At 31.5% G+C, this 72,089-nt stretch overlaps 1 protein-coding gene and 1 long non-coding RNA gene across 2 annotated transcripts; both read right to left on the bottom strand.

Moving 5' to 3' along the window:
- Positions 1 to 994: 994 nt before the first annotated feature.
- LOC144554117 (uncharacterized) lies at positions 995 to 2,119 on the bottom strand. The gene is made up of 3 exons (XR_013511543.1): positions 2,010 to 2,119; positions 1,673 to 1,774; positions 995 to 1,014 (listed from the first exon to the last, which is right to left on the bottom strand). It is a non-coding gene; the product is annotated as an uncharacterized LOC144554117 (long non-coding RNA).
- Positions 2,120 to 40,676: 38,557 nt separating this feature from the next.
- LOC144554507 (indole-3-acetic acid-amido synthetase GH3.17-like) lies at positions 40,677 to 49,344 on the bottom strand. The gene is made up of 5 exons (XM_078302821.1): positions 48,971 to 49,344; positions 48,636 to 48,737; positions 47,352 to 47,736; positions 46,787 to 47,231; positions 40,677 to 41,439 (listed from the first exon to the last, which is right to left on the bottom strand). Exons 1-5 carry the CDS (start codon positions 49,306 to 49,308, stop codon positions 40,856 to 40,858), a joined length of 1,854 nt encoding a protein of 617 aa, XP_078158947.1. The 5' UTR covers positions 49,309 to 49,344; the 3' UTR covers positions 40,677 to 40,855.
- Between the last annotated feature and the right edge of the window lie 22,745 nt (positions 49,345 to 72,089).

Here is a 72,089-nt window from a genome sequence, read left to right as displayed (position 1 = left end):
AAATAATAGCTCGATTCAAATCTAAAATCAAATATTGTACAACAATTCAATATTGACATATAATATGATATCAACAAATATAAATAAAAAGTGTTATCGTGTGTATGTATAGGATATATACCAGTATCATACCTGTGCGTTGCAACGGGAACATATTATAAGAATCAAATATATCAATGAAAATAATAATTATCTAAAAATTAAAACACATGTTAATAGAAAATTTATATGATTATGTATTTTTAATTAACTTTAATCGTGATCTCTAATAACAATTTGATGATGTGATGATTTTATATTTTTAAGTACCAATGATATCAAATAATAGCTTGATTCGAATCTAATATCAAATATCGTACAACAATTCAAAATCAACATATAATATGATATCAAAAAACATAAATAAAAAGTGTTATCGTGTGCATGTATAGCATATATACACACACACACATATTATAAAAAATATATATATTCACACACACGTTCCAATTTATATTCTTCTTTGTTTCCAATTTAGAACACACACACACACATTGATATATTCTATATTGGAAATATATTCTAAATTGCCCACACCAATATGTATAGAAACAAAGAAAGAGAAATAAGCAAATAAAAAAAAACGATTTACATTGTGATCCGTATAGAAACGAAGAAGTAAGGAAGCAATAAATAAGAAAATGGAAGGTGGAGTCTTCTCAATTGAAGATGAGAAATATGGAAACAAAAAAGGGAAACAGATAAATATATCGCAAAATTTCAGAATTTATTCAATTTTAATTATAATGTATCGTGTGGCAGCATATGTGGTGGGTATGTTTTTAACTAAATTTAGACTTCTATACATAAAATAGATGCATTTAATCAAAAGAAGACAAAATATGTAATTGGAGAGCTGAGATCAAATCCGAAGTTTCATCTCTCAATCGTAGCCGTTGGCGGATCGGACACCCAACGTGCTTAATAATAGAATAGAGATACATGCCTTTTCCTTCTTCTAGTCCTTTGACATATCTGCAAAACACAAATTATATAGCTCATGAGTTGCCGATTTTTTTTTTCTTGTCATCTTTCAAAGAAGAATAAACCCAACAGCCACTGTTTTGAAAAATAAAAAATCACCAGATTCGCAACCCCTTGTTTATTTATTGTTGAGGATTTTTGGATGAATGATTATATATCGTATGGTTTGCAATTTAGTAGACAATTTCTTATATTACAAAATTGCCAAAGCTCAGAGGGCCGTACGAATATTAGAGGAACCACATAATATATGAGTGTACAAAAGTAAATTGTGTACGATCAAGGCATTAGTACTAATAGCTTGTTTTTTAATTCATTTTTGCGATTTCAGATTTCAAAGTTCACATAGTTGATATGAACTACTCAGCATGTTTCTTCATGTATTTAAAAGTACTTGGAGAGAAAATTTCACATATTTTGAAAACAAAATACTATCATTTTAGGACTTTTCCAAAAATAATGTAAAATTTGGCCTTCAAGGACATTTTAATATGGTGCACATTTTAAGCGCTATGTAAAATTTCACCTCTCTCTGTCTCTCTCTCTTTCTCCATCTCTCTGTACACTCACACACACACACGTTCCCCCACAACCCAGACGCACAAACACTTGTGCTCGCACAGGAGTATATGAAAAAATTGCAACTCACTTGTTGATTACAGGAATCAAAATATTGTACATAAATGTTTTTCTATCCAACTCTTCTTGGGTTGATGGCATCAGCTTAGATTGCCCTCCAGATGTACCAGAGCTGCAAAAAGATATAACAATAATATATTGTTATAACAAAACTGACATAATTTGTTAAGAACAACAAAAGCGACGTTTGTGTGTGGTATATATATCTAATTTTCCACATCAAAATAAGTGTTCTCCAAATTAATAAATCATAAAAAAATGAAAATAAATAATGCTAATGTAAGGAACAAAATATTGTCTAAACTCTTTAATAGTATATTATCAGCTCAATTAATTAAAAAAAATACCATGTAAGAAGCTCTACAATTGGCTTTGCAGAGATAATATTAGAATTTTCTCCATTTGCTATTCTCACTATGTAAGGCTTCACCTTGTCATAGTCTACTATTGGCACTTGGTCCCTGAAAAAATCTCTCTCTCTCTCCTTTCATAAAATCGTGCAAATATTCAGTTTCTTAATTTCTTTTTAGTATCTCATCCAAAACCATCTCTTGGATTAGGTGGGCATTTTTTGTTAACTGTTCGATAAGTTCAATGCCCCCAGGCTGGTCGTGCGGATCGCAACTTGGTATCATAGTTGAGCTTGTAAAAATATGATCTAATGTAGAAGAGTAGATTTTCATGGTTGCAACATTCAAGAGCAAAACGGGGCCAAGAGAGAAGAAGTGTGCGCTATTATAAGTTAGAAGGTGTAGCATACACCTGAACATTGGCACACACATTCCAATGTAAATAAAAAACAAAGGACTTAACTGTTGTGGTTCATATATCATTCTCAATTATACAAACGACTTGTTTGTCTTTTTAGTACCAGGCGAATAGCCCACTTAATTTACTAAATCAAAAGATGTGCTAGTTTACAAGGATTACGGTCCAGATCAACCAAGGACCCCTCATTATGATTATTATTAATTAATTTTGTTAGTTTCTAGTGTTGTGAACTATTTATGTTGTTTGGTTTTGAACATAGGCACCACCCTATTGTATGTTTTTTTTTTTTATGTTGAACAAAGACAACAAAGGAATATTTAAGTAATTGGATAGTACATTGTTCTCTTGCTTATGTTTATGATGAAGTTGTATATATTTTTGTATGTTGTATGTTATTTAATTTATATTGTTTGTATGTTGGTTGAAAAAAATACTGTATATTGTTTTCTGTATGCATGTTTTTGGTTATTATGGCAAATTACATAAATAAATTATTCTATATAAAGTAAAACCTTCTTGTACCGATAGAACATTGACCAGTTCATCTATCATGTCGGTCTCTAGTGGTAGGAAATTTGTTAATAAAGTCATTTATATCTGTTAGAAGACTGTATTTGTGTTGTAGTGCCGTATGTAGAAGTTATGGCCAAAATACAGAAGCATATCAAACTGATGGTTCATGACAGTCAGTAACAGTCCTAGACAATATAACTGGTACAGCCATAGCCTGCTGCTTGCGAGGTGTTATTTTGAGTTGTTATGAATTAATTGTTACTGCTAATGCCCAAGTTTTAAACTTATTTAAAATGATTATACAAGTTTTGCTACTAGAACTTGTAAATATTATTACTAGTTAATTATAAACCAAAAAAAGATAGTGCTATAATGATCATCGAAACCAAGATATGGCCCATATCATAAGATACAAGAAGTGGTCCTCAATGTCAATTATTCAAAAGAAAACCAAGAGACATCAATCCAATTGTAAATGTTCTTATTTGTTAATTAAAAACCTAAAAAATATAGTGTTTTGATAATCAGAAACCAAGATATGGCCCATATTCATAAGATCTAATATGGGGTCCTAAATGTCAATTATTCGAAAGAAAATCACCTGCAGATAATTATGAAAATTTGAAATAGAAAATATAAGAAAATATAAATATTTGTTCATAAATAATCCACTTATAACTTAACCATCACACAAAACTCTGCACGTAACACAAAATTTGTTGGTGTTGTACAACATTTATACCGTGAGACAAATTATTTTGTATTTATGTATTACCAAAATTTATTGATCATATCCAAAATAATAACAGTAACAAATAATACGAAGAGGACAAATTTGTGGTGTTACACAATTAATAAGATTTTTTGTCACTAGAAGTTAATTTGCCTCCGATTTGTCAATAGTATTGTATCACGAGTATGAATTATGTTCAAAAAAAATTAATTGCCTTCGGCTTATTTGCCAATGGCACGTGATAAATTTTTTTGACATTGATCTCATGTGAACAAACCATGCAAAGACTTGGCATTGGTATATATGTTAGATCTAGTTTGTAAAATTATTGACCTCAAATTACGTTATGATACTACTTTGGGTACAAATAATAAATAATTATTTGATATTTATCTTATAGAACATACCTATTCGGCAATATTTGAAATACTAGATAGGGTGCTAGGAACGGTGCAAGATGGACTGAAATGTACACACACAAGTACAACACCTGCAGATAATATATAGCTACCATGATAATAGAATAGGTAATTGAATTAAAGAAGGTTAAGTTAGGTTAATTTAGGAAATTAAATACTTTAATTGGAACCTCTTTTCAACTTCAATTCATCTCGATAATCCAATAGAATAAGGTTGGTACTCAAATGTTTATTTTGATAATCATTGAAACTAAGATATGGCCCATATATTCATAAAATCCATGAAGTGGTCCTAAATTTCAATTATTAAAGAGAAAACCAAGACACATTGCTCCCGCGTTAACAAACCATGCAAAGACTGGTCATTTTCATATAAATGCTAGATCTAACTTGTAAAATTATTGATATCAAATTACGTTATGATCTTATCCTCGGCACAATAAGTAATTATTTGATATATGTGTTACAAAACACACCTATTCGGCAATATTTTAAATATTAGATAGAGTGCTAGGTACAGTGCAAGTTGGAGTCAGATGGACACACAAGTATACGTAAACCACCTGCCGAGAATATGTAGTTATCATGAAAGTGAATAGATAATTGAATATGGATAAATCTGGTACCCAAAAATCTCCTAGAACAATAGAATTGTGCGCTTGAAATCTTTTTTTTATGACCACGTGATTTCATATCACAGTTATACAAGAAATTGTACTGCCTGAACCAAGGGACAACAGGTGTGAATCCGGCTGGATATATCCAACAATAAATTATGGGTACATGTTATAAAGGCTAAATTCTACTCTAGGAGAGGGTTTTCATGGGGTTAAAACAAAAGGTCGAATTACAAAATTATAGTGTGTACAAGACCTGATAAAAATTTTCTGGACCCATGAAACTCGTTGGTAGCACAAATATGGGGTACCATTATTTGTTTGATCACTGTCCACAACAGTGGAAAAATGAATACAAACCATGACTAATAGCCTCTCAGGAGGTACAATCCATTCTGGATAAGGATCAAACGCAAACGACCTGCCCTGTAGTTTATTTGATCACTTTTTTTTTTTTTTATGAACCGACAAAACAAAATAGGAAAAACATGGAGACCAGTGTTCACGTGACTCAATCTCACATTTCATTATCAAACAGTATCCCAGATACTGTACAAATTGGGGAAAAAGAAAAGAAAAAGTACGATGTTCTGACTGTATAGAGAAAACGAAAGGTACACACTGCCAAAAGTGAACATCTCCCATTTAATGCAAACATGATCGTCTATGGCTCTGAATTAAATACAATGTATCCTGCCCCGCTGAAAGTTGTACGGACTCGATTCTTTTATTGTTCATTTTTGCACGTGTACCCTGCAATATTCGTAATATCTGAACAGATGTCAACAGATGATGATTTTAATTATTTATGTTTATATATTCTTTATTGCCAATAAAATCGAGTATAATTATACTTGGGCTGAGTGTCCGTTTAGAAAAAATAATTATACTAGAGCTGAGTGTATATAGTACAGTGTGCCTACATATATACTAGCTGTGGTTGCTTTCGAGTATGTCAAAAATTAGATTTACAGTCGGACTGAATACAACGAGAGTACTGTCTAAATATTCAAATCCGGTTCAATCTTGACACAAACAGTAAACAATATATATACCCGCAAAAAAATTGGTTACAAGGTCATCATTAAAGATCGATGACCATACGGTTTACTGTGCATATAAGAATCCTCAATTTAGTAGTATACCGTGCTCTCTTGTCATGATGGTTCACCGACTGAGAAACTTTGATGAGAATGTGTCTGTCAACTCCCTACATATTGTAGCACAAATATGGGGTATCATATTCCATCCTAAAGATAACCAGTGTAATGATTAGCCTCCTTATGATGGTCGGACTATAGCCTCGGGACAATGATTTATCACAAAAATATTAGAATTGTATAATAGAAAATACGAACACAATCACTCTCACTAAGCTCCCTTCCCTCCCATTGTTTTATTAATTCAGAATAAAATTACAAAGTGTTTTTGTATATCACATTTTATGGCGAGCACTCCATTATATATATAAATCTCATGGCTAATCTTAGCTGCTTTAAATGAATATTTCCTAACAGAAACCTATTTCCATAATAACATTTTTTCTTTTCCTAAATATTACATTGAAGGTAAACAAATCTTTAATAATCTTCTATCTTGTTCACCAATATTATTATGATCTTCTATGACACACGTTAACTTGTCATGGTGTATATTCCAACAATTTATTTGGATTAAAAAGGACGACACAATCGCATACAAATAACAATGAACAATATCTAAGATAGACGACTTGGATATCAAATAACTAAATAAATAACTAAGATAGACGACTTGCATACTGTCAACTTGTTGCAGCTACATGTCATTCATTAAATCTTCAATTTAAATTTCAACTTTAATTACTAAATAAATAACTAAATTTTTATTTGGAATGGAGAAAATGCTAGGGCTTATTCTAGTTGGAATCACGAAAGGTGTTGCCTTTTGTGAGAAATGTTCTAGTATTCCGAATCATCATACCCGAGCTTGTTCCCGAAGTAGTTTAACAGAAAAAATATTTCAATATTGTCTTACTTTTATTTCTAGCGCTAATATCCAAACATATATAGCTATGTTTATAACATTTTAAAATGTTATTTGCAAGCATATAAACATTTGTCTGAAAGCATTTCTACATAGTTTTAACTCTCAACTACTTTTGTCTTCAAGTCAAAAAAAAGAAATATTTTTTTTGACCCACTTTTTTTTTCTCTGATTATTATAATTTATTTTCCCGACGATCTGTGATGAATTTTACGAATCTAAAAATACGAACGTTTATATGCTTTGTTCATGAAAAAATACTTTTGAGTAATTTTAAAGTCATTTATTTTTTTTAAAGTAAAACTCATCAGCACTTTAAATTTTCAAGTTTTTAAATCTTCCTAAAACTCACTCTATAGCCATTAAAATTTTTAAGGCTTTGTACATGAGGTTTATATGCTTTGTACATGAGATTTGTAAATGTAGTGTTATTGTTGACATTTATATGCTTTGAAGTATTATTGTTGAGGTTTAAATTCTTTGTACATGTGATTTATATGTTATATTCTAGAGATTTAAAGTGTTATTAATGAGATTTATATTCTTGTAAACAGAGGTTTAAATTATTTTGAAGTAAAATTAAAAAAAAAACTGAAAGTCACAGAGATTTAAAGTGGTAAAAAAAATTACGACACAAATATAACTCGAAAGTTATTTTTCATGGATCTCATTTGAAAGAGAAAATCGGTTAAAAAAATATTCATATTTTTAGATTCGCAAAATTGATCACGGATCGTCGAGAAAATGGATGACAATAATCAGAAAGAAAATAAAAAAAATGGGTGAAAGGAATATTTCTGTTTTTGGCTTGAAAACAAAAATAGTTAGGAGTTAAAATTATACAGATTTAGAATTTCAATGCTTGCAGATAGAGGTTTAAATGTTTGTGAGTAGCATTATAAAATTATATAAACATAGCTTTATATGTTTGGATATTAACGCTGGAAATGAAAGTTAGATAAGATTGAAAGTTTTTCCTGTTAAACTACTTGGGGGACGCGCTCGGAGATTTTGGTTGGGGTACAATTATCAAGCACCTAAATTAATACATATGTTATATAACATATAGAGCCATTAAAATTTAAATAATTTCATGTAATTAATTTAAGTATTATTTAATGATGCATCAAGAACCATTAAAATTTAAATAATTTATTACACAGTGAAGATACATCAAATTTAATGATATTTTATAAAATATATGACCTGAATGATATCAAATGATCTCTGTTTATCACAAGTGATGATTCAAATTGCTCCTCCCAACATTATTAAGTACAAAGATATCTATTGCCTGGATCTTTCTTAGTAGTAAAAAATATGTGATTACAAAATTAACTAATTTACAAAGAAAACCTTGCTTCCACTTCTGACAATCTCAATTTGTTCCTTTCAATCGTGAAAGGGCAGCAGCTCCGGAAATACTGCATGGAAAATATATGTGGACCTTGCCTTGTCATTTTTATAGAAAAATATCTGATACAGTTTTCTCCACAGCGCGGTCTGTAAAATTCAGGTGTACCGTGCACCATATAAGTCTCACTCTTACTATTCACTGGTCAGCAGGACCATTCTACTTTAACCTTAGTAAAGGACAATGTAGCAAATTGATGATATTGTCGTCGTGTGAAATTAATTGTTGTCATCCATTTCACTATTATATATATATTTTTCCAGTACGTACTAGAATGTGTTTTTGTTGGCCTATTTAAGGCTTATGTTATTTTGTTTAGTATTTAGTGAAATAGAGAAAGAGAAGAGAAGAATTCTTTTCAATAAATTTTCATGCTATTAGGTTAAGATACTCTTACAAATGAACATACTTCTCATTTATAGGCTATATGTTGACCTTTTACAAAAATCCAAAAAGATATATATAATTCAACACAACACAAATATCGAGTGTATGGATTGCACTCCCCAGCATCCCTTGAAAAATTAAACAATTAATCTATCTAAATCCCAAATACATTCATCTAACCATTTAATTAATTTACCCATTTAATAATTTTTTCTTTTTCCAAAAACATTAATTTCAACAGTTTTATGCATCCATATGCACTTGTGTTGCCGTCGTTCGTTAACCACATACCAATGGTTATTCATTTTGTCGTGGTTACTGAGATTATATATTAACTATGTCGGTACTGCGACACATTTCTTTTATCCATACAAACTGTTCAAATAGGGACGCAAATGCACTAATCACACTCACAGATATAGATATCCGATATGACGCAACTTTTTTGGAGCTATTTTTAATTATTTTTCATGAACGCAGACATGGAAGTAAATGTTTCAATGCCTATGGGTCATGTTAGGTTATGGAGTGTCATGTTAATGGCAATAAAATTGCTTACTCCATCCTACTAGTTATATTTTACATTTTGTTCAGTAGTTTCAGTTATAGATTAAATTAATTAATATGAAGGAGTAAGATGTTAAAAAATGAATCTATGTCTATGATAGTTGGCTTTACTCTACTTGGAGTAAATGTAGAGTAAATTAATCTACTTGGAGAGGTTAAGTAACTTACTTCGGATTAACTCAACTCTTACTCTACAACTAAATATGGCCTGATTATGAATTTAAAACATGAACTTTTGGGACTAATATTTCATACCGACTGTAACATTTGAATTTATCTCTCGAGAAAGTTCTCAAAATGTATAGAATATTTTCGCAGTTTTTCCATGTAAAACCGCCGCTGACTAATTTATTTTTCCATTAAAACTGCTACTATGATTATAAAGGCACATAAAAAATTTATCAGTTTATGCCGATATTGCATGGATACGGGTATGGATATCATATCGGATACGACATGGATGCGGCGATACGACAATTTTTAAAAATATAGGATACGATACATCTATTATATACTAGTATCATACCCGTGCGTTGCAACGAGGACATATTATAAGAAACTAATATATCAATGAAAATAATAATTATCTAAAAATTAAAACACATGTTAATAGAAAATTTATATGATTATGTATTTTTAATTAACTTTAATCGTGATCTCTGATAACAATTTGATGATGTGATGATTCTTTATTTTTTAAGTACCAATGATATCAAATAATAGCTCGATTCGAATCTAATATCAAATATCATACAACAATTCAATATCAACATATAATATGATATAAAAAAAAACATAAATAAAAAGTGTTATCATTTGTATGTATAGGATGTATACACACACACACATATTATAAGAAAAATATATATTCACACACATGTTCCAATTTATATTTTTCTTTGTTTCCAATTTAGAATACATACACACACATACACACATTGATATACTATATATTGGAAATATATTCTAAATTGCCCACACCAATATGTATAGAAACAAAAAAAAAATAAGGAAATAAAAAAAAATGATTTCCATTGTGATTCCTATAGAAACGAAGAAGTAAGGAAACAATAAATAAGAAAATTGAAGGTGGAGTCTTCTCAATTGAAGAGGAATAAATATATAGCTATATTTCAGAATTTGTTCATTTTAAATTGTAACGTATCGTGTGGCAGCACATGTGGTGGGTATGTTTTTAACTAAATTTATACTTCTATACATAAAAGAGATGTATTTAATCAAGAGAAGACAAATTATATAATTGGAGAGCTGAGATCAAATCCGAAGTTTCATCTCTCAATCGTAGCCGTTGGCGGATCGGACACCCAACTTGCATCATAATAGAATGGAGATACTTGTTTTTATTATCTAGTTATAATATAATTAATCATAATCATAACTTCCACATATTTGTTAAAAAAAACTAAGGCTTAACCTTAAGTATATATTATATATGATGGATACTAGCGTTTATCGCAAAAACTTATGTAGCACAGTGGCAAAGCCTTTTGGCATTCAGCCAAGTAACGAGGATCGAATCACGCTGAAGCCAAATTTATAAGAAACCTTTTGAGTCAAAGATAACATGATGATAATTTACACTATACCCCATATATTATTAGATATAAATTAGTTCTTAACAAATATGTTTTCAAATAACATGATGGTACATACAGTAAATAACCGCAAAAAAAGTGAGCTTCATGTCGGATACCAAATTGTCTGAGTGTGCTTTAGTCAATTTGAGTCCTCATTTGGAAAATTTGCATGCATAAAACAAATGTATCATAGTAATAACATAGTTAACAATCTCACAAACCACAAGAAAACGAATCATCGTCGGTGATTAACAAATCACGGCGATGTGAGCAAATATACACGCATAAAACACAGATTCTAGTATTCGATTTTTGGATTGATGCGTATTGAACAAATGTCCAATTCAGATTTGGACGTAAACAATGGCTACACCAGATTCAAGCCGATCAAAGAGTTATATATGTACCTTAAAATTTGATCCACATAATTTAATGACATGGACTTTTATTAAATTTAAGACTTTTGTTGAACTAAAATTTTATTGACTGTATGGATATTTGTATTGGCGGTCAGTCTTGAAAACTAGCTAAGAGCCTGCATAATTAAATTGGATGTTAATCTAAGAGTGTGCATGCATGGGCGGTCTTCAATATCTTGAAGCAATTAAGAAATTTAATAGTTTGATTGCGCGGATTTTTGTGATTGGAGTTAAGACTTAATTTCTTGATTTACTAAAGTTTAAATTAATAGCATTTTTTATTTTAAGACAACTTTTAATTCTTGTTTACTTTAAATTTGTATGTACGGGTTGTTGATTGAAAGGCAACAAAATTTGAATAGAAAATTTTAGTTGATTGTTATCTTGTGAACTCTTCTCTATAATTACTATTTAACTTTAACTGGTGTGTGAGTTTAACGGACAAAATCGTAACCTTGCTGTCAAGTTTAGAAATATATAATAGTCAAATGGATGGCAAAATCGTAACCTTGCTGCCAATAAGTTTAGAAGTATATAATAGTCAAATGGATGGCAATAATTAATCTGACACAACGACAAGTCGACAACATCAATAATTAGCTATATTGTCCTTTACTAAGGTTAAAGTATAATGGTCCTGGCCAGGGTAAGCTTGGGGACACCAGTGAATAGTTAGATTGAGACTTATGGTGCAAGGTACACCTGCAGGATGCAGACAACGCTGTGGAGAAAAAAAAATATATTTTGGTGGAAGTTTAAAGTAACATAAAAGATACTGTATCGGATATTCAATGCAATAATTCCGAAGCCGCGTCCCTTTCACGAGTGGAAGGAACAAATTAAGATTGTGACAAGTGGAAACAAGGTTTTATTTGTAAATAAGAGTACATGTATTTCTCTGAGGCATTTTTTTTAAACGACAAGTATAAGGCGAGGGGTAAGACGATTGGAGAAGAAGGAGCTTGAAAAAGACGTAATGTTTTACTCGAGTCACTACTACAAAAAAATCCTTTTATATTGGTTGAAATTGGGTTCGGCCATCGGGTTTCGAACCGATGCATATCGCCCTAATAGAAAATGTATACATCTATGCTATCGGATCAAAACAAATGACGTTATTCAATATACCATCAGCTGCGCACCTTTGGCCATTGGGTTTGACGAACTGAACGCTATCACTTTCGTTTCACTAACCGACTGCAAATGTGATTAACACTATCTACTAAATTTCAATAGCCGATTACAATAGTGTCTTGCACCATTTGTTTTGTCTATGTTGACGTTGGCAAATCCTAAAATTCTAACGGGTCATTAATTTCTGGGTCGATGGTGATGTGTATATAATAATAATTATTTTTTACTACTAATTTTCATATTACAAGCTAGCCTAGCCATTTTTAAAACACAATTAGCAAAACAAAGATAAACATGTATGCGCTCATTCCATATCCATCTCTGAACCAACAATTAATATATACATACACAAGTACTCCAACATATAATATAGGCAAAATTGTGAGATTTCCACTACAAAATCTTCAAAATGTGAAAATGCCACTATAAACTTTAAAATTGTGAGAATGCCACTATAAAACATTGAAATTGTAAAAATGCCATTTATACTCAATTTTTATACTATTTTGATTAAAAATTAACTGAAAAATACTATTTTGAAATACGTATTTCTGTATTTCCAATTATACCCTTCCTCCATATGTATACATTGCCTTTTATTAAAAAAAAAATCAAAATAATCCCATCGCCTTCCTTCCTCCAGTCGCTCTCTAATAGAGAAGAGGTGAAATCGCCTTGCCTCCCATCGCCTCCTTCCTGTTAGGATAAACTCAGCAATACTGCACTGCTTTGTGCCAGTATGCAAAGGATTGAAGAGAGAAGAATATTTTTATGAATAGAAACAACGCTTTATTTCCTTTCTCTCTTACTCAATTACATAGAGTTCTGCAGTATTTAAAACAATACAATGTTCCTAAAATAACCACCCACAACTTCCCTAAATTAAGCACCCACTAGACAACATGCTAAAAATAACTAACCACTATTCTAACTAATCCTAAAATAACTATGCTTAAAATAACCAATGCCTAAATAGTCATTGCAGTTTTCATACGTCTAAAAACTGCTTCTAACTAAAATAAACCTATGCAAAGATTATCTAAAAATAATTTTGAATTAATTTTCAACACTCCCCCTTAATTCAAAATTGATTATGCCAATGCTTTGAATTCTTCAAACATTCCTCTTGCCAATGCCTTAATCAGAATTTCAGCCTTATGTTCTTCTGAACTTGCACTCTTGATCTCCATTGTTCTTGCTGCTAGTATTTCTTCTTGCAATGCTTGATGCTAGTTTTTCATTTTCTGCCATTTCTTCAAAGATTGTGGATCTTTGCCTTCTACCTGCTGTATATGCCATGAAAAGCATGGGTTGCTCTTTCTTTTCTTCTTCACAGAATGCTTGCTGTTCTTCCCTTTGTTTTCTGAAACAATCGGCTTGTACATAGCCGTATCTTTTGTAGTGGAAGCACTTGACATCTTCTATGTCGTGCTGAAACAAGAACTTGCCAAATCTACAATGGCCACGTCCACCTCTGCCTTGAGAGGACTCCCCCTTTCTGTAGAATGCCCTTTCATCTCCTTTCTCCTTTGATCTGAACTTTGCTTCATGGGTCTGCAGTGATCCCATCAGTTCATCAAAGGATAGGTTAAAAGATCCTTTAATTCTTCAATTGCTGCCACCACGTGATCAAATTTTGGTGCTATGCTTCTCAGCACCTTTTCCACCATGGTTTGCTCTAAGGTGTTGTCTCCATATGCTTGAATTTGGTTGACAACGAATGTGACTCTTCACTAGAAAAATCTGCATCGATTCTTCTATTTTCATATGCAACAAATCTCCGTGTAGGATTTGTCGTTTGATTGTCACAACTCGAGAACTTCCTTGAAATGTCGTCTTCAAGGTTGTCAATGCTTCTTTAGCAATTGTTGCTGCTGCAATTCTCCAAGGTTGCGCACCAATTGACTCTACCATCGCTTGCAAATTGACTCTGCCTTCAATTGCTTGCCCACCGAACCATCGGCTCTGATACCATTTTGTTGGGATAAACTCAGCAATACTGCACTGCTTTGTGCCAGTATGCAAAGGATTGAAGAGAGAAGAATATTTTTCTGAATAGAAACAACGCTTTATTTCCTTTCTCTCTTACTCAATTATATAGAGTTCTGCAGTATTTAAAGCAATACAACGTTCCTAAAATAACCACCCACAACTTCCCTAAATTAAGCACCCACTACACAACATGCTAAAAATAACTAACCACTATTCTAACTAATCCTAAAATAACTATGCTTAAAATAACCAATGCCTAAATAGTCATTGCAGTTTTCATACGTCTAAAAACTGCTTCTAACTAAACTAAACCTATGCAGAGATTATGTAAAAATAATTTTGAATTAATTTTCAACACTTCCTTCCTCCCATCGCCTCCTTCCTTCTTGCATCGCCTTGCCACCTCCTTCCTCCAGTCGTTGGCTACTAGATTTGAGGCACAGTGGCTGCTGGCCAGTGCATGAAAGAAAGGAGCGCCTCCAGCCGCCTCCTTTGCCCTTTCAAAGCTCTCCATTTTCGGTAAGCACTCTCTTCCTCTCCCTCGTTCTCTCTAACTTTTTTAAATCTCTTTCCATAGCTTTCACAGATGAGGTTTCCCCTCTGAAATCATTGATCCAATTCTCGCATCGAAACTCAAATTAGAAATTTCTCACCAAATTAAAAGCAGCACATAGAAGGGGTATTATTCAAAGAAGGTGGTGTGGTAACAGTAGCAGTTATGTGCAATCACTACTCTTTTTCTGACCAGCCAACCAAAGAATTTGTTGTAACTCAAATGATCTAAATGCCCAATCTGAATTGCATATTGTCCTGTACCTTGTGGTGCTTCTTTTTGGTTTTGATCTTTTTTATTTGGGTTTGTTTTGAGCCACCTATTTTTGACTGAGCACCCAATATATAGCACAGTTTCTTTATTTTCAGTCATAAATATTCTAGGATGATGACGAGAAGGTCTCAAATCCCCTTAATACCTTTAGGTGTTCAATTTTGACATTCTGGATTTCATAAAGAAAAACCTATCATTACTGGTACAGGTACTTTGTTTTCTTTCCGGTTCTATTATTGTGATCCCTTTGAATAGCGGAAGTCAGTATATTGTATGTTCATTATTACCTTTTTAATGTTATGAATGTTATTGCTACTATAAAATGAGAATAATGATAAAATAAGGAATGCATTTGTGTAATTATTACCTTTTTTATGCTTTTCTTTTGATAACCCATATTACAAATCCTTTCATGTTAAATTTTTAATGTAATCAATTGGGATAAAATTGTTTACATAGTGGTATAAATTTCTGAGTTTTGAATGTATCAGTGGTATAAATTTCTATTGAAATTACTTTAGAAATCAGTACTACAAATTCTAATGTAATAATGTTGTTTGCATAGGTTTCTCACTGAAATAGAATGGTGTCATCATATTGCTGTAAGTTTGGATTGAGCAAATTAAGTAGCTGGAGGCTGGCTTGCAAAGTTAGTGTTGTAGGAGTTGATGTTAGTGACATCATATTTGTTTTTGTTTTTTTTTTTCAATTTTGGTGGTATTGTTTAAATGACATGTGATCTAAATGTAATGATATGTCATGGAATATCATTTGAATTGATGTAAAAGCTTTCATTTAATTAAAATATGATTTAAAAGGTGGAATATTTGTATCTTTTTGTTTGCTTTTGCTTGATTGCCATAATAAATTTACTTGTAAATTCTCAACAAAAAAAATACTTTGGTAGCACAACAATAAACAATTTGTGAGGCATGAACTTGTAGCAAATGATGATGGTTGTCAAATAGATGATCCAATCATTTGGTTTTTAAATTGCAGTCATCATGTTTTAATTCAACATAATATAATCCAATTATTGCAGTATCAAATACCAAAATTATGCATGCAACTATGAGAAAAAGACCACTAACATATAATTCATTCGAAAACATTAAAACTTGCAAATAAATCAACAACTATGATAAAAAATATATATATATAATTTTGGCAATGACAAGACATGACATAATTTGTTCACAAAATAACTTCAAATTACCCCTTCTCAAAACATGACATAATTTTTCACATAAAATTGCTAAATATTACATCTTATACAAAAAATATATATATATATATTTCTCACAATACCCTTTTACACATAATTTCTCACATTACACTTCTACATAATTTCTCACTTTTTCAAATAAAATTGCTAAATATTACATCTTATACAAAAAAATAATTTCTAACAATATCCTTTTACACATAATTTCTCACATTACACTTCTACATAATTTCTCACTTCGCATCCTGAGCAATGATGTTGCTAATATAGTTCCGACTTTTCTTTAGCAGCTTCCAGATAGTGCTGGTTGAGATGTCCCTACCTGACTACTAAGTGCAACATATGGTGCTGGTTGGGATGAAGTGTTACACCCCTGAGAGCTCTCCACTTGGCTCTGATTAACAGGTGCAACAGATGGTGTCGGCTGGAAAGCCGATGCAAAAATGGCACCAACACGAAGTACTTCATCCCGTTGTATCAAACCACAGAGAAGCTGAGTGTACATACTCTGACAGCAATCAGAGCAGAGGATGGCTGCATCAAGGCTTGTATACTTGTTGTAGAGGTTGAAGGGGCGCTCGCGAAAATGCCGGCTTTTATAGTAACTTGTGAGGACAGGTCTACAAGTAAGGCCAGATGGGGTGGTGATCTCTGGCTTAATAAAAAGAAGACTAGTATCATACCCGTGCGTTGCAACGGAGAAATATTATAAGAAAAAAAATATATCAATGAAAATAATAATTATTTAAAAATTAAGACACATGTTAATAGAAAATTTATATGATTATGTATTTTTAATTAACTTCAATTGGGATCTCTAATAACAATTTGATGATGTGATGATTCTTTATTTTTAAGTTCCAATGATATCAAATAATAGCTCGATTCAAATCTAAAATCAATTATCGTACAACAATTCAATATCGACATATAATATGATATCAACAAATATAAATAAAAAGTGTTATCGTGTGTATGTATAGGATATATACCAGTATCAAACCTGTGCGTTGCAACGGGAACATATTATAATAATCAAATATATCAATGAAAATAATAATTATCTAAAAATTAAAACACATGTTAATAGAAAATTTATATGATTATGTATTTTTAATTAACTTTAATCGTGATCTCTAATAACAATTTGATGATATGATGATTTTTTATTTTTAAGTACCAATGATATCAAATAATAGCTTGATTCGAATCTAATATCAAATATCTTACAACAATTCAATATCAACATATAATATGATATCAAAAAACATAAATAAAAAGTGTTATCGTGTGCATGTATAGGATATATACACACACACACACATATTATAAAAAAAAAATATATTCACACACACGTTCCAATTTATATTCTTCTTTGTTTCCAATTTAGAACACACACACACATATTGATATATTCTATATTGGAAATATATTCTAAATTGCCCACACCAATATGTATAGAAACAAAGAAAGAGAAATAAGCAAATAAAAAAAAATGATTTACATTGTGATCCGTATAGAAACGAAGAAGTAAGGAAGCAATAAATAAGAAAATGGAAGGTGGAGTCTTCTCAATTGAAAATGAGAAATATGGAAACAAAAAAAGGAAACAGATAAATATATCGCTAAATTTCAGAATTTATTCAATTTTAATTATAACGTATCGTGTGGCAGCATATGTGGTGGGTATGTTTTTAACTAAATTTAGACTTCTATACATAAAATAGATGCATTTAATCAAAAAAAGACAAAATATGTAATTGGAGAGCTGAGATCAAATCCGAAGTTTCATCTGTCAATCGTAGCCGTTGGCGGATCGGACACCCAACGTGCTTAATAATAGAATAGAGATACATGCCTTTTCCTTCTTCTAGTCCTTTGACATATCTGCAAAACACGAATTATATAGCTCATGAGTTGCCGATTTTTTTTTTCTTGTCATCTTTCAAAGAAGAATAAACCCAACAGCCACTGTTTTGAAAAATAAAAAATCACCAGATTCGCAACCCCTTGTTTATTTATTGTTGAGGATTTTTGGATGAATGATTATATATCGTATGGTTTGCAATTTAGTAGACAATTTCTTATATTACAAAATTGTCAAAGCTCAGAGGGCCGTAGGAATATTAGAGGAACCACATAATATATGAGTGTACAAAAGTAAATTGTGTATGATCAAGGCTTAAGTACTATTAGCTTGTTTTTGAATTCATTTTTGCGATTTCAGATTTCAAAGTTCACATAGTTGATATGAACTACTCAGCATGTTTCTTCATGTATTTAAAAGTACTTGGAGAGAAAATTTCACATATTTTGAAAACAAAATACTATCATTTTAGGACTTTTCCAAAAATAATGTAAAATTTGGCCTTCAAGGACATTTTAATATGGTGCACATTTTAAGCGCTATGTAAAAATTCACCTCTCTGTCTCTCTCTCTTTCTCCATCTCTCTGTACACTCACACACACACACGTTCCCCCACAACCCAGACACACAAACACTTGTGCTCGCACAGGAGTATATGAAAAAATTGCAACTCACTTGTTGATTACAGGAATCAAAATATTGTACATAAATGTTTTTCTATCCAACTCTTCTTGGGTTGATGGCATCAGCTTAGATTGCCCTCCAGATGTACCAGAGCTGCAAAAAGATATAACAATAATATATTGTTATAAAAAAACTGACATAATTTGTTAAGAACAACAAAAGCGACGTTTGTGTGTGGTATATATATCTAATTTTCCACATCAAAATAAGTGTTCTCCAAATTAATAAATCATAAAAAAATGAAAATAAATAATGCTAATGTAAGGAACAAAATATTGTCTAAACTCTTTAATAGTATATTATCAGCTCAATTAATTAAAAAAAAATACCATGTAAGAAGCTCTACAATTGGCTTTGCAGAGATAATATTAGAATTTTCTCCATTTGCTATTCTCACCATGTAAGGCTTCACCTTGTCATAGTCTACTATTGGCACTTGGTCCCTGAAAAAATCTCTCTCTCTCTCCTTTCATAAAATCGTGCAAATATTCAGTTTCTTAATTTCTTTTTAGTATCTCATCCAAAACCATCTCTTGGATTAGGTGGGCATTTTTTGTTAACTGTTCGATAAGTTCAATGCCCCCAGGCTGGTCGTGCGGATCGCAACTTGGTATCATAGCTGAGCTTGTAAAAATATGATCTAATGTAGAAGAGTAGATTTTCATGGTTGCAACATTCAAGAGCAAAACGGGGCCAAGAGAGAAGAAGTGTGCGCTATTATAAGTTAGAAGGTGTAGCGTACACCTGAACATTGGCACACACATTCCAATGTAAATAAAAAACAAAGGACTTAACTGTTGTGGTTCATATATCATTCTCAATTATACGAACGACTTGTTTGTCTTTTTAGTACCAGGCGAATAGCCCACTTAATTTACTAAATCAAAAGATGTGCTAGTTTACAAGGATTACGGTCCAGATCAACCAAGGACCCCTCATTATGATTATTATTAATTAATTTTGTTAGTTTCTAGTGTTGTGAACTATTTATGTTGTTTGGTTTTGAACATAGGCACCACCCTATTGTATGTGTTTTTTTTTTTTTATGTTGAACAAAGACAACAAAGGAATATTTAAGTAATTGGATAGTACATTGTTCTCTTGCTTATGTTTATGATGAAGTTGTATATATTTTTGTATGTTCTATGTTATTTAATTTATATTGTTTGTATGTTGGTTGAAAAAAATACTGTATATTGTTTTCTGTATGCATGTTTTTGGTTATTATGGCAAATTACATAAATAAATTATTCTATATAAAGTAAGACCTTCTTGTACCGATAGAACATTGACCGGTTCATCTATCATGTCGGTCTCTAGTGGTAGGAAATTTGTTAATAGAGTCATTTATATCTGTTAGAAGACTGTATTTGTGTTGTAGTGCCGTATGTAGAAGTCATGGCCAAAATACAGAAGCATGTCAAACTGATGGTTCATGACAGTCAGTAACAGTCCTAGACAATATAACTGGTACAGCCATAGCCTGCTGCTTGGGAGGTGTTATTTTGAGGTGTTATGAATTAATTGTTACTGCTAATGCCCAAGTTTTAAACTTATTTAAAATGATTATACAAGTTTTGCTACTAGAACTTGTAAATATTATTACTAGTTAATTATAAACCAAAAAAAGATAGTGCTATGATGATCATCGAAACCAAGATATGGCCCATATCATAAGATACAAGAAGTGGTCCTCAATGTCAATTATTCAAAAGAAAACCAAGAGACATTAATCCAATTGTAAATGTTCTTATTTGTTAATTAAAAACCTAAAAAAATATAGGGCCCAAGATATGGCCCATATTCATAAGATCTAATATGGGGTCCTAAATGTCAATTATTCGAAACAAAATCACCAGCAGAGAATTATGAAAATTTGAAATAGAAAATAAAAGAAAATATAAATATTTGTTCATAAATAATCCACTTATAACTTAACCATCACACAAAACTCTGCACGTAACACAAAATTTGTTGGTGTTGTACAACATTTATACCGTGAGACAAATTATTTTGTATTTATGTATTACCAAAATTTATTGATCATATCCAAAATAATAACAGTAACAAATAATACGAAGAGGACAAATTTGTGGTGTTACACAATTAATACGATTTTTTGTCACTAGAGGTTAATTTGCCTCCGATTTGTCAATAGTATTGTATCACGAGTATGAATTATGTTCAAAAAAAATTAATTGCCTTCGGCTTATTTGCCAATGGCACGTGATAAATTTTTTTCACATTGATCTCATGTGAACAAACCATGCAAAGACTTGGCATTGGTATATATGTTAGATCTAGTTTGTAAAATTATTGACCTCAAATTACGTTATGATACTACTTTGGGTACAAATAATAAATAATTATTTGATATTTATCTTATAGAACATACCTATTCGGCAATATTTGAAAGACTAGATAGGGTGCTAGGAACGGTGCAAGATGGACGGAAATGTACACACACAAGTACAACACCTGCAGATAATATATAGCTACCATGATAATAGAATAGGTAATTGAATTAAAGAAGGTTAAGTTAGGTTAATTTAGGAAATTAAGTACTTTAATTGGAACCTCTTTTCAACTTCAATTCATCTCGATAATCCAATAGAATAAGGTTGGTACTCAAATGTTTATTTTGATAATCATTGAAACTAAGATATGGCCCATATATTCATAAAATCCATGAAGTGGTCCTAAATTTCAATTATTAAAGAGAAAACCAAGACACATTGCTCCCGCGTTAACAAACCATGCAAAGACTGGTCATTTTCATATAAATGCTAGATCTAACTTGTAAAATTATTGATATCAAATTACGTTATGATCTTATCCTCGGCACAATAAGTAATTATTTGATATATGTGTTACAAAACACACCTATTCGGCAATATTTTAAATATTAGATAGAGTGCTAGGTACAGTGCAAGTTGGAGTCAGATGGACACACAAGTATACGTAAACCACCTGCCGAGAATATGTAGTTATCATGAAAGTGAATAGATAATTGAATATGGATAAATCTGGTACCCAAAAATCTCCTAGAACAATAGAATTGTGCGCTTGAAATCTTTTTTTTATGACCATGTGATTTCATATCACAGTTATACAAGAAATTGTACTGCCTGAACCAAGGGACAACAGGTGTGAATCCGGCTGGATATATCCAACAATAAATTATGGGTACATGTTATAAAGGCTAAATTCTACTCTAGGAGAGGGTTTTCATGGGGTTAAAACAAAAGGTCGAATTACAAAATTATTGAGTGTACAAGACCTGATAAAATTTTTTTTGACCCATGAAACTCGTTGGTAGCACAAATATGGGGTACCATTTTTTGTTTGATCACTGTCCACAACAGTGGAAAAATGAATACATACCATGACTAATAGCCTCTCAGGGGTACAATCCATTCTGGATAAGGATCAAACGCCAACGACCTGCCCTGTAGTTTATTTGATCACTTTTTTTTTTTTTATGAACCGACAAAACAAAATAGGAAAAACATGGAGACCAGTGTTCACGTGACTCAATCTCACATTTCATTATCAAACAGTATCCCAGATACTGTACAAATTGGGAAAAAGAAATAAAAAAGTACGATGTTCTGACTGTATAGAGAAAACGAAAGGTACATACTGCCAAACGTGAACATCTCCCATTTAATGCAAACATGATCGTCTATGGCTCTGAATTAAATACAATGTTTCATGGGTCGTTGAGAAAATGGATGAGAATAATCAGAAAGAAAATAAAAAAAAGTGGGTGAAAGGAATATTTTTGTTTTTGGCTTGAAAACAAAAATAGTTAGGAGTTAAAATTATACAGATTTAGAATTTCAATGCTTGCAGAAAGATGTTTAAATATTTAAGAGTAGCATTGTAAAATGATATAAACAGAGCTTTATATGTTTGGATATTAACGCTGGAAATGAAAGTTAGATAACATTGAAATTTTTTTCCGTTAAACTACTTGGGAGACGCGCTTGGAGATTTTGGTTGGTGTACAATTATCAAGCACCTAAATTAATACATATGTTATATAACATATAGAGTAAAATTTAAATAATTTCATGTAATTAATTTAAGTATTATTTAATGATGCATCAAGAACCATTAAAATTTAAATAATTTATTACACAGTGAAGATACATCAAATTTAATGATATTTTATAAAATATATGACCTGAATGATATCAAATGATCTCTGTTTATAATTAGTTATCACAAGTGATGATTCAAATTGCTCCTCCCAACATTATTAAGTACAAACATATCTATTGCCTGGATCTTTCTTAGTAGTAAAAAATATGTGAAAGGGCAGCAGCTCCGGAATTATTGCATGGAAAATATATGTGGACCTTGCCTTGTCATTTTTATAGAAAAATATCTGATACAGTTTTCTCCACAGCGCGGTCTGTAAAATGCCGGTGTACCGTGCACCATATAAGTCTCACTCTTACTATTCACTGGTCAGCAGGACCATTCTACTTTACCCTTAGTAAAGGACAATGTAGCAAATTGATGATATTGTCGTCGTGTGAAATTAATTGTTGTCATCCATTTCACTATTATATATATATTTTTCCAGTACGTACTAGAATGTGTTTTTGTTGGCCTATTTAAGGCTTATGTTATTTTGTTTAGTATTTAGTGAAATAGATAAAGAGAAGAGAAGAATTCTTTTCAATAAATTTTCATGCTATTAGGTTAAGATACTCTTACAAATGGACATACCTCTCATTTATAGGTTATATGTTGACCTTTTACAAAAACCCAAAAAGATATATATAATTCAACACAACACAAATATCGAGTGTATGGATTGCACTCCCCAGCATCCCTTGAAAAATTAAACAATTAATATATCTAAATCCCAAATACATTCATCTAACCATTTAATTAATTTACCCATTTAATAATTTTTTTCTTTTTCCAAAAACATTAATTTCAACAGTTTTATGCATCCATATGCACTTGTGTTGCCGTCGTTCGTTAACCACATACCGATGGTTATTCATTTTGTCGTGGTTACTGCGATTATATATTAATTATGTCGGTATTGCGACACATTTCTTTTATCCATACAAATTGTTCAAATAGGGACGCAAATGCACTAATCACACTCACAGATATAGATATCCGATATGACGCAACTTTTTTGGAGCTATTTTTAATTATTTTTCATGAACGCAAACATGGAAGTAAATGTTTCAATGCCTATGGGTCATGTTAGGTTATGGAGTGTCATGTTAATGGCAATAAAATTGCTTACTTCATCCTACTAGTTATATTTTACATTTTGTTCAGTAGTTTCAGTTATAGATTAAATTAATTAATATGAAGGAGTAAGATGTTAAAAAATGAATCTATATATGTCTATGATAGTTGGCTTTACTCTACTTGGAGTAAATGTAGAGTAAATTAATCTAGTTGGAGAGGTTAAGTAACTTACTTCGGATTAACTCAACTCTTACTCTACAACTAAATATGGCCTGATTATGAATTTAAAACATGAACTTTTGGGAATAATATTTCATACCGACTGTAACATTTGAATTTATGTCTCGAGAAAGTTTTCAAAATGTATAGAATATTTTCACAGTTTTTCCATGTAAAACCGTCGCTGACTAATTTATTTTTCCATTAAAACTGCTACTATGATTATAAAGGAACATAAAAAATTTATCAGTTTATGCCTATATTGCATGGATACGGGTATGGATATTATATCAGATACGACATGGATACGGCGATACGACAATTTTTAAAAATATAGGATACGATACATCTATTATATACTAGTATCATACCCATGCGTTGCAACGGGGACATATTATAAGAAACTAATATATTAATGAAAATAATAATTATCTAAAAATTAAAACACATGTTAATAGAAAATTTATATGATTATGTATTTTTAATTAACTTTAATCGTGATCTCTGATAACAATTTGATGATGTGATGATTCTTTATTTTTTAAGTACCAATGATATCAAATAATAGCTCGATTCGAATCTAATATCAAATATCATACAACAATTCAATATCAACATATAATATGATATCAAATAATAGCTCGATTCGAATATAATATCAAATATCATACAACAATTCAATATCAACATATAATATGATATCAAATAATAGCTCGATTCGAATATAATATCAAATATCATACAACAATTCAATATCAACATATAATATGATATCAAAAAAACATAAATAAAAAGTGTTATCATATGTATGTATAGGATGTATACACACACACACATATTATAAGAAAAATATATATTCACACACATGTTCCAATTTATATTTTTCTTTGTTTCCAATTTAGAATACACACACACACATACACACATTGATATATTATATATTGAAAATATATTCTAAATTGCCCACACCAATATGTATAGAAACAAAAAAAATAAGGAAACAATAAATAAGAAAATGGAAGGTGGAGTCTTCTCAATTGAAGAGGAATAAATATATAGCTATATTTCAGAATTTGTTCATTTTAAATTGTAACGTATCGTGTGGCAGCACATGTGGTGCGTATGTTTTTAACTAAATTTAGACTTCTATACATAAAAGAGATGCATTTAATCAAGAGAAGACAAATTATATAATTGGAGAGCTAAGATCAAATCTGAAGTTTTATCTCTCAATCGTAGCCGTTGGCGGATCGGACACCCAACGTGCATAATAATAGAATGGAGATACTAGTTTTTATTATCTAGTTATAATATAATTAATCATAATCATAACTTCAACATATTTGTTAAAAAAAAACTAAGGCTTTGTTATGAATAAAATATTAATGTGGATGTCCATAACTCCCAACATTCATTCTCCATTCTATGAGAATAAAATATCATTTGATGTAAATTTAGCAAGATATAGTTCTTCTCTCATGCGAAGATATTGGCATATAATTAAACATATACTTCGCTACCTATGAGAAATTTTAGCAATACACAAAAGCAAGCCGACTATATGTTTGGTTAAGATATATGATTCAACACATTTGTCAGACATGCACTTGTCTTTTAGAGAAATGATCCTGACGATCATATATGAATATAATATTGTATGTGTTGCTCAATGAAAGAAATGATACATTAAAGGAGATAGAACAAAACATATTTCACCAAAATTCTTTTTCACACATGATCTCCAAAAGAATAATGTTATTAATGTTCAGCAAATCCATTCAAGTGAAAAAATCCAGCAGATTTATTCACTAAGGCACTCCCTACTGCAATATTCGAAAAACTAGTTCGTAATATTTGAGTTCGCCGAATTAAAGATCTTGACTGATGCTGTCATGAGGGGGAGTTCATATGCACTATATTTTCCTTAACCATGGTTTTTCCCATTGGGTTTTCCTGGTAAGGTTGTAGTTGCGTATTTAGAAGAATATTGTACTCTTTTTCCTTCACTAGGTTTTTATCCCATAGGGTTTTTCCTAGTAAGGTTTTAATGAGGCATATTTTTATGTAATAGACATCCAAGGGGGAGTGTTATGAATAAAAAATTAATGTGGATGTCCATAACTCCCAACATTCATTCTCCACTATCCCCACTACTCCATGCACTACAATTGGAATTGATGGCCACTACTATTGAAATTTATTTAGATGGTTTTTCATTTACAATTTGTAGCCTATAAATAGAGGCTTTGTAATATTGTATTACACACACATATGAGAAATGTATGAATAAAGAGATTGCCATATTTTTCCTCTCTATTTTACTTATTCTTCTTTATGCTTGTTCATCTTTATTTTGTAACACGTTATCAGCACGAGAGCTCTACTAGTTGAAGATTTGAGGTAATTTTAATATCTTTTATTTCAATTTCATTTATATAAATAATACTTCCTAGTAATTGCTAAATGAAATAAGTTATCAATTTATTTATATTGAGATGTTTAGTATGATTCATATAATTTTATATGAAGTGCATTTTTTATTTAATCTTCCCGAAGAAGATTTAAAAGAAAAATTTTCTTGAAGAAGATTTATATGATGTATAAATATTGTATAGTGGTTCATATTTTTTTTCTTCAATAATTGAATCTTTTTGAAGAAGATTTCAAAAGATATTAAGGTCTTCTTGAAGAAGATTTCAAGAAATTTTATATGATTTGCAAAATTTATATCATGTTCATATTAATTTTTGTTTTTAAATAATTTATTCTTCCAGAAGAAGATTTCAGAAAAAAAAAAACGAAAAATATTTCAAGTAATCTTCCTAAAGAAGATTTATGTGGCTTACAAAAATTAATATGAGAAGATTTCAATATATCTTCTTGAAGAAGATTTCAACAAGGTTTATATGATGTGGAATTTTTTTTATGTAATCTTCCCGAAGAAGATTCAAGAAATATTCCGAGTTTATATATTATCTTTTATATTACATTATATGGCCCGAAGCCATCTAATTATTGTTATGTTAATTAATGGCCCGAAACCGTATGAATATAAATTATGAAATTGGCTCGAAGCTATTTCATCAATTTTATCAATTGACTTGATATATGATGATGAATTTTTTTATAATGATGTAATCTTCCTGAAGAAGATTCAAGAAATATTTCAAGTGAATATATTATCTATTTATGTTTGAACAAAATAATGAGTTGTTGAGTAAAATATTCCAACGGGTTATGCTTCATTTCTTGAAATGAATGAAGCAATATATAACAATATTATTTTTGGACAAATTCGTGAGCATGGACAATATCAAAGTTATTATCATAATGATTATTTCTAAAATACACATTTTCACCAGAAGTGAAAAGATGACAAAGAAAATAATATGATAATGATTTATGGACAAACTCTTAGATATGGATGTGGAAATGAAGAAAAGACTCATCATTTCACCAGAAGTGAAAACACACTGAACAAAAAATATGAACACAGTTCATTATGTTAATGAAATAGCCTGAAGCCATATAAATAGTGTGTATCGAAATTAATGTTATCTTTATTTTATATTAATATCAAATAGCCTGAAGCTATCTGTTAAACATAATTTTTAGTGCAATATTTTAGTGGTCCTGAAGTACTTGTTGGCCTGAAGCCTGAAGTACCATGTATTTTATATTAAGAACTATTTTATATTGTACTAATGAAATGGCCTGAAGCCTAAAGCTATCTTTATTTTATATTAAGATACGTTAAATTTGTTGGCCTCATGTATTTTAGTGGTGAATAGAAAATATATACGTTTATCAGTTTTTTTCTTTGATTTTCGGTAAATTATTTGATTTCTGTGAAAATGCCTCATGTAACAATATATATATGTGTGTATATTATTCCAATAGTACAATAAATTATTTATTGCGCATTTTTTTTTAAATATGTATAACTTTGAAATAAAAGATATTCGGTACTTTTGAAGGTTAGAATAGCTTTATTTTGACTGGTATATGTTCAAATCCGTTGACCTAGACCCTATAATAGTATTGTGATTTGGGGATTTAATTGATCACGACAAGCCTTAATTAGTAATTATTTACAGATTTTAAGAAGTCAATATTAGTACTATTTTGGGTAGTATAAGATTGATTAAATGCTCCCGAAGAGCTACCTTGTTGTTACATGGAGGAACACAAATTTATATTGATGATGCATTATGTTCTTCTAAGTCTCAAATAAATTTGTTAAGTTTTAAGGATGTTCGCTGAAATGAATATCATGTTGAGACAATCAGTGAAGAAGATATTGAATATCTTGTTGTTAGCTTAATTACAGATGAAAAATGCATATTGAAAAAAAAATGTCTATATTTTCCTCCGACTTGTACTACACATATATTAGTACAATTGAAGCACATGTCGTAAACCAGCAGTTTATATATAAGAATATATTTATAGTTTGGCATGACCGGTTGGACCATTCCGGATCAATAAAGATGCGAAAAATAATAGAGAATTAATGTGAACATTCATCAAAGAACCAGAAGATTCTTTAATCTGATGAATTTTTTTTGTGTTGATTTTATTTCTAGAACGTATACAATATGATATTTTTGGAACATTATTTTCAACATGTGAATCATTTGAATATTTTATGATTTTAATTGATGCATCAATAAGATGGTTACATGTATGTTTATTATCAAATCGCAACCTGACGTTTGCGAAATTACTTGCTCAATAGATTTGATTAAAGAGCATAATTCAATTATGAAAATACATCTAGACAATATCGAAATTAATGTTGAACATCCTGTAGATGTTCGTATATAAAAAGAAGATATGATATTCGCATCATGCCAACTAGCTATTATAAAGCTTCCCCTTATAATTGGTTTTTGGTCACATACCTAATATTTTCCATATAATAATTTTTGAATGTGCGGTATATATTATAATTGCTCCACCACAACGCACTAAAATGAGATATCAAAGAAAGTTGAGAATTTATATTGAATTTGAATTTACATATATAATAGAGTGGTAGATTTATTCATGGCTAATTTTGCCCGTTGTGATTTTAATGAATAAAAATTCCCAACCTTAGGGGGAGAAAACTATCAGCTGGAAAAAAAAAATTAGTATGAATTATCATTGTCTTATTTTGATCCTCGTACTAAAGAATGTGAACTAAATATTCAAAAGACAATTCATTTGCAAAGGCTAGTGAATCAATTGCCAGACACATTCACAGACTCAAAGAAAGTGACCAAATCACATGTACCAGCTGCTAATGCTCCAATTAAAGTCGGTATCCCTGTTGGACAGACAAATTATAACACGCATGAAGCGTGAAAAAGCAATCGGTTCCAAAGATTAAAAATATAAAAATCCTCGAAAAAGAAAAGGAGCAAACAATGAAAATGGTCAAGTTGAGGATATGATAATTTTAGATAAAACTCCAGAAAAGAATGAAATTATAAGTAATATTGGAGTTCCAGTAGAAACTCAGGTATCTGAAATTCATGAAAATAAAGAGATCTCGATAAATTATATCATGAATGAAATAAGATGGAACCGAGATGAAATTGATATCAATAATATTTTTGTATATAATATAGCGCTAAACATAATAAATATTGAGGATCATGACTAGAAGTCTATTAAAAAATGTCGACAAAGAAATGATTGGCCAAAATAGAAAGGTGCAATTGAGGTAAAGTTAAACTCTCTTGAAAAATGAAAAGTTTTTGGATCTGTAGTCCTTGTACCTCAAGGTATAAAACCAGTAGGATATAAATATATATTTATGAGAAAATAAAATGAGAAAGGTGAAATTTTGAGATATACTCACCTGTGGTGGATGCAACAACTTTTTTTGATATATAATTAGTCTGGCAGTCCATGAAGGACTTAATTTGCACATAATGGATATTGTTACAGCCTATTTAAATGGCTTGCTTGATAATGATATTTAAATGAAAATTTCTGAAAGATTTAAAATGCCTGAAGCATGTAATTTAGGTTCTCGAGAACATTATTCAGTTAAATTGAATAAATTTTTATATCGATTAAAGCAATATGGACGCATATGCTATATTTATTGAAATATTGATATAAGAATGATACGATCTGTCCATGTATTTTCATGAAAATATATAGAAATGATTTTATTATAATTGCAGTTTATGTTGACGATCTAAGTATCATTGGAACTCCTGAAGAGCTTCCAAAAGAATAAATTATTTAAAGGAAGAATTTGAGATGAAAGATCTTGGAAGAACAAAATTTTGCATTGGATTGCAAATTAAACATTTAAAAATGATATTTTTATGCATCAAGAAAATTATATTGCAAGAGTGCTGAAATAATTTTATACGGATAAATAACAATCATTAAGCACTCCGATGGTTGTAAGATCATTAGATGTGAATAAAAATCATTTAGACCTCGAGAAAATGATGAAGAACTATTTGGTCCTGAAGTACCATATCATAGTGCAATATGAGCACTTATATATCTTGATGGACATACAATGCATGATGTATCATTTGATTTAAATTTAGCAAGATATAGTTCTTCTCTCATGCGAAGATATTGGCATATAATTAAACATATACTTCGCTACCTATGAGAAATTTTAGCAATACACAAAAGCAAGCCGAGTATATGTTTGGTTAAGATATATGATTCAACACATTTGTCAGACATGCACTTGTCTTTTAGAGAAATGATCCTGACGATCATATATGAATATAATATTGTATGTATTGCTCAATGAAAGAAATGATACATTAAAGGAGATAGAACAAAACATATTTCACCAAAATTCTTTTTCACACATGATCTCCAAAAGAATAATGTTATTAATGTTCAGCAAATCCATTCAAGTGAAAAAATCCAGCAGATTTATTCACTAAGGCACTCCCTACTGCAATATTCGAAAAACTAGTTCGTAATATTTGAGTTCGCCGAATTAAAGATCTTGACTGATACTGTCATGAGGGGGAGTTCATATGCACTATATTTTCCTTAACAATGGTTTTTCCCATTGGGTTTTCCTGGTAAGGTTGTAGTTGCGTATTTAGAAGAATATTGTACTCTTTTTCCTTCACTAGGTTTTTATCCCATAGGGTTTTTCCTAGTAAGGTTTTAATGAGGCATATTTTTATGTAATGGACATCCAAGGAGGAGTGTTATGAATAAAAAATTAATGTGAATGTCCATAACTCCCAACATTCATTCTCCACTATCCCCACTACTCCATGCAATACAATTGGAATTGATGGACACTACTATTGAAATTTATTTATCTATTTATTTAGATGGTTTTTCATTTACAATTTGTAGCCTATAAATAGAGGCTTTGTAATATTGTATTACACACACATATGAGAAATGTATGAATAAAGAGATTGCCATATTTTTCATCTCTATTTTACTTATTCTTCTTTATGCTTGTTTATCTTTATTTTATAACAGGCTTAACCTTAAGTATATATTATATATGATGGATACTAGCGTTTATCGCAAAAACTTATGTAGCACAGTGGCAAAGCCTTTTGGCATTCAGCCAAGTAACGAGGATCGAATCACGCTGAAGCCAAATTTATAAGAAAATTTTTGAGTCAAAGATAACATGATGATAATTTACACTATACCCCATATATTATTAGAAATAAATAAGTTCTTAACAAATATGTTTTCAAATAACATGATGCTACAGTAAATAACCGCTAAAAAAGTGAGCTTCATGTCGGATACCAAATTGTCTGAGTGTGCTTTAGTCAATTTGAGTCCTCATTTGGAAAATTTGCATGCATAAAACAAATGTATCATTGTAATAACAAAGTTAACAATCTCACAAACCACGAGAAAATGAATCATCGTCGGTGATTAACAAATCACGGCGATGTGAGCAAATATACACGCATAAAACACAGATTCTAGTATTCGATTTTTCCAGTGGTGCGTATTGAACAAATGTCCAATTCAGATTTGGACGTAAACAATGGCTACACCAGATTCAAGCCGATCAAAGAGTTATATATGTACCTTAAAATTTGATCCACATAATTTAATGACATGGACTTTTATTAAATTTAATACTTTTGTTGAACTAAAATTTTATTGACTGTATGGATATTTGTATTGGCGGTCAGTCTTGAAAACTAGCTAAGAGCCTGCATAATTAAATTGGATGTTAATCTAAGAGTGTGCATGCATGGGCGGTCTTCAATATCTTGAAGCAATTAAGAAATTTAATAGTTTGATTGCGCGGATTTTTGTGATTGGAGTTAAGACTTAATTTCTTGATTTACTAAAGTTTAAATTAATAGCATTTTTTATTTTAAGACAACTTTTAATTTTTGTTTACTTTAAATTTGTATGTACGGGTTGTTGATTGAAACGCAACAAAATTTGAATAGAAAATTTTAGTTGATTGTTATCTTGTGAACTCTTCTCTATAATTACTATTTAACTTTAACTGGTGTGTGAGTTTAACGGACAAAATCGTAACCTTGCTGTAAAGTTTAGAAATATATAATAGTCAAATGGATGGCAAAATCGTAACCTTGCTGCCAATAAGTTTAGAAGTATATAATAGTCAAATGGATGGCAATAATTAATCTGACACAACGACAAGTCGACAACATCATTAATTAGCTATATTGTCCTTTACTAAGGTTAAAGTATAATGGTCCTGGCCAGGGTAAGCTTGGGGACACCAGTGAATAGTTAGATTGAGACTTATGGTGCAAGGTACACCTGCAGGATGCAGACAACGCTGTGGAGAAAAAAATATATATTTTGGTGGAAGTTTAAAGTAACATAAAAGATACTGTATCGGATATTCAATGCAATAATTCCGAAGCCGCGTCCCTTTCACGAGTGGAAGGAACAAATTAAGATTGTGACAAGTGGAAACAAGGTTTTATTTGTAAATAAGAGTACATGTATTTCTCTGAGGCATTTTTTTTAAACGACAAGTATAAGGCGAGGGGTAAGACGATTGGAGAAGAAGAAGCTTCAAAAAGACGTAATGTTTTACTCGAGTCACTACTACAAAAAAATCATTTTATATCGGTTGAAATCGGGTTCGGCCATCGGATTTCGAACCGATGCATATCGCCCTAATAGAAAATGTATACATCTATGCTATCGGATCAAAACAAATGACGTTATTCAATATACCATCGGCTGCGAACCTTTGGCAATTGGGTTTGACGAACTGAACGCTATCACTTTCGTTTCACTAACCGACTGCAAATGTGATTAACACTATCTACTAAATTTCAATAGCCGATTACAATAGTGTCTTGCACCATTTGTTTTGTCTATGTTGACATTGGCAAATCCTAAAATTCTAGCGGGTCATTAATTTCTGGGCCGATGGTGATGTGTATATAATTATTATTATTTTTTACTATTAATTTTCATATTACAGGCTAGCCTAGTCATTTTTAAAACACAACTAGCAAAACAAAGATAAACATGTATGCGCTCATTCCATATCCATCTCTGAACCAACAATTAATATATACAAACACAAGTACTCCAACATATAATATAGGCAAAATTGTGAGATTGCCACTACAAATCTTCAAAATGTGAAAATGCCACTATAAACTTTAAAATTGTGAGAATGCCACTATAAAATATTGAAATTGTAAAAATGTCATTTATACTCAAGTTTTATACTATTTTGATTAAAAATTAACTGAAAAATACTAATTTGAAATACGTATTTCTGTATTTCCGATTATACGCTTCCTCCATATACATTACCTTCTATTAAAAAAAAAATCAAAATAATCCCATCGCCTTCCTTCCTCCAGTTGCTCTCTAACAGGGAAGAGGTGAAATCGCCTCGCCTCGCATCGCCTCCTCCTTCCTCCCATCGCCTCCTTCCTTCCTGCATCGCCTTGCCTCCTCCTTCCTCCAGTCGTTGGCTACTAGATTTGAGGCACAGTGGCTGCTGGCCAGCGCATGAAAAGAAGGAGCACCTCCAGCCGCCTCCATTGCCCTTTCAAAGCTCTCCATTTTCGGTAAGCACTCTCTTCCTCTCCCTCGTTCTCTCTAACTTTTTTAAATCTCTTTCCATAGCTTTCACAGATGAGGTTTCCCCTCTGAAATCATTGATCCAATTCTCGCATCGAAACTCAAATTAGAAATTTCTCACCAAATTAAAAGCAGAAGGGGTATTATTCAAAGAAGGTGGTGTGGTAACAGTAGCACTTATGTGCAATCAGTACTCTTTTTCTGACCAGCCAACCAAAGAATTTGTTGTAACTCAAATGATCTAAATGCCCAATCTGAATTGCATATTGTCATGTACCTTGTGGTGCTTCTTTTTGGTTTTGATCTTTTTTTTTTGGGTTTGTTTTGAGCCACCTATTTTTGACTGAGCACCCAATATATAGCACAGTTTCTTTATTTTCAGTCATAAATATTCTAGGATGATGACGAGAAGGTCTCAAATCCCCTTAATACCTTTAGGTGTTCAATTTTGACATTCTGGATTTCATAAAGAAAAACCTATCATTACTGGTACAGGTACTTTGTTTTCTTTCCAGTTCTATTATTGTGATCCCTTTGAATAACGGAAGTCAGTATACTGTATGTTCATTATTACCTTTTTAATGTTATGAATGTTATTGCTACTATAAAATGAGAATAATGATAAAATAAGGAATGCATTTGTGTAATTATTACCTTTTTTATGCTTTTCTTTTTATCACCCATATTACAAATCCTTTCATGTTAAATTTTTAATGTAATCAATTGGGATAAAATTGTTTACATAGTAGTATAAATTTTTGAGTTTTGAATGTATCAGTTGTATAAATTTCTATTGAAATTACTTTAGAAATCAGTACTACAAATTTTAATGTAATAATGTTGTTTGCACATATTTCTCACTGAAATAGAATGGTGTCATCATATTGCTGTAAGTTTGGATTGAGCAAATTAAATAGCTGGAGGCTGGCTTGCAAAGTTAGTGTTGTAGGAGTTGATGTTAGTGACATCATATTTGTTTTTTGTTTTTTTTTTTCAATTTTGGTGGTATTGTTTAAATGACATGTGATATAAATGTAATGATATGTGATGGAATATCATTTGAATTGATGTAAAAGCTTTCATTTAATTAAAATATGATTTAAAAGATGCAATATTTGTATCTTTTTGTTTGCTTTTGCTTGATTGCCATAATAAATTTACTTGTAAATTCTCAACAAAAAAAATTCTTTGGTAGCACAACAGTAAACAATTTGTGAGGCATGAACTTGTAGCAAATGATGACGGTTGTCAAATAGATGATCCAATCATTTGGTTTTTAAATTGCAGTCATCATGTTTTAATTCAACATAATATAATCCAATTATTGTAGTACCAAATACCAACATTATGCATGCAACTATGAGAAAAAGACCACTAACATATAATTCATTCGAAAACATTAAAACTTGCAAACAAATCAACAACTATGATAAAAAATATATATATAATTTTGGCAATGACAAGACATGACATAATTTGTTCACAAAATAACTTCAAATTACCCCTTCTCAAAACATGACATAATTTTTCATATAAAATTGCTAAATATTACATCTTATACAAAAAAATATATATATATTTCTCACAATACCCTTTTACACATAATTTCTCACATTACACTTCTACATAATTTCTCACTTTTTCAAATAAAATTGCTAAATATTACATCTTATACAAAAAAATAATTTCTCACAATATCCTTTTACACATAATTTCTCACATTACACTTCTACATAATTTCCCACTTCGCATCCTGAGCAATGATGTTGCTAATAGAGTTCCGACTCTTCTAGAGCTTCCAGATAGTGCTGGTTGAGATGTCCCTACCTGACTACTAAGTGCAACAGATGGTGCTGGTTGGGATGAAGTGTTACACCCCTGAGAGCTCTCCACTTGGCTCTGATTAATAGGTGCAATAGATGGTGTCGGCTGGCATGGAGTGCATGGAAAAGTGGAATTTTCCATATCACAAGCATCAGTACAGTCCATGTTGCAGTCCATTAAAAGACCTGATGACGAACATTTTAAAAAGAAACACTTACTTGAGTTATCCAATATACATATATGGTATAAAAAAAACTAAGGTAAGTTGTACCTGCATAGATCGAAATTTCTATAAACAAGACACTGATGTCTGTTTTGTATAGCTAGCTGTTTGTTTGTATTAGGGATTTTTCTTAGAAACTGCACTATGCTTTACATTGATGTATTTCTGTTAAACTTTGTAACGGTACCAGAGGTTAGGTACCGCTAGACCAATTTCTGGTTTCAGTATTGAACCACATTGAACAGAACTTTAATGCCCCAAAATACATCCAGTAATTAGTCAGCACAAGTATGCCTTGAACAGAACCAATCGGTACAAATCAACAAGGAAATGGCACAGCCATACTCAACAGGGAAAGGCAAGCACAGTCAAACCTCAAAATGGCAACAATTGTAACGATTGATCAAGTCCATTCGGGAAAATCAACAACCCACAATGGAATAAAATTCACTCAAAAATAAGCATTGGAAGGAGTATACTTTTATTTAGCATACCTAATTAGGCTCAGAATTATAAGAAAGTTTACTAACCTCAGATCGCTGTAGAAGGTTGCGCTGATCTCGTACTCCAAGGGTTGATGTATGGTTCGTGCCTTCAGAGAGAGAAGAACGAAGCATGTATAAAGGCGGAGAAGCACGGTTGAGGTGGAAGTGGGCTAGGGCTAGGGCTTAGAGAAAAGAACGGAGCAAATTCTACCACTGCGCCTCAGAGAGGAGAACGGAGAATGTATGGAGGCGGAAGTGGGCTAGGGCAAGGGCTTGTGCCTTCAGAGAGAACGGTTCATAAGTTTGTATGAGAAGGGTATTTTAGTCCAAAATTATTATTATTATTTTTAACAAAATTAATACGGTATAAATGGCAATTTTACAAATAACCAAGTTTATAATGACATTTTTACAATTTCCAACTTTGGAGTGGCATTCTCACAATTGCAAGGTTTTGGAGTGTCATTCTCACAATTTTCCCTATAATATATGTCAATCCATGCCACAAGAAATATATAAAAAGAGTTTACAACAATTATTAAACATACAACTAATAAACACAGCAATAGTTCATTGCATCAGAAAACTAATTGTTCTTACCACAATTATTAAAACCAACAAGAAATGAATTAAGTGTTTGAACGCAAGAACCTGAAACACAATAACTGTTTCAAACCACAGACAACAATTTGTCAAATCCTCCCACCGCCAAGTACCTACATGACAATTAAACGGATAATAATTTCAAGAAGAACTTACATCATTGGATATAGATGTCATGTAATTCATGTTCTTTGTATGGTGTTTTGGACAAATGACACTGTATGAATAAATGAAAACATATGAACAAGATATATAATTAAGAACTTAAATCTGAAAGGATAATAGAAACATGTGATTGACAAACCTTTGAAAAAGAATGTGCATAATTTTTGATGAGCGTCTCCATGTTCTTCATTACATAATACTCGGACATTCGTAAATTGCTTTGTGTGTATTGTTTAAAACAAGATCTAATTAGTAGTGCAATTGGACTTCAAATAAGTTGCAAGCAAATACTTGATTAAAATATTTCTTACCTGAAACATTCTGACCTCCAGTGCTCTTCTCCCAGGCGTGTGTCGACCTTCCTGGGAGATGTATGACTTAAAAGTCCTAGAATTATTAAATGTCAGTATACGGTATGTACCTAGAAGTAGTCAATGAGAAGTATTTTGCATTTTAAATTATATGTATTTTGCTTACTGCTGTAACATAGAAACAATGTAAAACTTTCAGTCATTATTATTTGGCACCAGGTCCAGCAAGTAGGCAACATTCTGTCTTGGGATAACAACAAATTCGATCATCTTTTATGAGCAGGGATTAAGTGTTCGTGTCTTTCATGTCTTATATTCTTATTTTTTGTTTTTTTCTTAAATCTAAACAGTCGATTTGAACTGTTCAATGTAATCTCCATATTAAAATGTGATTGGAGCCCAAATTTTATATTTTGGTAAATTTTTCACTATTCTTTTTAGATACATAAATAATAACTGTAATTTCAAAAAATTCTGACCATCCAAAAACATTGATTTTATACCTATCTAAAATAATAGTAAAATTTCCAAAAAAAATTAAAATTTGGTCTCCAGACACATTTTAATATGAAGATCATATTGAACAGTTCAGATTCATTGTTAGATTTTGAAAACAGAGATTAAAGATTTGAGATACGAATGAAACATCAAAGACATAAATCATTTGAACCTACTTTTAAATTATATATAACAATTTATTGTTAGCGACATAAATATTTTTCAAATTATAACAAATTAATTTGATATACATACAAATTTTAATTCTTGATTGAGGCTATCACCCACGTGACTCCCCGAGGTATGCCACATGACCCATGATGAAATGGTACACCATGCAGAAGTCATATGTGTGGGACTTATAAGCATCACTCCCAGCTCTGGCCCTTTGTCATCACTTTTTTCATTTTTCCTTAACATTATTATTATTATTATTATTGTTATTGTTGTTGTTGTTGTTGTTGTTGTTGTTGTTGTGAGTGTGGCCATGCATGATAATTTGCAAAGTAATTGTTGCCCTTTTGAAGTTTAAACAGTCGATTTAAACCTCACTATATGATCTTTACATGAAATGTAGTTTGACACCTGATTTTATTTTTGTATCATTTTTTTACTATTTTTTTAGATACGCTGAAAATCACTACTATTGGATGGTGCAGAATTTTTTAAATTAGGTGTTTTTTCTACTTATTTTTCTATTTATTACGTCTTAAAATTGCCACGCAAAAGGTTTGTATATGTTGTAATGGTTATTTCTTTAACCCCTCATATAAGTAAACATATTGTGTAGCAATACATGTTATGTTATGTGATTTAGAATTAGATTTTCCAAAAGGCCAAGGCCCAAGGCCCAAACTAAAGAAAAAGATATAGAGTTTGGTGATATTGATGTCTCATATTTTGAACAGAGCATTTGTTATGTTGAAGCTCGCTGGCAGAGCCCAAGGACCAATCTAAAGTGAAGACATATATGTTATCTGATTTAGAATTTGACATTCGTTTTCTATAGAGAAAAGAAGCCTTAAGTGCAAAATAAATATATATTTCAGCCCATATTCTTTGTTTATTTTTCTTTTTGGGCTGTACGACTTATATTCAATTTCATTTCCCTTCCTTTAGTCCATTATATTCTTGTGCAGCTAGCTACGTGTTATTAATTGGGAGTATATGTTCCTTTTTAACATTTTTATATTGTTAGTCAAACATTCTCCTTGGAGATAACGATAGTGGTAATTTTATTCCTCTTTCTTGTCATTCTTTCCAGCATCCACGTTTTTTCCATTGGAGACATCGAACAAAGATTGGGTTGTGGGGGAAAGAAGTAGAGGAGAAAAGCGCAATTCCTTAAAATCCCAACCTTAATAAGGACACCTACCTACTTAGTTTTCGTGATATTAGAAATATAAATGTGGTATTAAAGGATTAAATACATAAACAAATATACACAACGCAATGTAAAAATATAATTTAATTCTTACATAGAGCTACAGTAGCAAGTTCATCGAATCTTTTTTACAGCTTTTCTTCAACTTTTGCAATCTTTAATCTTCTTTCGGACTGATTATTTTTCCACTAAATTTATTCCTGTTGACTGTGTGAACCGGGTCCTTTACACATTCTATCGGACTGATTATTTTTGCACTAAATTTATTCCTGTTGAGTGTATGGACTGGGTCCGTTACACACTTTCTAAGAAACTATTTTTTTTCCAAAAAAAATAAAATAATACTACGTACAGTCGACCTGTAAGGCTGCAATGCAAAGAGTTGTTTGAAAAGTGTTCAAACATAAAAAAATTATAACAGTACTTTAATTCATTGGACGGTTTAGGATTTTTTGTCATGTTACTAGAAATAATTGCAGAGATGAACTCCAGTACTAAAGCCAGGTGAATTTTTTTTTGAAGGTCAAGCCAGGTGAATTTTAACCCTATTGAACTTTCAAGGTATTTTATTTTGTTATTTGTAGTCGAGATATATTTCACGAGGCACTAATATGGACTAATCAACCTATACATAAGAACAGCATCGATAAATAGAATCAAAGAAGGGGGATGATGCAATTAATTTGATTTGCAAATCAACCATAATTTATGAAGGCAGATATAAACCATGCAGGAAACTTTATAATTATAGCATCAAATTATATCACCACACCTTGTTTCCAATGAAAACATTGAGTTTATCATACTATTACATACATAAAATCTGGTGTAACAATTAATTTATACCAAATCCAACAATTCGTCAATGTGACGAAAGATGGTCGATGGAAACTGCACAAGCAATAATATTATATTTCCATCCATTTCCAACAAATTCAATATATAACAATATGCAATTTCAAGGAGGCACCATTTTTGGCTTCTTAAACAACCTTCTCCTCTACACTTTACGAATCCCAATGCGGTGCTTTCTGACTGAAAAACTTCCCGATGACCTTCTCATCTAACACAGAGACGGCATCACCCGAGTTGATGCAACGCGGGGTTTTGTACTGGTTGACAGACGAGCCTCTTGACAAACAAAAATCCATCAAAGCATCAAATGCCCCATTACCAACCACCCGTATTTCAAGTGGCCCAATCGATCTGTCTCGACTCCTGCCGCGCCGATATATGGAGTCCAAGCCGCTCTCGACTACAGCACAACATTCATCCAGCACTTTAGGATCGAGAAGGTTCTCTAGTTCTTTGCAGGTACCAGTGCAGGTGGAAGGGGTCAGTTCCCAAAAGAGGACGTAGTGTCCAGGGAGGGAGGAAGTGTCAGGAAAAGAGGTGAAGTCAGAAAGAAAGAGAGAGAGTTGTGATAGGAGAGGTTTGGTAGCAGAGATGGATTTGAGGAGGTCCTCTTCAGTGGTCTTGTCCGTGTCGATGCTCAGCACGACATCACGACGACGGACAAATTTGAATTGTGGTGCAGCATTGTAGAATCCTGTCACTTTTAGAATGTCACCAACTCGGTACCGGTAAAGACCTGAATATTTCCAAAACATGACTCTTGTCAGTAGATGTTTTTCCCTCCATAATTTGTAGTTAACAAGCAATGTCAATATGTCATTCAAGGTATATTTGTTTTTCCAAAAAAAAAAAAAATTTACTCTTTGTAATCTACTCTACTTAACTTTTTTAGTAAAGTTAGGGGGCCAAGATATCTAATTATTTTAATTTTGGGCCATCTCGGTTTTGATCCTGCGACTTTTCTTGCAGAGGTCATTGACTTTGGCACTAGAACATTGGCTAATTCATCACTCTCCTATATTTTCTAGTACTAAATTATTTACTTTCAAGAATTAACACTATTGTAATACATATATCTCACAATATTTTAACCAAATTAAGTAATCAACTCATAAATTAGTTGCTTAACAAAACCATATTATGCTTTTTGGGTAGCACAAAAGGGTGAATCTAGTGCCAAACGAGGAATGCTTAGCCACCCTTGTGATTTTAAAAACTTTTAATCATAAATATTGTAACTTAATTGATTTCTTTTTTAAAGTGTTCATATAGTTCAGTCTCCTTCATTGATGGGCTCCGGTACAACTCAAGATCTTTTTTAAAGTGTTCATCCACTGCACTAATACTGCGGTTTGCATGAGTTATTACTTAGTAGAGGATTTCATATCACTTTGGCTAAATGGATTTTGCAATTATACCTGGTTCTGAAAATAGCATGATCAATTTGAACATGGCTAAAACATGACTCTTGTCAGTAGATGTTTGACACTCCTTAATTTATAATTAACAAGCAATGTCAATATGTTATTGAAGGTATATTTGTTTTTCAAAAAAGAAATAAATTAACTCTTTGTACTCTCCTCTACAATTTTCTTTTAGTAAAGTTAGGGGTCAAGGTACCCAATTATTTTAATATCGGGCCATTTGGGTTTCGATCATGTGACCTTTGTCACAGATGTCTTGCGTGGTCACTTGAACATTGATTGATTATGTACTAAATTATATACTTCTAAGAATTAACACTCTTGTATTACATATATCTCACAATATAACCAAACTAAGGAATCAACGCATAAATTAGTCGCTTAACAACACCATACTATGCTTCTCGTGTAGCACAAAAGGGTGAATCTAGCACCGAGATGTTAATGAATTATTTTCATAAGAATTGTCCAATTAAAGAGAGGTTTGACCTTCTAAGTACATGATTGATCTTTCTGCAACAAAGATCATAATATATAGTGAAAGGCTTCCTCTACGAATGGGAAAATGATGAACTGAATAAATGACTATCTTGAGTCTAGGTGTATCAAATTTAGAAATTAATGATTAAGCTGGTATCAAGTGGTGGCTTAGATATGAACCTTCTGTCAATTGTAAGTGGAAATCAATTGTAGTTATATATTGAATAATTTCTAAGATCTTGGGTTATCATATGCAAGCTGCATTTGTAAACGTGCATAAATAGTAAAGTATTTTTTTTCAAAATTTTATTTGAGAAAACTTATGATAGGATAAATTGGCAACATACACTTGAGTTACTACTCTCTCTTTTTTTCATTAAAGGGCTCCAGTAAAACTCAAGATATTTTAGATGCTATTATCTTTTTGAGAATAGAACATGTATCTATCTAAAGAGAGACGAAGAATTCTGCCACTGCACTAAGCCTGCGGTTCACATGAGCTTTTACTTAGTGGAGGATTTCATATCACTTTGGTTAAATGAATTATGTAATTGTTACCTGGTTCTCAAAATAGCATCAATTAGAATTGTAAATTATATAGTTATTTTAGATGTTAAATAGGCATTGGACAAGGAGACATGTCTCCCTATAAATTTAAAATAGTATACCGAGGAGTAGATGTTGATGTGATTCAGGGACTTGATTCCTCTCTAGAGAACGACAAAGGACTTGTCTATTTTCATTACGATGATACAATCATGTTTTTAGCAACATCCTCATGTACGGTTCTGCTGAAACCAAAATAAAATGGGCCAAATTTTTTTTTTTTGTTTTTTAAAAATACAACCGAACCAACAGCATACCTAAAAAGAACCAAAACATTAATTTAAACCGAATTTATTTCAGCTTGTTTGATTGAACCGAATAAAGAGATTAAATTTATAAAAATAAAACAAAATAACATTAATTCATCAGTAATTTCATAGAAATAAATATCATGACAACATTACAAATATTATTCAATTGCATACAAAATATGTAGATGTTATAAAATATCCAGACCAAAATTGAATGAAGCAATGATTGAATCAAACAAAATAGAATCTATACTCGAGCCATTATAATTTTGTCGGTCTGGATTGGTCGGTTTTGAACTATCTAAGGAGAACGATTAATTTTAAACCAAAATAATTTTAATTTTCCTGAACCAATCCAATTAAACTGAAAAACCGATCTATTTAAAATGAATTTTTTAATTTAATTGAAAACCTAACAATCCGAACTGTTTGAACGCCATTATCCCCAAGTAATATTGAATCCATTTAATGAGCTCTCATGGGTTTTGAGACTTTATACGGTTTAATAACTTCAATAAAACATTAAATATATATAGAGGCATAGTTGATAAAGTAGCACGCAATTGCAAATTTGTAAGGGGCGTTGTATTGTACAGGAGCCAAAATCACTTTACTAAATATGTCCTCTCGTTTTTTTCTTTAATACACACTTTCTCTCTAAAAGATGCCTTGCAAAGTGGTTATACAAATAGATAGGATCGATGTAGATTTCTATGGAAGAAACTTTATATGAAAGAGCAACATGGTTTTTTGGGGTATTAAATTTGGTTCTGATGATTCAAACAATTTTTGTCCAATGACTATAGAAATTAAAAATAAATTGATTCTAATACAATATTCTCCTCATACTCCACTGCATGCATATTATCTTCATATTGGAAGGAACTTACAAATTTGAGGAGATTAGGAGAAGTAGGCATTGCGTACCAAATAGGAGATGGTAAAGCAGTTTGGTTTTGCCTATATTTGTTGCTTGGCAGGGTTGGCATAGAGATATCAAATGTCAAATCTATGGGGAAGATAAGAACATTGACCACTTATTCATCTCATGTCCATACAGCCAACAAGGTGGTTTTTGTTGGATCATTGTCAAAAAGTACACAAAACATCTTTTTCACTAATTAATGCTTTTCCGTTTGCTCTATAATGTGGAAAGAGAGAAATGAGTTATGTTTTGAAAGAAACAAATCTTGAAATCAGGTAAAAATATATTGTTATAGTAATTTCTTTGTTGAGATTGATCTAGACAGGTTCGTAGTTGGACTACTGTGATTAATTAAAGAAGCTGTGCAATTTTGGCTGCCTTACATAGATTTTGTTCCTCTACAGATTAAAGAACGAAGATATTACCTTGAGATAATTTAATTAATTAAAAAATGGGTGGCCTTAAATTTTATTCATGTTTTACGAGTTCGTTGATCATGTTTTTTTATCGTTCTGTTGTTTTAAAGACTTAGAAGTGGGTTGTTGTTCCAATTGCAACTATATTTATTAGAAACTTAGATCTAGATTAAAGATTATTGTATACCTCTCAGGGTAAAAAAAACAATTAGAAGTGTTGTCATGTGGATACATATCATTTCAATGGAGGTATTTGAAAGCCTAAAGTACATTAGGTTCTAAAATTATAGATATATCTTTATTTTTTTGTGAAGCTAAGGCGAGGTATTATTTTTGTTTTTTGTTAATTTTTCTTATATTGTCTTGTGATATTAAATGCCAAGAATAGCTACAGTCGGATATAAAAGGATATAGACACTGGTATGAGGAATCCGCTAATGGCCTCGGCCAAACATAACTGAAGTTGGGAGTCTTTTGGTTCGAATCTTTTATTTTTAGAAAATAGTCAATAGTTTTTTAAGAATTGTAAAAAAATGGTGAATTTATTTAATATTTTTTGCATAGAACACACAACGCAAAATATATGGGGATTTCAGGATTTTATTAAGGAACCCATGTTTAGAGTGGTTTTCTAGCGTTTTGTTTCACTGCGCTGAACGGTTCTTTATGCTTAGCCTTTAATTTTTTAATTTAATTTCCGAAACATGCATAATTTTGAACGACAAAATATGCAAACATAATTAATAATTTTTACAATGTGAGTAAGAATTGACAAATTAAATCATAATGTTATTGCAAAAGGGAATGTGTCTGTTATTCTAGGATGGTTAAAACTTCAGTGCAATGTGGAATCTTTTGTGAAGATAGAAATATGCACGCAAAAGAGTAAAACCTTTAAGAGTATATTGGTATAATGAAGCACATAATTAAGAGGATATCGATCTTTTTTTATTTCTATTATCCTTGTTTACTAGTTTTTGAGATTTTTTATCCATAGAAATTATTAAAATAAGATGTACAGAAACCAAAAAAAAAAAGTATTTTGATGCAATCTATTTAGAAAGACAAGGACCAATGGTTCTAATCCATTAATTTTATTTTTTAAATCAGAGGAGATGTAGAAAAATAAAAATAAAATATTGCGATGGGATTAGGATCATTGGTCCCCATCTTTCTAAATGTGCTATAATTAACATACTATTTCTAGTTTTGAACATCTTATTATAATAATTTGTATGGATACGAAAACCTCATAGCTTTTTGGTTCTGACCAAGCTTGTCTCCTTGCCCTTTTTATGGTACACATCATTAATTAAGCTATCTTGGGATTGAGGTGATAAAGATGCTGACATCGCTGATTTTGACTGTATATTGAAAAAGGACGTGTCCTTTAATTAGTCAGTCCTTGCCATATTGGATAAGCTTTCAATATATCAAATCGGAATAGTTTAGATGTATGTTTAGATTAATAGTGTAACATTTAGGTTATCTATAACTATAGAAATCGATCGGTGGCTGGGGCCGCTAGCTTTTTACAAAGCAATAAATAGTAATATAATATATTGATCAATCAGACAATATTTTATATTTGTATTGTGTCTTCATTGTATATCAATATTAAATATTAAGTGTGCATCTAGAATTAAAATTAGTATTTAGTCAAAATTTCTTTCTCGTTTTAAAGAGCTTTAAAATCAATTGCGTTATTTATACAAATAATTTGTATTGACATAAATATGTCAGTAACATATAATCTTATATTTTTTTATGTCTTTCTAATTTATTTATATCAAAACTCACAATCGAACAGTGAATCAATTTTGGGAATCACTGTTCAAATACTTTATTAAATATAAAAGTTCAATGCTTTACTTTCTATTTAGTTAAAAAAAACTTAAAGAAAATAATTAATAGCTCAACTTTGGGACGCGAAAATAGAGAGGATATATGGCAACCGGAAACCAAATGATGTTGAACTAACCTGTGAAAGTAGTCACTATTAGCTCGTAGTAGCACCCCAATTCCACATCCACCAATGGGACCACCTCCTCCACCCGAGCAGCAGCAATGGTGTTGCCATCTCTGCCACTGACACCATCTTCTTCCTCCTTTACCCTTATAAACTCATAGTAACACATATTAGGCAATAGCGTGTATGCTACGTCACACGGCTTGTCCAATGGCCTCAAATTGATCCCAAAAAAACACTCTGATGATGCGTACATGGTCGAAACAAGAGGTAAACCACCTCCGTAGAACTCTAGGAGTGGTACGTATTGCATCATTGATCCCGTCACGATCACTTCGATGAACTTGGTCTTGGGCCATAGCCTCTTGACTATTCCTTCCCAGGGATGTTTCTTGCATGTCGACTCTATCTTATCCGCCAGCTCTGCGTTTGGTCCCGTCAAGATTTTCCCTAATACCTGATACATATTTGAATGCAAAAATTACAAGTTAAATAGGCTAGTTATTAACTATTTAAGTAAATTATTTTATTAGATCTTCATCTAGTTTAAAGGCTGCTATAAATCATTCGAAATTACCAACTCTATACAGCTTGTGTCTGTAACACGAGAGCTAAAGTCACCGGTTCTAATATCGTAGCATAGCTCTTGCCAGTGATCTTCTAAGAATGTTATGGCACGAAGGAAAGCCGATGCAAAGATGGCACCAACACGCAGTACTTCATCCCGTTGTATCAGACCGCAGAGAAGCTGAGTGTACAAACTCTGACAGTTGTCAGAGCAGAGGATGGCTGCATCAGGGCTTGTATACTTGTTGTAGAGGTTGAATGGGCGCTGACGAAAATGCCAGCTTTTATAGTAACTTGTGAGGACGGGTCTACAAATGAGGCCAGATGGGGTGGTGATCTCTGGCTTAATGAAGAGGAGATACATGCCTTTTCCTTTTTCTAATCCTTTCACATATCTGCATCAAAGCAATTATATAGCTCATGAGTTGCCGAATTTTTTTTCTTGTCATCATTCAAAAACGAATAAACCCAGAAGCCAATATTTGAAAAAAAAATCACCAGATTTGCAACACTTTGTTTATTTATTTTTAAGGATTTTAGGATTAAATGATAATATATCGTATGGTTTACAATTTATTAGATTTCTAGTTTGACAATTTTAATGTTGAACAAAACACAGTAATCAAATAGAAAGCATATATATACTGTAGTTCAACAAATATAGAATTATACAACTAAATATCATTCTTAACAATACAACACAAACATGACTGTTCAGGCAGATGAGAGAGGAATCAAGAGAATAAAATTATTGCTTTACAATCTGCGGTAGCCCAAATACGCACAGATTTGAGACTGGTTGCACTGATAATAGCGGCGGGACCAAATAGGTTGCTCTGCTATTAGTTCCATAACAGGTTGAGGTTTTTCTTTTTTTGAAAGATGGTAGGAAAAGAAGTTCGACATGAGTTGCTTGCTATCAAATTTATTTTTCTTTATGATCCAAACAAAAAGAAATCATGCATGACTTGTACTTTTAAGTAAATAACAGAACCTTGATGAAATTTATTTTGTAGGATAATTTTTACCCAGTTGATATATATATATCTTGAAAGAAAACAATTTCTTATATTACAAAATTGCCTAAGCTCAGAGGGCCGTACGAATATTAGAGAAACCATGTAATATACGAGTATATAAAAAACTTGTGTATGATCAAGGCTTTAGTACTATCAGTTTGTTTTTACATTCTTTTTCGCTATTTCGAACTTCACATAGTCCATCTGAACTTCTAAAAATGTTGTTGATATATATATACACACACGCATGAGTATATGAAAAATTAGTAACTTACTTGTTGATTACAGGAATCAAAATATTGTACATAAATGTTTTTCTATCCAACTCTTCCTCAGTTGATGGCATCAGCTTAGGCTGTCCTCCAGATGTACCTGAGCTGCAAAAAGAAACAATAATAAATATTGTTATAACAATACTGATATTTTTTTTTAAGAACAACAAAAGCGACGTCATAAGTGGATATATATATCTAATTCTCCAGTTCAAAATAAGTGCTCTTAAATAAATAAATCATACAAAAATTAAAATAGAAAATGCTCAGATAATGAACAAAATAATAGTCTAAACTATTTAATATCAGATTATCAGGTCTATCGTTTATCTAAATACCTTGTAAGAAGCTCTACAATTGGCTTTCCAGATATGATATTAGAATTTTCTCCGTTTGCTATTCTCACTATATAAGGCTTCACCTTGTCGTAGTCTACTATTGGCACTTGCTCCCGGAACAAATCTTTATCTCTCTCTCCTTTCAGAAAACCATGCAAATATTCAGTTTCTGAATTTCTTTTTAGTATCTCATCCAAAACCATATCTTGGATTAGGTGGGCATTTTTTGTTAACTGTTCGACAAGTTGAATGCCTCCAAGTAGGTCGTGTGGATTGCAATTTGGTATCATAGCTGAGCTTGTGAACAAATGATCTAATGTAGAAGAGTAGGTTTTCATGGTTTCAACTTTCAAGAGCAAATGATCTAATGTAGAAGAGTAGGTTTTTATGGTTTCAACTTTCAAGAACAAATGGTCTAATGTAGAAGAGTATGAAGTGTAATAAGCCAGAAGATGTATCATGCACCTGATAGCGCCTGGATAGCGTACTGAATTATATGCACAAGTCTCTCTCACTCTCTTTATCATGGCATTGTCCTCTTTCACTGTTGTGTAAAAGCTTCTGGATAATGTACAACTTCTTTGTTTTTTAGAACTAGGCGAATAGCCCGCTTAATTTTATTAATCAAAATTTCAACCGTTGATCTTCATTGAGGAACCTGTTATTCCGATCTCAACCGTTGATCTTCATTGAGGTTCGCACATGAAAACTTACTTCGTTGAGGTTCGTGCATGAAAAAATTTGAATGGTTGAGATTGGAATAACACCTTCTGTTATTCCAAGGAATAACAGCACATATTTTTCCTTACAAGGTCAGGCAGATCCTTGTACATGGAAGGTTACCATAATGCATAAATCATCTGGGCCCGGAAAAATATTAAATATCTTATTTTTGTACTCATATTTATAATTTTGAAATAAAAAATTGCCAATATAAACAATTGATCTACTCTTTTCTATAAGAAAATAATTTTAATGTGCATTAATTCAATTTTCGACCACTTAATCTTGTATTAAACGAATTCTGAAAAATCATAAAAGCGAACACATAAATTTGTTGTTTATTAGATATTAGTAAGTTGTATTGAACTAGAGACTACAGACCAAATGGTTATTTTTTTTACCAATTTTGGGGTTTAGGGTTTAGGGTTTCTTCAGTAAATTTTCAATGTTATGCACTGTTCTGGGTAATTTATGCTGTATTTAATGACTTTTTTAGGAAATATTTTTAGATGTGCATAGTGTGCAGGTTAATACTAAAAAATTCAATAGTCTGAATTTGACTAGTTTTTGTACCCATCTTAATAAATAGTAAAAAAATTTCAAAAAATGTACAATTTGGTCTCCAAGCACATTTTATTGTGGAGATCACATCTAACGGTTTGGATCGACGATTTGGACTTTGAAATGTAGAAAATGGTTGTGGTAACTTGTTGTAACTTGATCCCTCCTCTAATTATATATAGTTTTGGAATATTACAATTGATTAACCTAAGTTTAAAACTTAGTATATTTAATATTTATTTAATTGCATAAACATGTCAGTTTTTTTAATTTAGGAGTACACATATGTTATAGTAGATTTGGAAGAAAAATTACCTATGTTTAGGCGATTTAATAAGCTACCAACTGGTTCAATAACTGATGCTAAGGGTAAAGCAATATTCATTTCTATTGTTTCAATTTTAGATAAAGTACCAACTACTCAAACTCTAGGCTATGGTTCTGAGATAAGACTATCTGTTGAAACCATGTGACCGGTGAAAGCCTTGATGAATCAACTGGTCCTTCCATATGTCCCTCCCCCAATAAAAGAAGAACCAGACATCCCTCTGCAAACCTCTAATTAAGCAGTCAAACGGCGATACAAGAAGAGAACCATATATTCCACCAGTGAGTGAGTGACGCCGAAGCAAATGGGTCAAGATAAGAACCTCTGGGAGAGAGTGCCATGCCACTGGTGCAGAGGATCAAGAACAAAGAGACTGGCATGACCGGTACCTCTGGTATGACCTTATAAAGTTTCATTTTAGTACATTAAATAAAATTGTACACTAAATCTCTCTCTTGTTTAACTATTGGTTAGGATCTATGAAACAGTATGGGACATAGGCATATTGGTTTGTGTTTTACGGTCCAGACAACCGGGGAACCCTGATTGTGATTATTATTAATATATGCTATTATTTTCTAGTGTTTTGAACTATTTATGTTGCTTGGTTTTGGACATAGTTATCTCTCTCTTGGATGTATTTTTTATGTTTAAGAGAGACAACAGAGGAATATATAAGTAATTAGATAGTACATTTATCTCCTGCTTCAATTTATGATGATGTTCTATATATTGTGTGTGGTTGTGTGCTATTTAATTTAAGATGCTTGTATGTTGTTTGAAAAAATTACTGTATGTCATTTTTTTTGGTTATTATGGCTTTTAAATTGGGGCTCTAGCTAATTATATAAATGAAATTTCCCTATATAATTGAAAACCTTCTTCTATTAGAACATAACATATTACCGATAGACGAAACAACCCTTCTTCTTGGGCGGTGTCATTTTGAGTTCATTCAAAAAAAATATTGAGAACGAAAGTTCTCAATATTCTTTTCTATGAATTAATTGTTACTGGTAATTAATGCCCACATTTTAAACTTATTTAAAATGATTATGTCAGTTTTGATATTAAAACTTGTAAATATTCTTATTAGTTAATTCTAAAAATAAAAATATAGTGCTTTTATGATCATCGAAACCAAGATATGGCCCGTATTCATAAGATCCAAAAAGTGGTCCTAAATGTCATATTCGAAAGAAAACCAGGATATATGGATCCCGCGTGAACAAACCATGCAAAGACTTGGCATTCTCGTATATATGTAAGATCGAGTTTGTAAAATTATTGATCTCAAATTACATTATGATCGGATATTGGGTATAATGAATAAGTAGTTGATATATATATTCACATAACACACATATTTGGCAATATTTGAAAGATTCTAGTGCTAGCCATGGTGCAAGATGGACTCAAAGGTACTTACACCATTCCATGAAACGCTCCTGCCTTGTACACAGTGCTCACCTCCAGTTCCGCTTTTAGTGAGGTGATCAAGGACTGGCATTGATTTCACAAGGTACTCAGTACCCATATTTCTTCCGTATCATAATTTACAAAGTATTCAACATTAACAAAGTCAAAAATTAATTAATGTGACATGCAAGAAGCATTAGTAAAACACTAGTTATTCAAATCAAACATACACAACGTTACATACATCACAAAATAAGGCTTAATCTGATTATTATATACATATCTAACATAAAGTAGCAACTACCAAAACATAGAAGCACCCTAAATATAAGCAAAACACATTTACAATTATACGAAGAAAATGATTGTTCTCATATAGTTATCTAGTTTACCATATATACAATAAATGTCTATGCACTTGAAACTGAATATCAATATAACTAGAAGAGTTCATCATAAAATCCAAAATGAGGGTTTGTTTTCAAAAGAAGGATCGAAGTATGATGCACATTCTCTATAGGGCAAATCTTGCTGATCAATCTCCGTTGAGGGTTCTGTTATTATACCAAAACAACTCTACAGATAATAACCAAATAATAACTAATGATATATTTATTTAACCATGAATGCAAGAATTGAAGTAATCATGTTTTTTTTTTATCTTACTAATTAGTTATTATATATGTCATCTATGTTGTTTCAGCCTTTATTGCAAGTATAAAAGAATAATACTATTTTGGTAAAAAAAAAAAAAAACCATACACATTTGCGTTGTTGAATTACTATAAGCCTCTTCAAGTTTGGTGAACTCCTCATGATCCATGTTAATTAACGTATGAATGCATGAAGATGAACAAACAGTGACATTCTCCGGCTGATGAAATATCCGTTGTACCGGCAAAACAATTACTAGAAGCATTTCCTTAAATTAAAAAAATATAAAAATGCACAAGGTTAGAACCAATTAAACTCAGGCATATTGAATTTACCTTTCAATGAAATTGCATATCTAGTGCCCTCCGTACTTGAAATGTAGCCCCAAACGCTCAACATCAGTAAGTCTACCAAGGAAAGTAGTCATCCGGCCCCTTCAAGGAATCATTCCTCGAAATAGCACAAGATATGTTGAGGAAGGGTAAATAGGTCCAGAGGTGCTTCCACTACTTTGACAGCACGCACGTCCGCATTGCCTCCTTAGGCTTGATCAGCTCTAAGATTATGCCAAGTATCGAGTTGGGCAAGTTGCTTCTGAAGTCTGGATAAATATTCATTGTTACTAAAGAGAGAAAAGAGATAATTAATTAGATAAAACACTAAGAGTGAGTGAAGTGAATGGAGAAGAAAGAGTAATTCGATTAGATGTGAACGAATAAGAATATAAGATAGGATATTCGAAGAGGTGCGAAAAATCGTAAAACTTAATTATAAATGGTTCAAGGGAAAAAGACCATGTATAATTAAGTATATTGAAACACAGAGCTAAAAAATTAAAAACCTAATTCACATGGATTATACACGATTACTTCGTTAGGAACTATCTTATTTTATTTTATTTTCAAAACAAAAATTATATTCATATTTGCTAGCAATTTAAGAATCATAAAAGAAGCTTCATACAGATTTGAAAAAAAAAAATACAAACAGATCTGAAGGGTTATTATTTATACAAAATTGCATACACATACATATACAAGCTTAACAAACAACAAACTATCATAAGAAAGATATTTGCTAGTTATTTGATTGATGGGCAAGAACGAAGAGGAAGACAGTCATTTGCATATTAGAGCTACTAAATATTTATTCTAAATCTTTTTTCTAGTTGAACTTTATTGCTTGTTAGCCCTTTTAATTTTCAAATGGGATAAAGAACTTCAAAGGCCAACCACAGAGAAGGGTATTGTTCAACTATTTAAGTGCTATGGTGGAATAACTTGTAATCCACTTCCGTTATGCCGATCAACTCAAGATATATATATAAGATTTGGCCTTCTTCTTTACAGGTGTAAAACAATCAACCAATTCATATGTGAAATCAAGATTTAAGTTTTCAATGGTGCCCGTTCTCATCTTGATAGATGCATTAGCACATGAGCTCGGACACAATATATAACCTAACCCACAATATTGTTAGATAAGAGAGAAAAATGAAGATGGCGGATCAGATCCTAGGAGAGAAAATAAAGACACAATGGAGAGGGGGCAAAAGATTAAAAGGTGAGCATAGTGAGGGGACAATTGGTACAAAAAATTAATTTTGAGCAGGATTGGTTGAGAAAGCGAGAATAAAAACTACACGGATTAAAAGTATAAATTCATGTTTGGAGATTGGTGATAACCATACACGGCCTTTCACTAACTAACCGTGTATGAATATATATTATCAAGTACGGCTCAGTATTAACAAACCGTGTACAAAACTTGGTGACTTTTGTACATGTTTGGGTTTTATGTGACCATGTGGGTATGTATGAGTGTTTCTTCATGTAAGCGCCTCCTCTTATTACACACAGTTACTGTCCAATTTTTTCGTATCTGTTTATGATATTCCATGTATGGTTGCATTTTTTTTGTACAAGTGAGCGTTGCATGAGGGGCTACCGATCGACACTCATGGTGTTGCATAGAAGAATACTGACAATAAATACGACATTCTTCAACACCTTGCAATTTATGCTTCAATTTAGTGGACTCCCCCGGGATTTTACTACTACTATGCTGGTGATTACGGATGAACTAAACCCACACCATATTACCTCATTTGCCACATCTTGTGGTCTTTGTGGAATGCAAGGATCAAGGAGTTCTGCTCAGCAAAAACCACGGTGCCCACTTCAATCGTTGCACAATCCAGGATGGTAGAACAGAAATCCTAAACCGTATCCCGAAATTACCAAAAAAAATATATATATTAAACAAAAATTACGAATTTTATTTAAATTAAATCATAACTCATAAACTCTAACCCTAAACCATCAACCCAAAAAATTATGAAAAAATATTTGAAAATTAAACTAAATTACACAATTTGTCTATAATTACATTAAATTCTATTAAACTAAATAATCCTCTACATTTCACTAAATTACATTGAGAAAAAATATCAACATATGTGATAATACACTACTAGAAAAGGCTTGACCGTACACAATTTAAAAGAGGGTTTGTTCGAAGTTCCACAACAGTGTCCGCACACATCGTATATAAAAATATCGGTAATTTGTATACAGTTGTAGACATAGTAGGAATAATCAGCTGATATTGATCCAGATCGGCCAATACGGATCGGTGTCGGCCGGGACCGATCCTGAGCCGATACCGATCCAATACCCCAATCCCGTATCGGTATCGGCCGGGACCGATCTCGATCCCGATACCGATAATTCCTACTATGGTTGTAAATCCATGTATAATTTTCCAAAAATAATGCTATTTTTTTTTTTTTTGCCAAATCATTCATATATTATTTTTAAGTTAAAATTGTGTATGAAAATCATACACGTACAGTTTTAATGAAAAAACCATGTCAAAATGATATTTAAAAAAATATATACTAATCAAAACTAAGTTTTGAATTCAAATTAAAAAGCACTACATTTACTATACACAAAAAAAAACTAAATTTAAAAAAAAATTATAATTTAAATACGACAAATACTAAAAACACTATTTTTACCAATATAAACAACATATACAATAAAACTGTGTGACTACAAGCATGATATTTTTCCGAAAAATTTCTACGGAACATTTACACACGGCTCATAGAAACAAACTGTGCATCATTACAAGTAGGATTTTTTTCCGAAAAATCATGTGGAGCATTTCATACATGATTGATATAAAGAAACATAGTACAATTGTCGGAGCACATTGATACACGGTTGATTGAAATATAATCTTATACAATTATTTCTAGTTATAATAAAGAACCGTATATAAATATTAGACTACATTTATACACGTTTCTATTTAAATTATAGCTAATAACTAGATCGATATGAATGTTGGAGTTCACAGCGCCTTCCTACTTTACACACGAATCTATAAAAAATTATCTTTTTGATATATGATGTACTGCTTATAATTGGCATATTTGTACAAATGACACGACAAAACAAAAAAGGAAAAACACGGAGCCCAGAGTTCACGTGATTCTTATCTCGTATTTCATGATCAAACAGTATCTCGTACAAATTGGCAAAAAAACAAAAGGAAAAATACAACATACTGATTGCATAAACTGCCAAACATGCACATCTCCCTTTAAGTTTATCTACAATCTGATCCAACAATACTTGTCTCCGTGCAGAACCGACAACCACATCGCACGAACAACACAAACATGTTCTTCTTTGGCTATGCTCGTGTGACAAACATATTGAAACTCTGAATTATATACAATTAATGTTGCGCGCTCCGCTGAAAGTTATATGGATTAGATAATCGCAGGCTTGTTTTTTATGTAAGAAAGTATTTATACTATAGGGTGAATAATTTTTACGTAAATAATTGGTCTCCTCAATAAGATCTTCTAAATATATCCGCACCAGAAATACATGTGGGGAAAACCACTCCAAATTACATTGGGACCATACACATTTTTAGATTTTGGTTTTTTCTTCTCCGTTCAATCTTGTCCATATTTCTGACGATCTGTGATCAATTTTGCGAATCTAAAACCACGAATATTTTCTATGCAATTTTCTCCTTCAAATGAGATCCATGTGAAAGATTTCATGATGCAGTAAGGCAGTAAAATACAAAAAATTTAAACCTCTTACAAGCATCTGCGGATCTACTTTATTATGCTAATTTTTATTCAAGCAATTTATATGCACAAATAATTATCTACTCATTCATTTATAACAAATCTATCTACTAAAGATGATTTGAATATACCTCTACCAGATGTCAATTTGGTAAATAGAGAGAAGTTGTATTATCTTCTAGGTCTCTTGGATACTTTCATTTGTCAAAACGGCCTCCTAGTGTTCACCTTGAACTAAACAAGGATTAGAAAGACCTTGCTAGAGATCTTAATCTAATATAAACTTAGAACCTAGTTAATAACCATTCTTGTTTTTCTAATAATTATTTATTAGAGAAACTAATAATATGAGAGAAAGACGGGGGCAGCGGCTAGGAGGGAGAGGAAGAGAAATAAATAAATTTTTAGAAAATTGCTTAATGAATCATTTCCCTACCTCTCCTTGTATACAAATATATATACTAGAGTTTCTATTATTTAACATTCCTAGTATAATTCTCCTTATTAAAAGAGCCAATCCTAGCTGCTGCTACAGTGCGCTCTACAGTAACTGCTACAGTGCCATCTTCGACTCATACTAATTTTGGGTTTAATAAACTTATGTTATAACAATATTCTGCACATTATTATATTTATGTGTCATGTATATTATATTATATAATATGCACCATATTATACCAAATAATATATATCCACACTTCTCATAAATTTATATTCGTTCTAAGCAGTTATGATATTTAACATTTTATCACATGTATTTTATTTCATATCATATGAAACAATATACATCGTATAAATAAAATATCATTCTTGTTTCTCGTTCAGTTGGTGTGATCTATATGGAGGATCTGTGTTATGTTGGCAATGACATAAAATATTTTATTACCATAAACTATAAGCGGTATTCTAGTTATACATTATAATTACCTAAATAACATAGATGTAAAGTATCATTTTTACAATACATGATCCTTTAAAGTAACATTACAAATAACATTACTTGTGTTTATTCCTTGCCACATGATATTATAAATAATATACAAAGTCGGACTGTGTCATCTTTGTATTATATTTGTTTCTTGGTTTCTTAAGCAAATTATAAATACATAACTATATTTTAGTTATATTGCATGCATTATAATTCTATTTTACCAAGGGGCCCATAAAATATCATCACTCATTATAAATGAGGGACAATGATATTATTGACATATGACAAGTTATATACAAGGAACTAATATTTTTATCACCACTTATGATAAATAACTTTTAATACTGATTACATTATATACTTCTCATGTGAAAAAGAAATACATCTCATATCTTAGAATTCTGAGACACAATGAAAATATTAATGACACTAACATAACTCATATAATATTTTCATTCGTTAATTTTGTTCAATATATGAAATCTTTCATATACTCATGTTATTAAACAATAAGTCTTTATCAACATTTATAGAACTGCAATGTACTTTAATCAACATAAAAAACTTATCATGGTATATTAGTGTTCTATGCTAATAACCAAGTTTATGAATATTTTAAGATATTATGTTTGTAATCATATAGAGTTCTATGGTTCAAGACCAAGAGCATCTTCTTGAACACTTCTAAAGATAAACATAAATTTCATAGAACAAAATGCATATAGTATCTAATTCATAACCATAACATGTAAAAGTAATTAACATAAGATAACTTTAAGAACACACATCTAACACCATGATAATGTACTTTTGGGCTCGTCGCTACACAAGCATTTATACCTCGTCATGCAAGTATTTATACCTATATCTCCAAGTATTTTTTATATATGACACTAGATAACGTCTGAATGTATTAATATCAAATACTGCAAATATTTATACCTATGCGAGATGATTGGGGATGGTTGATAAAATGATATGGGGTCCCAACTACTTCATTAGATGAAGGCTGCATAGGGACGATTGGGGGATTGGAAAATGATGATCATAATAAGTTACGCATCAAAGTATTAATATTTTTCAAGTATCAATATATTATCATCTAAGTATTTATATCTATGAAAATTGACATGAGAACGAATGTGATGACTGAGAAAGGGGGAACCATATAATTAGTAGGGACCACAAAGGAAGAGTGATGCAGGAATTTTGGAATAATAATTAGTAGGGACCATATAATATCTTTTTGAAATAATAATTAGTGTGAGCATGGATAGCTTCTTAGAACATTTTTCAATAGGTTGAATGGTCTCACTTGATTGAGAGCCTTCTGGAGATGTGTTCAACATTTTTCAATTGAGCATGGATAGCTTCTTAGAACTATATAAGAGAGGACCATGCTCTAGCTATGCCACCAGGCAACCATACTTTGATACCATGATAAAATATTAGAACTGTATAAAAGAGGACACAAACACAGTCGCTCCCATGAAGCCTCCTTCCCTTTTTTTTATATTAATTCAAAAATTAAATTACTTATTATTTTCGGATGCCTCAATTCATGAGCAGCACACCCTCATATATTCCTTTGATTGATAATTTATCCTGCCTTAAACATCATATTTCTAAGTATAAATATTGCCTAAATAACGTATTTCCATTACCTCATTATTTCCTTAGTCCAAGATTAGCTAAATATTACATTCAAGGTAAACAAATATTCTATCTTGTAATCCGCTAAATCTTATGCCTTGTTCGTCACTCTTATTCTAATTTCATGTGAGTCATGTTAATGTGTCATGGTGTATATTCGGACACATTCTCTCGTATATATATATGTTAGATATAGTTTGTAAAATTATTGTTCTCAAATTACGTTATGATCTTATCATGGGTACCATAAATAATTTGAAAGAATATTGGGCAATATTTGAAAGACTGGATAGAGTGCTAGGCACGGAGCAATTTGGACTCAGATGTACACACATGCATAGTAAACCACCTACAGAGAATATATAGCAATTATGATAATTGAATGGATAATTGAATTGATTAAGGTTAATTCAGGTTAATTTTGGAATGTAGTTTAATTGGATACTCTTTTCAACTTGAATTCATCTAGATAATCGAATAGAATAAGTTGGTACTCATATATGTGTTATGATTATCATAGAAACCAAGATATGGCCCATATATTCATAAGATCCAAGAAGTGGTCCTAAATGTCAATTATTGGAAAGAATCAAGAGACATTAATTGATCCCACGTGAACAAACCATGCAAAGACAGTAATTGGCATTCTCATATATATGCTAGATATATTAGTTTGTAAAATTATTGATCTCAAATTACGTTCTGATTTAAGAAATTGTTTGATATATGTTACAGAACACACCTATTCGATCGGCAATATTTGAAATATTAGATGCTAGCCACAGTGCAAGTAGGAGTCAGATGGACACACAAGTATACGTAAACCACCTGCTGAGAATATATATGTAGTGATCATGATAAGTGAATAGATTGTGCGCTTGCAACCTTTCTTTTATGATGACAACGTGATTTCACATCACAGTATTACAAGAGAATGTACTGCCTAACCCTAGGGACAACAGGTGTAAATTCGGCTTAATACATCCAACAATGTGCACACACTGCTAATCCAACTATTAGACCAGAGGAACATGATATATTGATGTTAGTCCCGACAAAGGAGGAAATAATGATAAATTGCTTGGCCCTGATGGGATGATGGCAAGGTTTCTCCAACCTACCTATTGGAACCTTTATAGGGTTTTTAGTTAATTGACACCAACTGACCGGTTGTCAAGTTATATTATTCTCACTCCAAAAATTGATGAGCCCACAACACCAAAAGACTATTGATCGATCACAGTCAGTAACGTGATTTACATATTGCTAATGAAGATAGTGGTAACAAGACTCTAACCCTACATGGAAACAAATATTTTCAAACAACGAAACGGTATTTTTGAAGGGGTGTGTTGTCGTTATTAATAAATTATCCACCATTATCGCTTCTTAAATACTTAATTATCTTGCCAAACTGTTTTTCTACCATATTATAAAATCCCTTAAAGATATTTGCCACCTCATCTTTTTCTTTTATCAAATAAATCCAAGTCATGTGAGTACAATCGTCAATAAACAAAACAAACCATTTATAACCAAGAATTGAGTTTATCGGGAATGACCCCCACATATCCCTTAAAGTCATGGAGCTTCTACCAACAAACTGTGAATAACATAAACTTCATCATGAGAAAGTTGCAAATCATGATAGATTATGGGTACATGTTTTAGGCTAAATACTTTCCTAGTTTTCAATTCAAACCAAAAACACTACATTTACCAATATCCCAAAAACTCTAAATAAAAAAAATAAAAAATACAACATATATGGAAAACACTACATTTACAAATATAAATAACATTTACAATTAATTACATTATACAAATTGTTACATAAACAATATTTACGTAGACCATAGATCTAAGACTTTATACATTCACATGAACAATGCCTAAGAAAAAGTATGACAAAGAAATACAAAATAAAAACTTAGAAAAAAAAAACTTAAACTCAAGTTTTGAGACTCTTTCCTTTGTTTTGTTAGCCCTAAAATTGCAGTTTTGGCTTTTGGGCACTAGATTGTAAGCCTCCTCCCAAACTTTCCATATTGGAATTGATGATTGAAATTGGACACTTGAGCGAAAAGTTACGACTGTTTAAAGTTTCTTTGTCACCAATCGCCTTCTCGGTTAATATATCGTCTCCTTTGTCTTACCCCTCATCCTAACCTCACCTATTTAGAAGAGATGTCTCAAAGAAATACATGTATATGAAACGATTGAGAAATTATAGAAATGCCTTAGAAATAACTTAAAAAAAGTAGATAACAATGCAGTATAACCCAAATGCATGAATCGATAAAGTGAAAATGTTTGTGTTTCTTTCATCACACATAGAAAATACAATAAAACTGTGTATGATTACAAGCATGATTTCTTTCCAAAAATCCTAGGCAATATTCATAAACGGTTAGTAGAAAAAAAAATGTATTATTACTAGTAGGACAGTGCATTTTATAAACGGTTGATACAAAGAAACTGCGTACAATTGTTGGTGCACGATTGTTTCAATACAAATGACCAGAACAAAACAAAAAACGAAAAGCTTGGAGCCCAGTGTTCACGTGACTCTGTCTCACATTTCATGATCAAACAGTATCCTTCATGATCAAACAGTATCCTAGATACTATACATTTTGGGTAAAACAACAAAAAAAGAAAAATACAATATACTGACTGTACAGAGAAAAAGAGAGAAAGGTATATACTGCCAAACTTGCGCATCTCCCACTTAAACCGACAACCATACCGCACGAACAATGAAAAGAAAAAGAAATAAAAAAACACCCCGCACGTACAACGCAAATATGATCTTCTATGGCGATGCTCGTGTGACAAACATATTGAAACATTGAATTAAATACAATGTTGTGCCTTTGCTGAAAGTTGTACGGACTAGATCGTAGGCTGGTTAAGGACGATTCTTTTATTCTTAAGTTTTGCACGTGTACACAATATTCATATATAATATGTGAACAGATCTAAACAGATGATGATTTTAATTATTTATGTTTATATATCCTATATTGCAAAGGCAATACAGATGATGAAAACCAGTCTTTGTTTTAGTGACAAAGGTAATGTTTTTCATGTGGGAGGTAACATATTCGAAATCCGAAAGAAGCAATTCTTTATGAATATTAAACAGTTGGATGGTTTGACTTCCAACTTTTACTCATATATTACAAAAAAAAAAGAGTATATAATCATACTAGAGCTGAGTATATATAGTACATGGCCTACATATATTTATTCACTGCTACAGCTTTGCTTATAGTCCGATTGAATACAACGCGAGTCAGTACAGTCTAAATATCTAAGCCTGGTTCAATCTCTGTACATACACTAAACAGTATATATAGCCGCAAGAATTTCGGTTACAAGGTAATCATGAAAGATCGTCAACTCGCTCTACTCCCTCCATACTCTAGCACAAATATGGAATACCATATTCAATCCTAAAGATATATAACAAGTACTGTGATTAGCCTCCTTACGATGGTCCAACTATAGTCTCGGAACAATCGCAAACCAAGAACAAGAGACGATAAGTAAGATAGACAGCTCGGACATAAACAAAAAATGCATCACTTTCAACTTGTAGCAGATGCATATCATTAATTAAAACGTCCATTTCAATTAAAACTTATTTAAATGATTAACTAAATGTTTGTTTGGAATGCAGAAAATGCTGGAACTTATTCCAGTAGGATAAGATATTGATGCAAGTAAGGTGTTGTCCTTTGCAAGAACTTCCATTTCTGTTCCGAACAGACGACATCTCGTACGGAAGGTTTTGCCTTTTACCACTACATCGATTTATAGCCTAACAATTATATTTCATTCAAGTACTTTAACTATTATTTAATAATGTATCAAGAACCATAAACATTTAAAGTAATTCACTATACGGTGAAACATACGTCAAGTCTAATCATATTTTAATATTTTATAAAATATGATCTGAATGATATCAATCATGCCTATAATATTGAATTTTAAATTTAAACTTTATTCATTTTAAAACTGGTCAAGGTTGTGAAATATTATCAAATATATGATATCCATTTGTAATTAGTTATCAATCAAGTGATGATTCAGATTGCTATTCTCCAAAAATATCTATTGCCACAATGAGTTGGCAGATTATTTGGCGGGTATAGGTAGAAGGGAGAGGTTAGCATATTTGAGTTTTACTTATCCTCTATTCAAAATGTAATCTCATGATCTCTGTAACTCTGGATTCTGGTATCAATGGAAATTGCCTAAGGGCATGTTTGAAGCAAAAAAAAAAACATATCTATTGCCAGGAGCATTCTTAGTACGAACTAATTTACAAACAAAACCTTGTTTCCACTTGTCACATTCTTGATTTGGTCCTTCCATCATGAAAGGGCAGCCGCTTAATTTATTGGATGGAAAATATATGCCGACTTTGCCTGTTCATTTTTATAGATATATATCCCATACAGTATCTTTTATTGTACTTACTTTACTTGCACCTAAAACATATATATTTTTCTCCACAGCCCGGCCTGTAGCCTGCAGGCCAGTGTTTAACTCTGGCCAGGATCATGATACTTTATCCTTAGTAAAGGACAATGTAGCAAATTGAAGATTTTGTCGTTGTGCATGTTCAGATTAATTATTGCCATCCATTAAACTATTATATATTTTCATTTTCCAGTACTAGAATGAGAATGTGTTTTATGCGTTCATATATGCTGGTACCTCGATGGTTACTTAACCACGCACCGATGATGAAAGGGCAACCGCTCCGTTAGTGTGACACACTTCTTTTATGCACGGAAAATGTCCAAATAGGATGCAAATGTATTAAAGAACACTTACCGAGTTAGGTATCCGACATGACGTGACTTTTTTGCAATTATTTTTAATTATATTTCCTGAACGCCGATATGGAAATAAAATTATTTAAGTACCAATGGATCATGTTTAATTTGGATGGAGTAAAGTTAAATAAGGATTAAATTGCTTACTCCATCTTACTCATATTTTATATCTTATTTGGTAGTTTAAAATCGTAGATTAAATAAATTCATATGGAGTAAGATGTTGAGAAATGAATTTATGTCTATAATAGTGGTCCTACAAGTGGAGTAATTAAGTGTGTAGTAAGTTAATTTATCTAGAGAGATGGAGTAACTTACTTCAAATTAACTCACCTCTTTCTACATCTTACTCGTATATTACTCTTTGTTTGCCTCCTTCTGTGTGAAGTAGGGTCTACTTCACCTCTTACTCCACAACCAAACATGGCATGGGTATAAATTTAAAACACGAGCTGCTGAAAATAATATTACCGACTTTAAAAGACATATATTTTAAATTTTAATCTATTATATATATCATACCAGTCTCTAAAATACAGATATTGTATCTATATACAAAGCCACACACATCTGAAATAAATAAGTTAAGACAACAATATGCTATTAAAACAAAACATATATAAATAGTACCACATCGAATCACAAAATAAGGCTATCTTACATTGTCTAATGATTTTGTACTTGAACATACAAATCTTCAGAAATTCGGATTCCTTTGAGCAGTCAATCAAAGTGTATACAAATCTTGATGCAATATACAATGAGTAGGTAATTTACACTATACCCCATATATTATTCGAAATATATTGGTTTTTAAATAATATGTTTTCAAATAACATGATGCTATAATAAATAACTACGAAAAAAGTCGCATCATGTCGGATCGAGTATGCTTTAGTCAATTTGAGTTCATTTGGACATTTTTCATGAATAAAACAAATGCATCATAGTATAGAAATGCATCATATTAAGATAGTTAACAATTTCACTAACCACAAGAAAATGAATCATCGTCGCATAAAACACAGATTCAAGTGGTGGAGTTAAGAAATATATAATAGTCAAATGGATGGCAACAATTAATCTGACATAACGACAATATCCTCAATTAGCTACATTGTCCTTTACTAAGGTTAAAGTAGAAATGGTCCTGGCCAGGGTTAGCTTGGGGACACCAGTGAATAGTAAGAGTGAGACTTATGGTGCAAGGTACACCTGCAGGATACAGACCGCTCTGTTGAGAAAAATATATATATTTTGTTATAAGTTTAAAGTAAAATAAAAGATACTGTATCGGATATGTTTGTACTTAATAATGTTTGGAGAAGAGCAATCTGAATCATCACTTGTGATAACTAATTATAAAAGGAGATCATTTCATAATATTTAAAAACCTTAACCATTTTTAAAATGAGGTTCAAATGCCTCCATTTTTTGTGCCTCCATTATGCCTCCATTTTCAAGAACTTTTATAACTCCAAATTTAAAACTTAAAAGTCAAAATAAAACCGTTGGATATGATCTACATCATTTTATATATCCACGTGTAAAAAATTATAAAATTGCAACTTTGTTTTGCTTGTCATCAAGAGCTTGTAAAAACGTACTAATATGAATCATTTCTAGATGTTGATTATTCAAATGATAGATTCACATAAAAACAAAATTGAGACATGGTGAAGGCAAAAAAAAAATGGAGGCATTTAAACCCTCCTCTTTTAAAAATGCATAAAGCTTAAATTTAAAATTCCATATTTTGGGCATGATTGATGTCATTCAGATCTTATTTTATAAAATATTATTAAATTTGATATATGTTTCACTGTATAATAAATTACTTAAAATTTCAATGGTTCTTGATGTATACTTAAGCAATACTAAATTAATTACTTGAAATATAATTGTTTGGCTATCTATATATTCTAAAACATATGTATAAATTTAAGAATCAAACTTTAATCTAGTGACAAAAGACAATAATCTCCATGTGAGAGGTCGTTGGTTCGTAACAAAATTAAATGGAAGTTCCTGTAAAGGCCACACCTTACTTGCATCAATGTCTTATCCAACTAGTATTAGCTCCAACATTTTCTGAATTCCAAATAAAAATTTAGTTATTCATTTAGTAAAGTTTTAATGAATGATATGTACCTGCTCCAAGTTGACAATTAATGATGCATTTCTTGTTTGATTTCTGAGTCGTTTATCTTACATATCGTTCATTGTTATTGATATGTGATTGTGTCATCTTTTTCAATCCTAATAAATCATTTTTGTGCTACAGTATGGACGAAGTAGGGCGAGTTGATGAACACATTCTTGTAAAAGTTAGTCAGGAAACCACCATGATGTGAGAGGATAATATATCAGTGAATTGGGGCTTTTGATATGTACATTCAACCGTATTGTCATCTTTGATGATTACCTTGTAACCCAAATGCTTGCGGAGATATATACCTACACCATACTGACTCTCGTTGAGTCGTTGTATTCAATCCGACTGAAATCTCATTTTTAACATACTCCAAAGTATGTTCAGCTGTAGATATTGAAGAAATATCCTATTCATATTCGATGAACGTAAACTATGATCACATCAAATCCAATTTGATCAAGAAGTTGTATATACAACTTGAAATTTGATCCACATAATTGAAGGGCATGGGACAGTCTTCAAAAACAATTAAATAATTTTTACTACGTTTGCTTGATCCACATAATTGAATGGTCCAGTCTTCTAAACAATCAACATTTTTTTTCTTTTACTGCATGAGAATTAAGATTTTCTTAATTTACCAAAACTAGAATTAATAGTGTTTTTATTATTTCCAAGGAGAGGCTTTTATTTTGTTTACTTTAAATATGTTCAGGGGCTTTGTTTGAAAGGCAATGAGTAATAGAAAATGAATAGAAAAATTTGTTATTTTTTTGTTGTTCTATTTGTGACTCTTTACTCTTCGCTATTACTACTTAACCAGTACATGAGTTTAACGGGTAAGATTGTAACGGAACCACTTTACGTCACACAACGAATGAACTTAGGTAGGTTATGTATTATACTCACCCGTAGTATAATTATACTCGATATTTTCTTTTGCAATAGAGGAATTATAAACATAAATAATTAAAATCATCATCTGTTGATATCTGTTCACATATTATGAATTTTTCAGGATAAACCTGCAAAAATGAAGAATAAGAGGACCGTAACCAGCCTGCGATCTAGTCCATACAACTTTCAGTGGAGCGCGCAACATTATTGTATTTAATTCAGAGTTTCAATATGTTTGTCACACGAGCTTAGCCAAAAAAAGATTGTGTGTTGCGTTGCGTTGTTCGTGCGGTGTCGTTGTCGGTTCTGGGAAGATGTGCATGTTTGGCAGTATGTACCTTTCTTTCTTTGTCTGTACGTACTCTGTACAGTCAGTAAATTGCATTTTTCCTTTTTGTTTTTTTTGCCAATTTGTACGAGATACTGTTTGATCATGAAATATAAGATAGAGACACGTGATCAATGGGCTCCAAGCTTTTCCTTTTTGTTTTGTCGTGTCAGTAGTATAAAAACGTTAATCATTCATACAAGGATGTGACATTTTCTCAGTAAATCCATGTAAAATGGCGCGTTCGAAAATGAGCACCAATATATAGACCCAGTTAATTAAAATAGAATGTGTATAAATGTCCTTCAATATTCATATATGATTATTTGTTAAAAATCAGTGTACGATTGAAACAATTGTATATGGTTTTATATTAATTAAATGTGTATTAATGTGCTTCAATAATTGTACGCAATTTTTTTATACCATCTGTGTATGAAATACTTTGCAGGATTTTTTGAAAAAAATATTAGTTGTAATCATATTAATTTTTCTTTCTATTAACAGGAGAGGAAGAAGCTTCAAAAGGACGTAACTTTTCACTGGAGTCCAATTTCAACATTGTTCATTTAAATAAATGTCTGATTTTGAACTCTTGTACTATATGTTTTTCTTAGGCATTTTTCATGTAAATATATAAACTCTTAGAACTAGGATCTTAAAATATTGTTCATGTAACAATTTGTGTAATGTAATTGTAAATATTGTTTATTGAAATTTAGTATTTCGGTATATTGATAAATGTAGTGTTTTGTTTGATTTAGATCTAGGGTTTTATTGTCAATTTGTTTTGTAAAAAAATATGAATTATACACGGGATTTTTTAATTAAACCTATGGTAAAAACCTGTTGAATTGCCCCGGATATGTTTATCCTAAAAGGTTCCAATAGGTAATTTGGAGAAACTTTGCCATCATCCCATCAGAGCCAAGCGATTTATCCGGGTCTATGCGGAATAATTTGCATTATTTCCTCCTCTGCTGGGACTGCCATCAATATCATCTTCCTCTCGTCTAATAGTTGGGTTGGCAGTTTAGTTGTTGGATGTATTAAGCCGGACTCAAACCTGTTGTTCCTTGGGTCAGGCAGTACAATCTCTTGTCATAAAAGAAAGGTTGCAAGAGCACAACTCTATTGTTAAAGTGCAACTACGGGTGTCGAATCCTCCAGGATAGTTTTGAGTACCAAATTTATTCTATTCAATTATCTATTCACTTATCATGATCACTACATATATATTCTCGGCAGGTGATTTACGTATACTTGTGTGTCCATCTGAGTTCAACTTGCACTGTTGGTAGCGCTCTATCTAATATTTCAAATATATTGCCAAATAGGTGTATTCTGTAACATATATATCAAATAATTATTTCTTGTACCGAAGAGAAGATCAGAACGTAATTTTAGATCAATAATTTTACAAAATGCCAAGTGTTTGCATGGTTTGTTCACGTGGGATCAATTAATGTCTCTTGGTTCTTTCGATTAATTGGCATTTAGGACCACTTCTTGGATCTTGTGAATATATGGGCCATATCTTGTTTTCTATGATAATCAAAAAACATATTTGAGTACCAACTTATTATATTCGATTATCTAGATGAATTCAAGTTGAAAAGAGTTTCCAATTAAACTACTTTCCTAAATTAACTTTATTCAATTCAATTATCATGATCTCTATATATTCTCTGGAAGTGGTTTACTATGCATTTGCACCATGCCTAGCACTCTATCTAGTCTTTCAAATATTGCCCAATAAGTTTGTTCTGTAACGTATATATGAAATAATTATTTATTGTACCCAAGATGAATATATCATAACGTAATTTGAGATCAATAATTTTACAAACTAGATCTAACATATATACGAGAGAATGTGTGGAAATATACACCATGACACGTTAACATGAGTCACAGGAGATTCGAACGAGGCAGAAGATTTATTTACTTTCAATGTAATATTTAGGTAATCTTGATTAAGAAAATAATGAGGTAGAAAAAATATTTTATTTAGGCTATATGTATCTGCTAGGAATATGATGTTTATGGAATGATATATTAGCAATCAAAGGGATATATGAGGGTGTACTGCTCATTAATTGAGGCATCCGAAAATAATATGTAATTCAATTTTGAAGTAATAAAAAAAGGGGAGGAAACTCCATAGGAGTGATTGTGTTTGTGTCATCACGTATATACAAATATTAGAAATGAGCTCATTTCCATCTCTTACAAATGATCAACTTGAAAATATTCGAGCACAAATATTACAAATGTGCTCCTTTCCATCTCTTGAGCAAATCTATACTCATGTCAGACAAGCGTGTAAAAACGAAGAATAAAAGAACCGTACATCCTTAACAAGCCTGCGATCTAGTCCATATAACTTTCAGCGGAGCGGGAAACATTGTATTTAATTCAGAGTTTCAATATGTTTGTCACACGAGAATAGCCAAAGAAGAACATGTTTGTGTTGTTCGTGCAATGTGGTGGTCGGTTCTGCACGGAGACAGGTATTGTCGGCGCAGATTGTAGATGAAATTCAAGGGAGGTGCACGTTTGCCAGTACATGCAGTCAGTATATTGTATTTTTCCTTCTTGTTTTTTTGCCAATTTGTACGAGATACTGTTTGATCATGAAATGTGAGATAGAGTCACGTGAACACTGGGCTCCATGTTTCCCCTTTTTTGTTTAGTCGTGTCATTTGTTAAATATGATGATTATACACACTACGCCATATATGGATGTGAGAAATTTCTATAAATCCGTGTATAAATGCACGCTAACATTTATATATAGTTCTTTATTAAAAACCCATGTACGATTAGAAACAATTGTACAAGATTATATTTCAATTAATCTTGTATGAATGTGCTCGAACAATTGTACAAGATTTCTTTATACTAACCGTGTACGAAATTTTTCGCAAGATTATTTAGAAAAAAATAATTCTACTTGTAATCATACACGGTTAATGTAACAATTTATGTAATGTAATTGTAAATGTTGTTTAAATTAATAAATGTAGTGTTTTCAGTATATGTCGTATTTAAATTTAGTATTTTTGTATATTGGTAAATGTGTTTTTCAGTTTGAGTTCGAAACTAGGGTTTCATTTGTATTTTAATTAAATATGAATTAGACATGGTTTTTAAATTAGAACCGTGTATGATTGGTATTTTCATACACAATTTTAACTTTAAAAAAATGTATGAATGATTTTGCAAAAAAATTGTTTATGGAAAAACATAAACGGATCTACAACCGTATACAAATTACCGATATTTTTGTATACGATGCGTGCGGACATGGTTGTGGAACCTGGAACAAACCCATTTTTAAACTGTGTACAGGCAAGCCATTTCTAGTAGTGTATTGTCACATATGTTGATATTTTTTCCTCAATGTAATTTAGTGTAATTGTAGATGATTGTTTAGTTTCATATAATTTAATGTAATTGTAGACAGATTGTTTAATTGAGTTTAAGTTTCGATTTTTTTCTGAATTTTTTGGGTTTATTGTTTAGGGTTAGAGTTAACAATTTATGCTTTAATTTAAATAAATTTTGTAATTTTTGTTAAATAGTTTGTGTTTGGTAATTTACGGTTAGGGTTTAGGATATCTGTTGTAACATCCTTTATTGTGCAATGATTGAAGCGGGCGCCATTTTTGTTGCCGAGAAAACCTTCCTATTCCTAGTAAGATATCTGTTGTAACAACTGTAGTAAGGCCCCTTTGCTACTTTTCCACGCAGGTCATTTGCCTTTGAGCCTTATCCTGAATGGATTGTACCACCTGAGAGCCTATTAGTCATTGTATGTACTCATTTTTCCACTATTATAAATTGTAATCAAATCAATCGGACCTAATAGCTTTCTCATCCCCTCCCTGCCAACGAGTTTCATGATGAAGTTTATGTCATTCACTGTTCTTGTTGGTGGCATCACCATAGACATATAGACATATAGTAAACTAGTATCAACATTACTAACTATTTGATCAAAGAAAGCTTATCCGCATGCGATATTATAGTAATTTTCCATCCCGCTAGCTTGCTATTGATTTTATTAACTAAAATTTTAGGTGTCAGGTCCTGTTTTATCTTTTTATGTGTAATGAACACTCAAATATATCGCTCATTGTTCCTGCCTCTTTAACTCATAGCTCCCCCACAACGCGTTCCTTACAAAGTATGGAACACTCCATACTAAACCAAATTATTGATTTTTGAGTTTATAACAAACTCGAGTTTCTATCCAAAACAACCAGAATTTGCTTGTACTCACATACCTCTTTTTTTATATAAAAGTGGGCAACCCTCATTTGTTTCATAGTGTAACAAAAGATAGTTCTTACAGTAAGCAATAGAATATAGGTCCATTGTACAAAATATAGAAACATCAACAATAGAACAACATAGAAGCTACATTTAGTTGAGGACCAAAAGCTTGACAGCTACCTACTAAAACTAAGATAGAGTTTAAGCAAGTTCATAAGG

This window comes from Carex rostrata, chromosome 5, assembly GCF_964058835.1.
Source record: "Carex rostrata chromosome 5, lpCarRost1.2, whole genome shotgun sequence".
In the NCBI taxonomy this organism is placed as follows: domain Eukaryota; kingdom Viridiplantae; phylum Streptophyta; class Magnoliopsida; order Poales; family Cyperaceae; genus Carex; species Carex rostrata.
The sequence above is the reverse complement of the archived record's forward strand: the minus strand, read 5'-3'. Positions and strand labels throughout refer to the sequence as shown.

Bases quoted from the DNA above. Each gene is read 5' to 3' on its own strand.
- LOC144554507 (XM_078302821.1), bottom strand. From the start codon at position 49,308: ATGAAAACCTACTCTTCTACATTAGATCATTTGTTCACAAGCTCAGCT. The intron at 48,738-48,970 runs GTATTTAGATAA...TTCTTTTTGCAG, and splicing joins ATTGTAGAGCTTCTTACAAG to CTCAGGTACATCTGGAGGAC. The intron at 41,440-46,786 runs GTTAGTTCAACA...GGAAATATTCAG, and splicing joins AATAGTGACTACTTTCACAG to GTCTTTACCGGTACCGAGTT.